This window comes from Hordeum vulgare, chromosome 7H (genome assembly GCF_904849725.1).
Source record: "Hordeum vulgare subsp. vulgare chromosome 7H, MorexV3_pseudomolecules_assembly, whole genome shotgun sequence".
In the NCBI taxonomy this organism is placed as follows: Eukaryota; Viridiplantae; Streptophyta; class Magnoliopsida; order Poales; family Poaceae; genus Hordeum; species Hordeum vulgare.
The window spans coordinates 80,413,603-80,485,691 of NC_058524.1; the positions used below are offsets into that span (position 1 = coordinate 80,413,603).

Sequence of the window (72,089 nt, forward strand, 5' to 3'; positions counted from 1 at the left end):
CTAGGTCATGCTGGTTTCTATAGAAGGTTCACTAAAGACTTCTCTAAGATTTCTAGGCCTCTTACCAACCTCTTGCAAAAGGATGTTCCTTTTGTTTTTGATGAGGATTGTGAGGAAGCTTTCGAAATACTTAAGAGGGCTTTGGTAACCGCACCTATTGTTCAACCACCTGATTGGAACTTGCCCTTTGAAATCATGTGCGATGCTAGTGATTATGCTGTTGGTGCCGTTCTAGGACAAAGAGTTGACAAGAAGTTGAATGTCATTCACTACGCTAGTAAAACTCTAGACAGTGCCCAAAGAAACTATGCTACTACGGAGAAGGAATTTTTAGCAGTCGTGTTTGCATGTGAAAAGTTTAGATCTTATATAGTTGACTCCAAGGTCATTATTCACTCTGATCATGCTGCTATTAAGTACCTTATGAAGAAGAAGGACGCTAAGCCTAGACTAATCAGATGGGTTCTCCTGCTACAGGAATTTGATTTGCATGTTGTTGACCGAAAGGGTGTTGATAACCCTGTAGCAGATAACTTGTCTAGGCTAGAGAATGTCCTTGATGACCCACGACCTATTGATGACAGCTTTCCTGATGAGCAATTGAATGTCATCCGCACTTCACATAGTGCACCATGGTATGCTGATTACGCAAACTATATCGTAGCCAAATACATACCACCCAGTTTCACCTACCAGCAAAAGAAGAAATTCTTCTTTGATTTGAGACACTACTTTTGGGATGATCCTCACCTCTATAAGGAAGGAGTAGATGGTGTTATTAGACGTTGTGTGCCTGAACATGAACAGGGACAGATCCTGCAGAAGTGTCATTCCAAGGCTTACGGAGGACACCATGCTGGAGACAGAACTGCTCATAAGGTATTGCAATCAGGTTTCTATTGGCCCACGCTCTTCAAGGATGCCCGTAAGTTTGTCCTGTCTTGTGACGAATGCCAAAGAATAGGGAAAGTCAGTAAGCGTCAGGAAATGCCTATGAACTATTCACTGGTCATTGAACCATTTGATGTTTGGGGCTTTGATTATATGGGACCTTTACCGAGTTCCAATGGGTACACTCACATCTTAGTTGCGGTGCATTATGTCACTAAGTGGGTAGAGGCTATCCCCACTAAGAATGTTGATCACCACACCTCTATTAAGATGCTTAAAGAAGTCATTTTCCCAAGATTTGGAGTCCCTAGATATCTGATGACTGATGGCGGTTCACACTTCATTCATGGTGTTTTCCACAAGATGCTCGCTAAGTATGATGTCAACCATAGAGTTGCATATCCTTATCATTCTCAGTCTAGTGGTCAAGTGGAGTTGAGTAATAGGGAGATCAAATTGATGTTACAAAATACCGTCAATAGATCTCGAAAGAATTGGTCTAGCAAACTTGACGATGCACTATGGGCTTATAGGACTGCTTATAAGAATCCCATGGGCATGTCGCCGTATAAAATGGTTTACAGTAAGGCCTGTCATTTACCTCTTGAGCTTGAACGCAAAGCTTATTGGGCAATCAAAGATCTCAACTTCGATTTCAAACTTGCCGGTGAGAAGCGGTTGTTTGATATCAGCTCATTAGATGAATGGAGGGCCCAGGCATATGAGAATGCCAAGTTGTTCAAGGAAAAGGTTAAGAGATGACACGATAAAAGAATACAAAAACGAGAGTTCAATGTAGGTGATTATGTCCTGCTATACAATTCTTGTTTAAGATTCTTCGCAGGCAAGCTTCTCTCTAAATGGGAAGGTCCCTATGTTGTCGAGAAAGTATATCGTTCCGGTGCCATCAAAATCAATAACACGGAAGGCAATTTTCCTAGAGTGGTAAACGGGCAAAGAATCAAGCATTATATCTCTGGTACTCCCATAAATGTTGAGACCAATATCATGAATATCATAACTCCAAAGGAGTACATAAGGGATGTTTATCAGCCTGTTTCACACCCTGAAAACCAAGAGGTATCTGTATCGGTAAGTAATTGGACTCCGAAACTTTTCCAATAGGAAATTTTCTCCGTTTTGGAATTTTTGGAAAATTAGAAAAATAAAAAGCAGTCCGGAGAGCGCACGAGGCGGCCACAAGCTTGGTTGCCGCGGCCTCCCCCCTGGCCACGGCAACAGGGCTTGTGGGCAGCTTGTGTGCCTCCCGGACTTAGTTTTCTTGCGGAGCACTCCTTTTGGTCCAGAAAAAAATCCTTATATATACGCCTGAGGGTTTTGGTCTCCGTATCGCGTAGTTTTCCTCTGTTTTCGTTTCGAGCCTGTTGTCTGCCGCAGATTTAGAGCAAAGATGTCTCAGGAATCTGTTGGGGATAATAATCTCCCTCAAGTTCATGCAGAAGAAGATGCTGATCTGAAAAGAGACGGAAGCCAGGGACAAAACTAAGGAGAAAACCCAAGCTAGGGAGGAAGCTCAACCTAGGTTCAACATTGAAGACGTTGAAGGAGTAGATTTTCTCCAACCCTTCCTTCACGTGTTGTCTCCTTCCTTGATTGAACTCTTGAGGTTTTGTGAAACAACTCGTGCTCGCAATATTTCCCTTTCTCGTGAAGTTGTTTTGCTGGAAAACCATGTCGCAGATCTCAAAGGTATAAATCAAAGATTGATAGCTCTCTTGGAATCAAAGGCAAAGACTACTTCAACAACACCACCACCATCACCACAAAGGAAGACAACTAAGCATTGGTATGGGCCATCCCCTTGGCTTTTGCCAAGCTTGGGGGAGTTGCCCTGGTATCGTATCACCTTTATATCTTTTGCTTTTACCTTTGTTTTAGTTCTTTCCTTTTCAGTTTTTATTTCTTCTCTTTGTGGAATAAGTCTTTAGTGTTTAGTTTGAGTCTTTTTGCCTTGTGTCTCCCCCGATGTATTCAAGCTTGCGAGCTATATAATAAAGAGTATCTCAGTCAAGGGCTTTGTTTTGTGCCATGATCAAAAGTATGAAAAGAACGATAGCATGAAAGATCATGAGATGATCTTATGGAAAGTGATAGCTTCACATATAACAAGTATGATGATTGAAACTTGTTGAGAGTAGACCAACATACACCTCAATCATTGTTGCAATTAATAAGAAGTAATAAGGAAAGAGAGGTTCACATATAAATATATCATCTTAGACACTTTCTATAATTGTGAGCACTCACCAAACTATTACATGCCTAGAAGTAGATGTTGGACAAGGAAGACAACATAATGAATTGTGTTTGCTTGGTTCCAAACAATGTTATATGATTAGAGATCCCTTAGCATGTGACAATTGCTTCCACCTCATATTAGCCAAAACTCCTACACCAAGTAGAGATACTACTTGTGCATCCATAAACCTTCAACCCAGTTTTGCCATGAGTGTCCACCATACCTACCTATGGATTGAATAAGATCCCTCAAGTAAGTTGTCATCGGTGCAAGCAATAAAAATTGCTCTCTAATATGTATGATCTATTAGTGTGTGGAAAATAAGCTTTGTACGAACCTGTGATGAGGAAGACATAAAAGCGACAGACTGCATAATAAAGTTCTTTATCACAGGAGGCAATATAAAGTGACGTTCCTCCGCACTAAGAGGACACGCATCCAAACCTCAAAAGCGCATGACAACCTCTGCTTCCCTCTGCGAAGGGCCTATCTTGTACCTTTACTTTTTGCCCTTGTAAGAGTCATGGTGATCTTCACCAATTCCTTATTTAACCTTTTTTCTTGGTGAACGTCATATGCTTGGGAAAGATCTATATTCATATATCAACTTGGAGTTGAGTACTTATGCTTTATTATTGTTGACTTTACCCTTAAGGTAAATGGTTGGGAGGCAAAATTATAAGCCCCTATCTTTCTATGTGTTCAACTGAAACTTTGATACCATGAGTACCACGTGAGTTGTAACAATTGTGGAAAACAAAATAGATGATTGAGTATGTGTATTTGCCTTACAAGCTCTCATTTGACTCTTTCTGGTAATATGATAAATTGCAATTGCTTCAATGACTATGGACTATTGTTGGCTACTTCTCGGTAAGGTTTTTTGTCTCATACTTTGCTTTGTGAATAAATTGTTACTTTCCCATAAGGATCTCTATGATGTATTGCTGTTCTATGTGTGATCATGATGCCCCCATGTCCGTATTTTGTTTTATCGACACCTTCATCCCTAAACATGTGGACATGTTCTGGGTCTTGGTTTTCGCTTGAGGACAAGCGATGTCTAAGCTTGGGGGAGTTGATACGTCCATTTTGCATCATGCTTTCATGTTGATATTTATCGCTTTATGGATTGTTATTATACTTTGTGGAACCTTACTTATGTTGTTTCTCTCTTATTTTGCAAGGTTTATTTGAAGAGGGAGAATACCGGCAGCTGGAATTCTGGACTGGAAAAGGATCAAGTCTGACTGCTCTATTCTGCGCAACTCCAAATGTCCTGAAAATCAACGTGGATTTTTTTGGATTTTATAAAAAAATATTGGGCGAAAGAAGTGTCAGAGGGGAGCAACCAAGGTCTCACAAGCCTGATTGCCGCGGCCTACCACCTGGCCGCGGCAACAGGGCTTGTGGGCACCCTGGTGGCCCACTGGCCCCCCTCTTTTGCTATATGAAGGGTTTCGTTCCATAAAAAATCATTCGGGAGATTTTTCGTGGTTTCGCCGCCGCCACGAGGCGGAACTTGAGCACATCCAATCTAGAGCTCCGGCACGACGATCCTGCCGGGGAAACTTCCCTCTCGGAGGGGGAAATCGTCGCCATCGTCATCACCAACACTCCTCTCGTCGGAGGGGAGGCATCTCCACCAACATCTTCATCAACACCATCTCCTCCCCAATCCCTAGTTCATCTCTTGTAACCAATCTCCGTCTCGCGACTTCGATTGGTACTTGTAAGGTTGCTAGTAGTGTTGATTACTCTTTGTAGTTGATGCTAGTTGGATTACTTGGTGGAAGAGTTTATGTTCAGATCCTTGATGCTATTCATTACACCTCTGGTCATGATTATGATTATGCTTTGTGAGTAGTCACTTTTGTTCCTTAGGACATGGGATAAGTCATGCTAATAATAGTCATGTGAGTTTGGTATTCGTTCGGTATTTTGATATGATGTATGTTGTTTTTCCTCTAGTGGTGTTATGTGAACGTCGACTACATAACACTTCACCATATTTGGGCCTAGAGGAAGGCATTGCGGAGTAGTAAGTAGATGATGGGTTGCTGGAGTGACAAAAGCTTAAACCCCAGTCTATGCGTTGCTTTGTAAGGGGCTGATTTGGATCCACTAGTTTAATGCTATGGTTAGACGTTGTCTTAATTCTTCTTTTGTAGTTGCGGATGCTTGCGAGAGGGGTTAATCATAAGTGGGATGCTTGTCCAAGTAAGGGCAGTACCCAAGCGCCGGTCCACCCACATATCAAACTATCAAAGTAACGAACACGAATCGTATGAACATGATGAAACTAGCATGACAGAAATTCCCGTGTGTCCTCGGGAGCGTTTTTCCTCTTATAAGACTTTGTTCAGCCTTGTCCCTTGCTACAAAAGGGATTGGGCCACTTGCTGCACCGTTCCTACTACTTTTTACTTGTTACTTTACGCTTACTACGTTTCACCTCACTACTCCATCACTTGTTACCGCTATTTTCAGTGCTTGCAGTTATTACCTTGCTGAAAACCGTTTATCAGAGCCTTCTCCTCCTCGTTGGGTTCGACACTCTTACTTATCGAAAGGAGTACGGTTGATCCCCTATACTTGTGGGTCATCACCCACCAGCCCACTAAGGGCTGGTGCGGCACCCCTAAGGCCTATGGGCTTTCCCCGGGTGGGCTGGCTCCCCCGGTGAACATCCGGAACCCATTCGTCACTCCCCGTACATTCCCGGTAATGCCGAAAACTTTTCGGTAATCAAATGAGGTCATCCTATATATCAATCTTCGTTTCCGGACCATTCCGGAAACCCTCGTGACGTTTGTGATCTCATTCAGGACTCCGAAAAACATTCGGTAACCAACCATATAACTCAAATACGCATAAAACAACGTCGAACCTTAAGTGTGCAGACCCTGCGGGTTCGAGAACTATGTAGACATGACCCGAGAGACTCCTCGGTCAATATCCAATAGCGGGACCTGGATGCCCATATTGGATCCTACATATTCTCCGAAGATCTTATCGGTTGAACCTCAGTGCCAAGGATTCATATAATCCCGTATGTCATTCCCTTTGTCCTTCGGTATGTTACTTGCCCGAGATTCGACCGTCGGTATCCGCATACCTATTTCAATCACGTTGACCAGCAAGTCTCTTTACTCGTTCCGTAATACAAGATCCCGTGACATACACTAAGTCACATTGCTTGCAAGGCTTGTGTGTGATGTTGTATTACCGAGTGGGCCCCGAGATAACTCTCCGTCACACGGAGTGACAAATCCCAGTCTTGATCCATACTAACTCAACGGACACCTTCGGAGATACCTGTAGAGCATCTTTATAGTCACCCAGTTACGTTGTGACGTTTGATACACACAAGGTATTCCTCCGGTGCCAGTGAGTTATATGATCTCATGGTCATAGGAATAAATACTTGACACACAGAAAAACAGTAGCAACAAAATGACACGATCAACATGCTACGTTCATTAGTTTGGGTCTAGTCCATCACATCATTCTCCTAATGATGTGATCCCGTTATCAAGTGACAACACTTGCCTATGCTGAGGAAACCTTGACCATCTTTGATCAACAAGCTAGTCAACTAGAGGCTTACTAGGGACAGTGTTTTGTCTATGTATCCACACAAGTATTGTGTTTCTAATCAATACAATTATAGCATGGATAATAAACGAAATATAATAGTAACTAATTTATTATTGCCTCTAGGGCATATTTCCAACAGTCTCCCACTTGCACTAGAGTCAATAATCTAGTCCACGTCATCATCTGATTCTAACGAATCTAACACTAGTTCTGGGGTCTGGTCACGTCTTGCTCGTGAGAGAGGTTTTAGTCAACTGTTCTAAAACTTTCAGATCCATGTGTTCTTTACAAATCTTTATGTCATCTTATAGATCTGCTACTACGTGCTATTCGGAAATACTCCAAATATCTACTCTACTATACGAATCCGTTTCACTACTCATAGTTATTCGGATTAGTGTCAAAGCTTGTATCGACGTAACCCTTTATGACGAACTCTTTAACCACCTCCATAATCGAGAAAATTCCTTAGTCCTTTAGTTACTAAGGATAACTTTGACCGCTGATCAGTGATTCAATCCTGGATCACTCTCTGTACCTCTTAAAGAACTTGCTGCAAGGCACACATCAGGTGCGGTACTCAGCATGGCATGCTTTAGAGTCTACGGCTAAGGCATAGAAGACGACCTTCGTCTATTCTCTTTATTATGCCGTGGTCGGGTTTTGAGTCTTACTCAAATTCACACCTTACAACACAGTCAAGAACTCCTTCTTTGCTGATCTATTTTGAACTCCTTCAAAAACTTGTCAAGGCATGCATCTTGTTGAAACTTCTATTAAGCGTTTTGATCTATCTCCATAGATCTTGATGCTCAATGTTCAAGTAGCTTGATACGTCTCCATCGTATCTACTTTTCCAAACTCTTTTACCCTTGTTTTGAACTCTAATTTGCATGATTTGAATGGAACTAACCTGGGCTGACGCTGTTTTCAGCACAATTGCCTTGGTGTTGTTTTTCTGCAGAAATGAAAGTTTTCACAACGTCCTGAAAATTTACGGAGAATATTTCTGGAAAATATGAAAAATACCTGCGCAAAGATCCACCGGAGGAGGTGGGCCAGTGGGCCACAAGCCGTGTAGCCGCCACCCCCCTGGTGGTGGCTGGCAAGCTTGTGGGGCCCACGTGGCTCTGCCGCCCCCAATCTCAGCTCTATAAGTTCACTTTCGTCCCAGAAAAAACCAAGAGAGAAGATTTCGTCGCGTTTGTGATACGGAGGCGCCGCCACATCCAGTTCTTCATCTGGAGGGCAGATCTGGAGTCCGTTTTGGGCTCCGAAGAGGGGAAATCGTCGCCATCGTCATCATCAACCTTCTTCCCTCTCCAATTCCATGAAGCTCTTTGTCGTTCGTGAGTAATCTATTCGTAGGCTCGCTGGGCGGTGATGAGTAGGATGAGATCTATCATGTAATCGAGTTAGTTTTGACGGGGATTGATCCCTAGTATCCACTATGTTCTCAGATTGATGTTGCTACTACTTTACCATGCTTAATGCTTGTCATTAGGGCCCGAGTGTCATGATTTCAGATCTGAAATTATTATGTTGTCACCAATATATGTGTGTTTTAGATATGATCTTGCAAGTTGTAGTTACCTACTATGTGTTATGATCCGGCAACGCCGGAGTGACAATAACCGGAACCACTCCCGGTGATGACCATAGTTTGAGGAGTTCATGTGTTCACCAGGTGCTAATGTGTTGGTCCGGTTCTTTATTAAAAGGAGAACCTTAATATCCCGTAGTTTCCTTTTGGACCCCGCTGCCACGGGAGGGATGGACAATAGATGTCATGCAAGTTCTTTTCCCTAAGCACGTATGACGACACACTGAATGCATGCCTACATCACATTGACGAACAGGATATAGCCACATATCTCTCTGTGTTATAGTTGTTGCATGAGGAATATCATCCAAACAAATCACCGACCCATTGCCTACGAGTTTGTCCCACTGCTGATGTTACTTGTTTTGCTCTGCTGCTGTTACTACTGTTGTTGCTGCTGTTACTTGCTGCTGTTGTTACTTGCTGCTGTTGCTACTTGCTACTGTTGTCACTATTGCTGCTACTTTGTTGTTACTACTTTGCTTGTAGATATTAATCTTTCAGGTGTGGTTGAATCTGACACATTCAGCTGCTAATACTTGAGAGTATCCTCTCACCTCCAATCGGCGAATCAACAAATTTGGGTTGAATACTCTACCCTCGAAAACTGCCTCGATCCCACGCGTTGGTGGGTTATTGCAAGACAATTTCTAATTGTTGAGCAATCCAGAACAAGCATTCGACTAGCTATTGCCAGAGAGTGCTAGTCAGCATTTTTCTGGCGCCGTTGCCGAGGAGGTATTGCTATATTCTCTGAGTCACTTGGGATTTATATCTGCTGATCACTATGAAGAATCTGAAGGATCCAAAAACCACAGTCTTGCCCTCAACTACGAGGGGAGGTAAGGAACTGCCATCTAGCTCTGCACTTGATTCACCTTCAGTTATGAGTAAATTTGCGACATCACCTCGTGCTAGAAATCTTGATATGTTGCCTGTGCTTGATGATGCTTATGATGCTATGCCTGATACTGCTTTGCATGATGCTGCTAGAGATGTTATGCCTGATACTGCTAGAGATGCAATGCCTGATGATGCTTAAGATGCTATGCCTGATACTGCTTTGCCTAATACTGCTAGAGATGTTATGCCTGATACTGCTAGAGATGTTATGCCTGATGATGCTTATGATGTTATGCCTGATACTGCTTTGCCTGATACTGCTAGAGATGCTATGCTTGATACTGCTAGAGATACTACTTTGCCTGATGTTCCACTAGGGGTATTCCTAGATGCTCATATTGCTAGAGTTACTGCAAATGCTCGTGATGCTTCTGAAACTGCCGATACTATTGAGATAGAACCTGCTTTTGCTCCTGTTAGATCTAGCTCTCCTAGATATGAATTGCCTGATATACCTGAGGGTTTGATACGTCTCCATCGTATCTACTTTTCCAAACTCTTTTGCCCTTGTTTTGGACTCTAATTTGCATGATTTGAATGGAACTAACCTGGACTGACGCTGTTTTCAGCAGAATTGCCTTGGTGTTGTTTTTGTACAGAAATGGAAGTTCTCAGAACGTCCTAAAAATTTACGGAGAATATTTCTGGAAAATATGAAAAATACCTACGCAAAGATCCAGCGGAGGAGGTGGGCCAGTGGGCCACAAGCCGTGTAGCCGCCACCCCCTGGTGGCGGATGGCAAGCTTGTGGGGCCCACGTGGCTCTGCCGCCCCCAATCTCAGCTCTATAAGTTCACTTTCGTCCTAGAAAAAATCAAGAGAGAAGATTTCGTTGCGTTTGCGATACGGAGGCGCCGCCACATCCTGTTCTTTATCTGGAGGGCACATCTGGAGTCCGTTTTGGGCTCCGGAGAGGGGAAATCGTCGCCATCGTCATCATCAACCTTCTTCCCTCTCCAATTCCATGAAGCTCTTCATCGTTCGTGAGTAATCTATTCGTAGGCTCGCTGAGCGGTGATGAGTAGGATGAGATCTTTCATGTAATCGAGTTAGTTTTGACGGGGATTGATCCCTAGTATCCACTATGTTCTGAGATTGATGTTGCTACTACTTTGCCATGCTTAATGATTGTCACTAGGGCCCGAGTGCCATGATTTCAGATCTGAAATTATTATGTTGTCACCAACATATGTGTGTTTTAGATCCGATCTTGCAAGTTGTAGTTACCTACTATGTGTTATGATCTGGCAACCCCGGAGTGACAATAACCGGAACCACTCCCGGTGATGACCATAATTTGAGGAGTTCATGTGTTCACCAAGTGCTAATGCGTTGGTCCGGTTCTTTACTAAAAGGAGAACCTTAATATCCCGTAGTTTCCTTTTGGACCCCGCTGCCACGGGAGGGATGCACAATAGATGTCATGCAAGTTCTTTTCCCTAAGCACGTATGATGACACACGAAATGCATGCCTACATCACATTGACGAACGGGAGCTAGACACATATCTCTCTGTGTTATAGTTGTTGCATGATGAATATCATCCAAACAAATCACCCACCCATTGCCTACGAGTTTGTCCCACTGTTACTGTTACTTGTTTTGCTGTGCTGCTGTTGCTACTTGCTACTGATGTCACTACTGCTGCTACTTTGCTATTACTACTTTGCTTGCAGATATTAATCTTTCAGGTGTGGTTGAATCTGACACATTCAACTACTAGTACTTGAGAGTATCCTCTCACCTCCAATCGGCGAATCAACAAATTTGGGTTGAACACTCTACCCTCGAAAACTGCCTCGATCCCACGCGCTGGTGGGTTATTGCAAGACAATTTCTAATTGTTGAGCAATCGAGAACAAGCATTCGTCTAGCTATTGCCAGAGAGTGCTAGTCAGGGTTACGTTATGGAGGGAGAGATAGCTGAGGATTTTCTTGCGTGTAAGGATGCCTATGACACTGAGAAATTACTTCTCAAGTGGAAGGAAAAATCTGTGAAACCTAGGATGAAATACGACCCGAAGTTTGCCACTTGACCTATATTTATCACCCATAAGGATTAATAATTCTCTGCCGATCCTGAGATAATCTCTCTAGTCGAATCTGATCCTTTTCACGGTTATGAGTCTGAGACGGACGTAGCCCATCTTACCAAACTACACGATATAGCCACCGTTTTCACTAATGAGGAGAAGATCTGCCACTACTACATCCTTAAGTTGTTTCCTTTCTCTTTAAAGGATGACGCTAAAGCCTGGTTCACCTCTCTTGCTCCTGGATGTGTGAGTAGTCCCCAGGATACGGTCTATTAGTTCTGCGAGAAATATTTCCCTGCCCATAAGAAGCAAGCTGCCTTGTAGAAAATATACAACTTTGCTCAAATCCAAGAAGAGAGTCTCCCACAAGCTTGGGGGAGTCTCGTCCAGCTACAAAATGCTTTGCCGGATCACCCTCTTAAGAAGAACAAGATACTTGATATCTTGTATAACGGACTTACCGATGCCTCTAGAGACCACCTAGATAGTTGTGTCGGTTGTGTTTTTAGGGAACGAACTGTAGAACAAGCTGAGACCCTACTGAATAACATCTTGATCAACGATAATGCTTGGACTATTCCCGAACCACCTCCTAAGCCAACTTCGAAGAAAAGAGGTATTCTATTCCTTAGTCCCGAAGATATGCAAGAAGCCAAGAAATCTATGCAAGAGAAAGGCATTAGATCTGAAGATGTCAAAAATCTACCACCTATCGAAGAGATCCATGGTCTCGATAACCCGATACAAGTAGTAGAAGTGAATTCTCTACGTAGGTTTGATGAGAGTGATATTCCTTTTGACAAACCTGCTAGCCTACGCTTTGATGAATTTGACAACTTTGGTGCCAAACAACAGAGTTTCAATGATAATGTTAGAAGACATTTGGAACAAAGTACTCGTAAGCTTAGCCATTTAAGTGCTTGTGTAGACAGAAATGTTAATGATCTGAAGCTTCTGAGTAAACATGCCTCTATGATTACTACTCATGTAGAACAAGTACTTAAAGCTCAGAATGACCTGCTCAATGAATTAAATGACAACTCTGTCAGAGTCATTACTAGAGGAGGCAAAATGAGTCAGGAACCTTTGTATCCTGAAGGTCATCCTAAGAGAATTGATCAAGATTCTCAAGGAATTAATGTTGATACACCCAGTCATCCTAAGGAGAAGAAGAAGGATGATAGAAACCTACATGCCAGTTCACCAAATACTGTCACACCTGAAGAACCTAATGATATTTCTGTGTCTGATGCATAAACACAATCTGGTGATGAACATGAACCTGGTGACATTATGGACAGTGATGTTCATAATAATGCTCAACCTAGCAATGATGAGGATGTGGAGATTGAACCTAAGGTTAATCCTCATAACCCACAACCTAAGAGATATGATAAGAATGACTTCACTGCTAGGAAGCATGGTAAAGAAAGGGAGCCATGGGTTCAGAGATCTATGCCCTTTCCTCCTATGCCATTCAAGAAAAAGGATGATGAGGATTTTGAGAGCTTCGTTGAGATGATAAGACCCATCTTTCTGCAAATGCGGTTAACTGATATGCTCAAGATGTCTCTGTATGCCAAGTACATGAAAGATATTGTGACTAATAAACGGAAGATACCAGATCTTGAGATCTCCACCATGCTTGCCAATTACACTTTCAAAGGTGGAACTCCTAAGAAACTTGGTGATCCCGGAGTGCCCACTATACCTTGCTACATTAAAGGAAACTACGTAAGAACTACCTTATGTGACCTTGGAGCCGGTGTTAGTGTTATGCCACTCTCTCTTTATCGTAGACTTGAATTGGATAAGTTGACACCCACTAAAATTTCTCTGCAAATGGCCAACAAATCAACTGCTTTCCCTATCGGCATTTGCGAGGATGTGCCTGTTGTGGTTGCCAACACCACTATCTTAACAAACTTTGTTATCTTGGATATTCCCGAGGACGATGCCATGGCTGTCATCCTCGGAAGACCCTTTTTGAACACGACAGGGGCTGTTATAGATTGCAACAAAGGCAATGTCACTTTCCATGTCAACAATAATGAGCACACAGTGCACTTTCCGAAGAAACGATATCAAGTACATTGCATCAATGCTATCGAAAAGACTTCATCGATTCTTATTGGGAGCTTTGAATGCCCTATTCCTCGTGTCAAGATGAAGTATGATTTGCTTGTTGGGGAGATACATATCCCCATTGAGGTGACTTAGTGGCTATTCGAAAATTCTCCGTTCTCTCTTGCGATTCGAGAAGGTTTTGTCATGAGGACTTGATCAACCCCATTGACGGATTTCTTTCGATGACCATGAAATGGATGAATCAAAGAGTCACATACCTCTGTTTCGAGCTTTCATTTTCTGTTGCTCAGAAGAAAAATGATGGATTTAGTTTAGTTTTTCCTGTTTTCTGTTTTAGCGTCCCGAAGAAAAATACCTCGAAAATAAAAGTTCTCTGATGGTCCTGAAAATTTAGTATGATTTCTTCTGGAATATTTGAAAATTATTGGGCATCAGAGCTGGCCTGGGGCCCAGACCAGTGGGCCACAAGCCCTGCCACCGCCACCCCCTCGTGGCGGCTAGCAAGCTTGTGGGGCCCACAGGGACCCCCTCCACTCATTCCAGCTCCCATCCTCTTCTTCCACCTCCAGAAAAAATTGTTTCGCAGCTCAAACCCGTGTTCTTGCTCATTTGGCTGTGATTTTTGATCTCCTTGCTCAAAGCACCATTCTCCGAACCATTTTCGGGAAATTACTCCTTGGTAAGTGACTCCTCCTTTGGTCCAATTAGTTTTTGCTCTAGTGCTTTATCCTTCGCGTATTCTTGCTACCGTGGTGACCCTGTTCTTGAGCTAGAAATGTTGATTTAGCTCGTCCCAAGTAGTTTTAGCGCGTGATACGGTCTCTAGGCACTAGTAGGAGTAGTTGCTACGAGTTGGGTTAATCTTTATTCACTTTTCTTTCGAAGTCTCTAAAAATTTCAGAATTTTTCAGAGCTAGAAAAAGGAAAAGATGAGGAGGTTCTTGAGAGACTCTTCAAGCCGTAACCCCAAGGAGGATGAGAAGAACCACCCCAAGTACGTAGTTTCTCAAGTCACAAAAGTTCGAGCATGCGAATGGCCAAGTGATGAATTTTTGCGCGTCGCTGGGCTTTATGAAGACATTTATTACTTGGTGGAGAACGCAGGTCTTACTGCGTTTGTTGAAGATAAGTGCTCGCAATACCTCCTCCTCACCAATATTTTCGTTCAAAGCTTCAACTTTTATCCGAGGAAGAATCCTCCCATGGTTGAGTTCATGATATACGATGTTCCCAAGTGCATGACACTACAGGATTTTTGCAATGTATGCAAATTACCTTATGTTGGGGATATTTGTGACCCTCGTCCACGGGACTTGGAGGATTTCATTGGTACTATTGTTGTTGGAGAGGAGAGAGGAGTGTCTCGCGCTAGAATTGCTAGCATACGTTTTCCTGTGCTTCGGTACTTCTCACTATTTGTGGGAAAATGTTTGATTGGCCGTGGGGAGGCTGGATCACTTAGTTCTCCAGACCTTGCGGTTTTGCGCGAAGGCCTTTATAACGATAAGACTTGTAGCCTAGGTGCTATAGTGGCCCAGCGGTTGAACACCAACCATTCCAAGGGTGTCGTCTATGGAGGTATCTATGCTACCCGTCTTGCCAGACACTTTGAGATACCCATTAGACTCGGAGAGGAAGGAGAGATGCTCCTCCCTGAGAAATATCTGGATTATGACAGCATGGTTCGCCATGATTTTCTGGATATAGAGATGCTAGTAGACGGATGATTTATAACCTGGTATTTAGTCAGGGTACTCGAAAGACTATTACTTTGCCTGCTCCTTCTTTGTTCGATCTTCATGCAGGCAGGTACACTATTATGCCCTTGGACATCTACGCATATTGGGGCTTGGCCCAACCACAGGTGCCCGAGCCCGAGCCGCCAGTCGAGTACCAGACGCCAGTTTATCAGTGGGAGCCAGAGGAGCTCACACAGCAGTGGCATCCACAGTCTGCTCCGGAGTATCCCGGAGCTGGTTATTTCCCGCCTTGGGAGTAGACCAAGCTAGACCAAAAGCCTAAGCTTGGGGGAGTAGGTGTTCTCACTGACTTTACATTCATGCTTATGCTTTCACTTTGTTAGCCGGTGTTCACAATTTGCCACTTTATTATCCAAGCTAGTTTATTTTCATTTTCTTGTTTTGTGTCCTTTTGAGAAAACCCAAAAAGATGTTTCTTTCTTCTTTTGCTTTTTGGGAGTTTTCCCGTGTAAATAGTTTTCTTTTTCTTCGGGTCAAGGTAGAAGATATTGGTTACAATGTTTAGTGGTTCTTGCATGCATACATGTTTAGCTTTCAAAGAGCCATATTACTTTGTCTTCTCCTTTGTGTTTGCCTGCAGATTCAGCTTAGTCCAATGCACGAGCACTCTTATTATTGTTCACATCGTTCGATCGTGCAAGTGAAAGGCAATAATGATGATATATGATGAAGTGACTGAGACTGAAAAGCTGGTATGAACTCTATCTATTTTGTTTTTGTAAATATGACTAGCTTGTCGACCCAGATTCAGCTTTGTTGTGAGAGAACCATGTTTGCAATGACAACTTAGAGATCATAGTTTCTGATGCCATGCTCAATTAGCTAAGAGTTTATAATGGTTTGTCTTGAATGCCAACATAGATTTTGAGATGACTATGATGTGGTATGATAGGATGGTATTCTCCTTTGAATGATTCAAGTGGCTTGACTTGGCGCATGTTCATGCATGTAGTTGAAACAAAATCAACATAGCCTCTATGATGTTCGTGTTCATGGTGATTTATATCCCGTTCATGCTTGCATTCAATGTTAGTCAAAATCATTGCATCTTGATGACTGTTGTCGCTCTCTAGTTGGTCGCTTCCCAGTCTTTTGCTAGCCTTCACTTGTACTAAGCGGAATACTGCTTGTGCATCCACTTCCATAAACCCAAAAGTTTTTCCATGAGAGTCCACCATACGTACCTATTTGCAGTATCTACCTGCCGTTCCAAGTAAATTTGCATGTGCCACTCTCTAAACCTTCAAGAAATAATCAGTTTTGCATGCCCGAACCGCTCATGTGGTGACAGAGGGCTATTGTTATCTTCCATCCTAGGAGTGTTATCCTCTACATGTGTTTATTCACTTTCATTCACGAGAAAGGGGCCGGTAATTGGAATGCCCAGTTCCACGCTTAAATCGAAAACATAACTGTAAAACAAGACTTCCCCCAGATTGATGTTAGTATGGACGGTACCCGAGGATTTGGCTAGCCGTGGAGTGTGATTGATTGGTGGTGGGGGAGTTAAAACTTTACTTTTCTGTTTGGGAACCGCCTATAGCATGAGTAGCATGGAAGATATTGAGAACTCTTGGTCATTGCGTTGACAATGAAAGCATGCCACCCAAAATTATTATCTCTGTTTTCAAAGCTTGAGCTCTGGCACGTCTGCAAATCAATGCTTCCCTCTGCGAAGGGCATGTCTATTTATTTTCCTGTCGAGTCATCCTCCTCTTTTATAAGCACCAATTAGAGAGCACCTCTGTCATTTTTATGCTTTGCTTTTGATTGATATTGAGTATGACTATGACTGGATGTTCGTTGCTATGAATTACAATGTTCAGTCAGCCCTTGATCTTTGAAAGTGCTCTGCATTTATGTTTTGCGGACTCGGAAAGAGCTAGCGAGATACCACCTATTCATATTGCTTCATGCTTGTTTTGATTGAAGTGTTGGTATTTGAAACTCATTATTATTTGCTCGTTAGCTGATTATGCCATTGATATTAGTTTATCGTGAGACCTTTGTGTCACTTGCTTATGTGGTTAACTTGTGATCTTGCTGAAATCTGGTTATGAGTTAGACATAGTTGCAACAACAAGATCAAACACAGTTTGTCAAAGTTTTTCTTTCTCTCTCAGTTTGTCAACTGAGTTACTTGAGGACAAGCAAGGTTTTAAGCTTGGGGGAGTTGATACGTATCCACTGTATCTACTTTTCCAAACTCTTTTTCCCTTGTTTTGGACTCTAATTTGCATGATTTGAATAGAACTAACCTGGACTGACGCTGTTTTCAGCAGAATTGCCTTGGTGTTGTTTTTGTGCAGAAATGGAAGTTCTCAGAACGTCCTGAAAATTTACGGAGAATATTTCTGGAAAATATGAAAAATACGTGCGCAAAGATCCACCGGAGGAGGTGGGCCAGTGGTCCACAAGCCCTGTAGCCGCCACCTCCCTGGTGGCGGTTGGCAAGCTTGTGGGGCCCACGTGGCTCTGCCGCCCCCAATCTCAGCTCTATAAGTTCACTTTCGTCCCAAAAAATCAAGAGAGAAGATTTCGTCGCGTTTGCGATACGAAGGCGCCACCACATCCTGTTCTTCATCCGGAGGGCAGATCTGGAGTCCGTTTTGGGCTCCGGAGATGGGAAATCGTCGCCATCGTCATCATCAACCTTCTTCCCTCTCCAATTCCATGAAGCTTTTCGTCGTTCGTGAGTAAGCTATTCGTAGGCTCGCTGGGCGGTGATGAGTAGGATGAGATCTATCATGTAATCGAGTTAGTTTTGACGGGGATTGATCCCTAGTATCCACTATGTTCGGAGATTGATGTTGCTACTACCTTACCATGCTTAATGCTTGTCACTAGGGCCCGAGTGCCATGATTTCAGATCTAAAATTATTATGTTGTCACCAATATATGTGTGTTTTAGATCCGATCTTGCAAGTTGTAGTTACCTACTATGTGTTATGATCCGGCAACCACGGAGTGACAATAACCGGAACCACTCCCGGTGATGACCACGGTTTGAGGAGTTCATGTGTTCACAAAGTGCTAATGCGTTGGTCCGGTTCTTTATTAAAAGGAGAACCTTAATATCCTAAAGTTTCCTTTTGGACCCCGCTCCCACAGGAGGGATGGACAATAGATGTCATGCAAGTTCTTTTCCCTAAGCATGTATGACGACACACTGAATGCATGCCTACATCACATTGACGAACGGGAGATAGCCACATATCTCTCCGTGTTATAGCTGTTGCATGATGAATATCATCCAAACAAATCACCGACCCATTGCCTACGAGTTTGTCCCACTGCTGTTGTTACTTGTTTTCCTCTGCTGTTGTTACTACTGTTGCTGCTGATGTTACTTGCTGCTGTTGTTACTTGCTATTGTTGCTACTTGCTACTACTGCTACTTTGTTGTTACTACTTTTCTTGCAGATATTAATCTTTCAGGTGTGGTTGAATCTGACACATTCAGCTGCTAATACTTGAGAGTATCCTCTCACCTCCAATCGGTGAATCAAAAAATTTGGGTTGAATACTCTACCCTCGAAAACTGCCTCGATCCCACGCGATGGTGGGTTATTGCAAGACAATTTCTAATTGTTGAGCAATCGAGAACAAGCATTCGTCTAGCTATTGCCAGAGAGTGCTAGTCATAGCTCAATCCAGGTATTCCTTTGAAAAACTCCTTTCAAACAACCTTTCATGCTTCACAGAAATTCTACATTACTTATGATCAACAATATGTCAACCACATATACTTATCAGAAATTCCATAGTGCTCCCACTCACTTCTTTGGAAATACAAGTTTCTCATAAACCTTGTACAAACCCAAAATCTTTGATCATCTCATCAAAGTGTATATTCCAACTCCGAGATGCTTGCACGAGTCCATTGAAGGATCGCTGGAGTTTGCATACTTGTTAGCACCCTTAGGATCGACAAAACCTTCTGTTTTGTATTACATACAACCTTTCCTCAAGGAAACCGTCGAGGAAACAATGTTTTGACATCCTATGTGCAATATTTCATAAATAATGCAACAACTGCTAACATAATTCCAACAGACTTTTAGCATCGCTACGAGTGAGAAAGTCTCATCATAGTCAACTGTTTGATCTTGTCGGAAACATCTTTGCGACAAGTCGAGCTTTTCTTAATAGTGACGATTCACCATCATCGTCTGTCTTGCTTATAAAGATCCATCTTTACTCAATAGTCCTACGACCATCAAGCAGTTCTTCCAAAGTCTATACTTTGTTCTCACACATGGATTATCTCTCGGAATTCATGGCCTCGAGCCATTTGTCAGAATCCGGGCCCACCATTGCTTCTCCATAACTCGTAGGTTCATCGTTGTTCAACAACATGACCTCCAAGACAGGGTTTACCGTACCGCTCTACAGTAGTATGCGACCTTGTCGACCTACGAGACTTGTAGTAACTTGATCCGATGCTCTAATGATCACTATCATCAGCTTCCACTTCAATTGGTGTAGGCGCCACGGGAACAACTTCCTGCGCCCTGCTACAGACTGGTTGAAGTGACGGTTTAATAATATCATCAAGTTCCACCACTCTCCCACTCAATTCTTTCGAGAGAAACCTTTCCTCGAGAAACGATCCGTTTCTAGAAACAAACACTTTGCTTTCGGATCTGAGATAAGAGATGCACCCAACTGTTTTGGATATCCTATGAAGATGCTTTTATCCGTTTTTGGGTTCGAGCTTATCAGACTGAAACTTTTTCACATACGCATCGCAGCCCCAAACTTTTAAGAAACGAAAACTTAGGTTTCTCCAAACCATAGTCTATACTGTGTCATCTCAACGGAAATACGCGGTGCCCTATTTAAAGTGAAGGTGGTTGTCTCTAATGTATAACCCATAAACGATAGTGCTAATTCGATAAGAGACATCGTAGTATGCACCATATCATAATAGGGCGTGGCTATGACATTCAGACACGTCATCACACTATGGTGTTCCAGGTGGCATGAACTGCGAAACAATTTCCACATTGTCTTAACTGCGTACCAAAACTCGTAACTCAGATATTCATCTCTATGATCACATCATAGACAGTTTATCCTCTTGTCACGATGATCTTCACTCTGAAACAGCTTTGAACTTTTCAATATTTCAGATTTGTGATTCATCAAGTAAATACTCCCGTATCTACTTAAATCGTCAGTGAAGTAAGAACATAACGATATCCACTGCGTGCCTCATCACTCATTGGACCGCACACATTCAAAAAATGTATTACTCCCAACAAGTTACTCTCTTGTTTCATGTGGCATGATTTGCATGTCTCAAGTGATTCAAAATCAAATGAATCCAAACGATCCATCCGCATGGAGTTTCTTCATGCGTTTATACCAACAGGTATGGTTTGCATGTCTCAAACGTTTCAAAAATGAGTGAGCACAAAGATCCATCAGCATGGAGCTTCTTCATGCATTTCACACCAACATGGCTCAAGTGGCAGTGCCACAACTAAATGGTACTATCATTATTACTTTGTATCTTTTGGCACCAATATTATGAACATGTGTAACACTACGATCGAGATTTAATAAACCATTGAAGGTGTTTATTCAAGCAAATAGAGTAACCATTATTCTATTTAAATGAATAATTGTATTGCAATAAACACGATCCAATCATGTTCATGCTTAACGCAAGCACCAAATAACAATTATTTAGGTTTAACACCAATCCCAATGGTAGAGGGAGCGTGCAACGTTTGATCATATCAACCTTGGAAACACTTCCAACACGTATCGCCACCTCGCCTTTAGCTAGTCTCCATTTATTTCGTAGCTTTCATTTCGTGTTACTAATCACTTAGCAACCGAACCGGTATCCAATACCCTCGTGCTACTAGGAGTACTAGTAAAGTACACATCAACATCATGTATATCAAATATACTACTTTTGACTTTGCCAGCCTTCTTATCTACCAAGCATCTAGGGTAGCTCCGCCTCAGTGACCGTTCCCCTCATAACAGAAGCACTTAGTCTCGGGTTTGGGTTTAATCTTGGGTCTCTTCATTAGTGCAGCAACTGTTTTTGCCGTTTCACGAAGTATCCCTTCCAGCCCTTGCCTTTCTTGAAACTTAGTGGTCTTACTAACCATCAACTATTGATGCTCCTTTTCGATTTCTACTTTCGCAGTGTGAAACATCGCAAATCGCTCAAGGATCATTGTATCTATCCTTGATATGTTATAGTTCATCACGAAGCTCTCACAACTTGGTGTCAGTGACTTTGGAGAACCATCACTATCTCATCTGGAAGATTAACTCCCACTTGATTCAAGCGATTGTCGTACTCAGACAATCTGAGCACACGCTCAACGATTGAGCTTTTTCTCCTTTACTTCGTGGACAAAGAATCTTGTCGGAGGTCTCATACCTCTTAACAAGGGCACAAGCATGAAATCACAATTTTATCTCTTTAGAACATCTCTTATGTTCCGTGACGTTTCAAAACGTCTTCGGCGCCTTGCTTCTAAGCCATTAAGTATTTTGCACTAAACTATCGCGTAGTCATCACAAACATGTATGTAGGATGTTCACAACATCCACAGACGACGCTCGAGGTGCAGCACACCGACTGGTGCATTAAGGACATAAGCCTTCTGCGCATCAATGAGGACAATCCTCAGTTTTATAGACTTAGTCCACAAAGTTTGCTACTATCAACTTTCAACTAAATTTTCTCTAGGAACATATAAAAACAGTAGAGCTATAGCACAAGCTACATCGTAATTCGCAAAGACCATTAGACTATGTTCATGACAATTAGTTCAATTAATCATATTACTTAAGAACTCCTACTGAAAAAGTACATCTCTCTAGTCATTTGAGTGGTACATGATCCAAATCCACTATCTCGAGTCTGATCATCACGTCAGTCGAGAATAGTTTCAGTGGTAAGCATCTCTATGCTAATCATATCAACTATACGATTCATGCTCGACCTTTCGGTCTCTTGTGTTCCGAGGCCATGTCTACACATGCTAGGCTCGTCAAGTTTAACCCGAGTGTTTCGCGTGTGCAACTGTTTTGCACCCGTTGTATGTGAACGTTGAGTCTATCACACCCGATCATCACATGGTGTCTCGAAACGACGAACTGTTGCAATGGTGCACAGTCGGGGAGAACACAATTTCATTTTGAAATTTTAGTGGGAGATCACCTCATAATGCTATCGTCGTTCTAAGCAAGATAAGGTGCATAAAGGATTAACATCACATGTAATTCATAAGTGACATGATATGGCCATTGACTCCGTAACAGCAGACCTTCCCTTGCAACGGCACTAGAAGAATGCTGCTAGCACTCTCCGGCAATCGAAACTAGAAGAATGTTGTTGACGGCCCACCATCGCGTGGGATCGTAGCAGTTTTCGAGGGTAGAGTATTCGACCCAAATTTGTTGATACGCCTATAGGAGGTGAGACGATACTCTCAAGTATTAGCAGCTGAATGTGTCAGATTCAACCACACCTGAAAGATTAGTATCTACAAGCAAAGTAGTAACAACAAAGTAGTATGATAACAACGGTGTCAGAAACGATCTGTTGACACGACAGACTATTTCTAACGATTGTATCAATGGCGCCAAGTTGCCTCGTTAACGGAAATTGTCTGTTCCCGTCAACGACCAGCGAATCAAGATTGTAGCAGGAAGCAGCAGTGTAACGAGTAATAGCAGTGGCAAGGAACAGCAGTAGTGACAGCAGTAGCAAGCGACAATAGTAGCAACAGTAGCAGCAGAGCAAGACAAGTAACAGCAGCAGAGCAAGACAAGTAACAGCAGGAGAGCAAGACAAGTAACAGCAGCAGTAGGACAAACTCGTAGGCAATGGGTCGGTGATTTGTTTGGATGATATTCATCATGCAACGGTTATAACACGGAGAGATATGTGGCTAGCTCCCGTTCGTCAATGTGATGTAGGCATGCATTCCGTGTGTCGTCATACGTGCTTAGGGAAAAGAACTTGCATGACATCTATTGTCCATCCCTCCCGTGGCAGCGGGGTCCCAAAGGAAACTACGGGATATTAAGGTTCTCCTTTTAATAAAGAACCGGACCAACGCATTAGCACTTGGTGAACACATGAACTCCTCAAACTATGGTGATCACCGAGAGTGGTTCCGGTTATTGTCACTCCGGGGTTGCCGGATCATAACACATAGTAGGTAACTACAACTTGCAAGATCGGATCTAAAACACACATATATTGGTGACAACATAATAATTTCAGATCTGAAATCATGGCACTCGGGCCCTAGTGACAATCATTAAGCATGGCAAAGTAGTAGCAACATCAATCTCAGAACATAGTGGATACTAGGGATCAATCCCCATCAAAACTAACTCGATTACATGATAGATCTCATCCTACTCATCACCGCCCAGCGAGCCTACGAATAGATTACTCACGAACGGCGAAGAGCTTCATGGAATTGGAGAGGGAAGAAGGTTGATGATGACGATGGCGACGATTTCCCCTCTCCGGAGCCCAAAACGGACTCCAGATCTGCCCTCCAGATGAAGAACAGGTTGTGGCGACGCCTCCGTATCGCAAACGCGACGAAATCTTCTCTTTTTATTTTTTCTGGGACGAAAGTGAACTTATAGAGCTGAGGTTGGGGGCGGCAGAGCTGTGTGGGCCCCACAAGCTTGCCCACCTCCACCAAGGGAGTGGCGGAGGCAGGGCTTGTGGCCCACTGGCCAACCCCTCAGGTGGATCTTGACGCAAATATTTTTCATATTTTCCAAAAATGCTTCCCGTCAATTTTCAGGACGTTTGGAGAACTTTGATTTCTGCACAAAAACAACACCAAGGCAATTCTGCTGAAAACAGCGTGAGTCGAGGTTAGTTCCATTCAAATCATGCAAATTAGAGTCCAAAACAAGGGCAAAAGAGTTTGGAAAAGTAGATACGATGGAGACGTATCAGCCATCATCATGTGCTTCTTGATCTCCATCACCAAAGCACTGACACGATCTTCTTGTCACCGGCGTCACACCATAATCTCCATCATCATGATCTCCATCAACGTGTCGCCATCGGGGTTGTCGTGCTACTTATGCTATTACTACTAAAGCTATGTCCTAACAATATAGTAAACACATCTGCAAGCACAAACGTTAGTTTAAAGACAACCCTATGGCTCTTGTCGGTTGCCATACCATCGACGTGTTGGGGAACGTCGCATGGGAATCAAAAAATTTCCTACGCGCACGAAGACCTATCATGGTGATGTCCATCTACGAGAGGGGATTTCCGATCTACGTGCCCTTGTAGATCGCACAGCAGAAGCGTTAAGAAACGCGGTTGATGTAGTGGAACGTCCTCACGTCCCTCTATCCGCCCCGCGAACCGTCCCACGAACCGTCCCACGATCTAGTGCCGAACGGACGGCACCTCCGCGTTCAGCACACGTACATCTCGACGATGATCTCGGCCTTCTTGATCCAGCAAGAGAGACAGAGAGGTAGATGAGTTCTCCGGCAGCGTGACGGCGCTCCGGAGGTTGGTGGTGATCTAATCTCAGCAGGGCTCCGCCCGAGCTCCGCAGAAACACGATCTAGAGGTAAAACCGTGGAGGTATGTGGTCGGGCTGCCGTGGCAAAAGTCGTCTCAAATCAGCCCTAATAGCTCCATATATATAGGAGGAGGGGAGGGGAGGCTTTCCTTGAGGCTCAAGGAGCCCCAAGGGCTGCGCCACCAAGGGAGGAGGAGTCCTCCTCCAATCCTAGTCCAACTAGGATTGGAAGGTGGAGTCCTTCTCTTCTTTCCCACCCCCAAGGCCTATGGGCTTCCCCGGGGTGGGCTGCCCCCCCCCCCCCCCGGTGAACACCCGGAACCCATTCGTCATTCCCGGTAACTCCCAAAACCTTCCGGTAATCAAATGAGGTCATCCTATATATCAATCTTCGTTTCCGGACCATTCCGGAAACCCTCGCGACGTCCGTGATCTCATCCGGGACCCCGAACAACATTCGGTAACCAACCATATAACTCAAATACACATAAAACAACGTCGAACTTTAAGTGTGCAGACCCTGCGGGTTCGAGAACTATGTAGACATGACCCGAGTGACTCCTCGGTCAATATCCAATAGGGGGACCTGGATGCCCATATTGGATCCCACATATTCTACGAAGATCTTATCGTTTGAACCTCAGTGCCAGGGATTCATATAACCCCGTATGTCATTCCCTTTGTCCTTCGGTATGTTACTTGCCCGAGATTCGATCGTCAGTATCTGCATACCTATTTCAATCTCGTTTACCGGCAAGTCTCTTTACTCGTTCCGTAATACAAGATCCCGCAACTTACACTAAGTTACATTGCTTGCAAGGCTTATGTGTGATGTTGTATTACCGAGTGGGCCCCAAGATACCTCTCCGTCATACGGAGTGACAAATCCCACTCTCGATCCATACTAACTCAACGAACACCTTCGGAGATACCTGTAGAGCATCTTTATAGTCACCCAGTTACGTTGCGACGTTTGATACACACAAAGCATTCCTCCGGTGTCAGTGAGTTATATGATCTGATGGTCATAGGAACAAATACTTGACATGAAGAAAACAGTAGCAAAAAAATGACACGATCTACATGCTACGTCTATTAGTTTGGGTCTAGTCCATCACGTGATTCTCCTAATGACGTGATCCAGTTATCAAGCAACAACACCTTGTACATAGTAAGAAGACCCTGACTATCTTTGATCAACTGGCTAGCCAACTAGAGGCTTGCTAGGGACAGTGTTTTGTCTATGTATCCACACATGTATATAAGTCTTCATTCAATACAATTATAGCATGGATAATAAACGATTATCTTGATACAGGAATTATAATAATAACTATATTTATTATTGCCTCTAGGGCATAATTCCAACAGTCTCCCACTTGCACTAGAGTCAATAATCTAGCCCTCACATCACCATGCGAATTACATTGTAATAAATCTAACACCCATACAGTTCTGGTGTTGATCATGCTTTTCCCGTGGAAGAGGTTTAGTCAGTGGGTCTGCTACATTCAGATCCGTGTGCACTTTGCATATATTTACGTCCTCCCCTTCGACGTAGTCGCGGATGAGGTTGAAGCGTCGTTTGATGTGTCTGGTCTTCTTATGAAACCGTGGTTCCTTTGCTAAGGCAATGGCGCCCGTGTTGTCACAGAACAAGGTTATTGGATTCAGTGCGCTTGGCATCACTCCAAGATCCGTCATGAACTGCTTCATCCAGACACCCTCCTTAGCCGCCTCCGAGGCAGCTATGTACTCCGCTTCACATGTAGAATCAGCTATGACGCTTTGCTTGGAACTGCACCAGCTTACCGCACCCCCATTAAGAATAAATACGTATCCGGTCTGCGACTTAGAGTCGTCCGGATCTGTGTCAAAGCTTGCATCAACGTAACCCTTTACGGCGAGCTCTTCGTCACCTCCATACACGAGAAACATCTCCTTAGTCCTTTTCAGGTACTTCAGGATATTCTTGACCGCCGTCCAGTGATCCACTCCTGGATTACTCTAGAACCTGCCTGCCATACTTATGGCCAGGCTAACGTCCGGTCTAGTGCACAGCATTGCATACATGATAGATCCTATGGCTGAAGCATAGGGGACGGTGCTCATATGCTCTCTATCTTTATCAGTTGCTGGGCACTGAGTCTTACTCAATCTCGTACCTTGTAAAACTGGCAAGAACCCTTTCTTGGACTGTTCCATTTTGAACCTCTTCAAAACTTTATCAAGGTATGTGCTTTGTGAAAGTCCTATCAGGCGTTTCGATCTATCCCTGTAGATCTTAATGCCTAGAATGTAAGCAGCTTCTCCTAGGTCCTTCATAGAGAAACTTTTATTCAAGTAATCCTTTATGCTCTTCAAAAACTCTACGTTGTTTCCAATCAGTAATATGTCATCCACATATAATATTAGAAATGCCACAGAGCTCCCACTCACTTTCTTGTAAATACAAGATTCTCCAACCACTTGTATAAACCCAAATGCTTTGATCACCTCATCAAAGCGTTTATTCCAACTCCGAGATGCTTGCACCAGTCCATAAATGGATCGCTGGAGCTTGCATACCTTGTTAGCATTTTTAGGATCGACAAAACCTTCGGGTTGCATCATATACAACTCTTCCTTAAGGAACACCGTTTTGACATCCATCTCCCAGATTTCATAATCAAAAAATGCAGCTATTGCTAATATGATTCTGACGGACTTAAGCATCGCTACGGGTGAGAATGTCTCATCGTAGTCAACTCCTTGAACTTGTGAAAAACCCTTTGCCACAAGTCGAGCTTTATAAACGTTCACATTGCCGTCAGCGTCCGTCTTCTTCTTAAAGATCCATTTGTTCTAAATAGCCTTGCGGCCCTCAGGTAGTACTTCCAAAGTCCACACCTTGTTTTCATACATGGATCCTATCTCGGACTTCATGGCCTCCAGCCATTTGTTGGAATCTGGGCCCACCATTGCTTCTTCATAATTTGTAGGTTCATTGTTGTCTAACAACATGATTGACAAAACGGGATTACCGTACCACTCTGGAGCAGCACGTGGTCTCGTCGACCTGCGCGGTTCGATAAGAACTTGAACCGGAGTTTCATGATCATCATCATTAACTTCCTCCTCAACCGGCGTCGCAACGACAGGGGTTTCCCCTTGCCCTGCGCCACCATCCAGAGGGATGAGAGGTTCGACAACCTCATCAAGTTCTATCTTCCTCCCACTCAATTCTCTCGAGAGAAACTCCTTCTCGAGAAAAGCTCCATTTTTAGCAACAAACACTTTGCCCTCGGATTTGAGATAGAAGGTGTACCCAACTGTCTCTTTTGGGTAACCTATGAAGATGCACTTTTCCGCTTTGAGTTCCAGCTTTTCAAGCTGAAGCTTTTTGACATAAGCATCACATCCCCAAACTTTAAGAAACGACAACTTTGGCCTTTTTCCATACCACAGTTCGTATGGTGTCGTCTCAACGGATTTTGATGGTGCCCTATTTAAAGTGAATGCAGTTGTGTCTAATGCCTAACCCCAAAACGATAACGACAAATCGGTAAGAGACATCATAGATCGCACCATCTCTAATAAAGTACGATTACGACATTCGGACACACCATTACGTTGTGGTGTTCCAGGCGGTGTCAACTGTGAAACAATTCCACATTGTCTTAAGTGAGCACCAAACTCGAAACTCAGATATTCACCCCCACGATCAGACCGTAGGAACTTGATCTTCTTGTTACGATGATTTTCGACTTCACTCTGAAATTGCTTGAACTTTTCAAATGTTTCAAACTTGTGCTTCATTAAGTAGACATAACCATATCTACTCAAATCGTCAGTGAAGGTGAGAAAATAACGATATCCGCCGCGTGCCTCCATGCTCATCGGACTGCACACATCGGTATGTATGATTTCCAACAAGTCACTGGCACGCTCCATTGTTCCGGAGAACGGAGTTTTAGTCGTCTTGCCCATGAGGCATGGTTCGCACGTGTCAAGTGAATCAAAGTCAAGTGACTCCAAAAGTCCATCGGTATGGAGTTTCTTCATGCGCTTTACACCAATATGACCTAAGCGGCAGTGCCACAAAAACATGGCGCTATCATTGTTAACTCTAACTCTTTTGGTCTCAATGTTATGTATATGTGTATTATCACTATCAAGATTCAATATGAACAATCCTCTCACATTGGGTGCATGACCATAAAAGATGTTACTCATAGAAATAGAACAACCATTATTCTCTGACTTAAAAGAGTAACCGACTCGCAATAAACAAGATCCAGATATAATGTTCATGCTCAACGCAGGCACTAAATAACAATTATTCAAGTTCATAACTAATCCTGAGGGTAACTGAAGTGAAACTGTGCCGAAGCGATTGCATCAACCTTGGAACCATTTCCTACGCGCATCGTCACTTCATCTTTCGCCAGCCTTCGCCTATTCCGCAGTTCCTGTTTTGAGTTGCAAATATGAGCAACAGAACCGGTATCGAATACCCAGGCACTACTACGAGAGCCGGTTAAGTACACATCAATAACATGTATATCAAATATACCTGATTTTTCTTTGGCCGCCTTCTTATCAGCCAGATACTTGGGGCAGTTGCGCTTCTAGTGACCCATACCCTTGCAATAGTAGCACTCGGTTTCAGGCATAGGTCCAGCTTTGGGTTTCTTCGTCGGATTGGCAACAGGCTTGCCACTCTTCTTTGAATTACCTTTCTTCCCTTTGTCATTTCTCTTGAAACTAGTGGTCTTATTCACCATCAACACTTGATGCTCTTTACTAAGTCACATTGCTTGCAAGGCTTGTGTGTGATGTTGTATTACCGAGTGGGCCCCGAGATACCTCTCCATCACACGGAGTGACAAATCCCAGTCTTGATCCATACTAACTCAACGAACACCTTCGAAGATACTTGTAGAGCATCTTTATAGTCACCCAGTTACGTTGCGACGTTTGATACACACAAGGTATTCCTCTGGTGCCAGTGAGTTATATGATCTCATGGTCATAAGAATAAATACTTGACACGGAGAAAACAGTAGCAACAAAATGACACGATCAACATGCTACGTTCATTAGTTTGGGTCTAGTCCATCACATGATTCTCCTAATGATGTGATCCCGTCATCAAGTGACAACACTTGCCTATGGTCAGGAAACCTTGACCATCTTTGATCAACGAGCTAGTCAACTAGAGGCTTACTAGGGATAGTGTTTTGTCTATGTATCCACACAAGCATTGTGTTTCCAATCAATACAATTATAGCATGGATAATAAATGATTATCATGAACAAAAAAATATAATAGTAGCTAATTTATTATTGCCTCTAGGGCATATTTCGAACAAATATAGGCGAAAGGAGGGCACTAGAGGACATGGGACCCACCCAGGCGGCCTCCTGGCGCGACCTAGGGGTGGGTCGCGCCCACAGGTCGCCTGGGCGGCCCCTGGTCCCCCTCTATCCCCCTTTCGTGCTTCGTGAAGCTTCCGGTGCGCTGATTTTTATATATTTTTCTTAGGATTTTTGGGGCTCCGGAAAATTGGATAAAAGCTCTTGCAAAAAAAGACATCAGCAGACAAAAAATTACATTGGGTGCACTGAGTTAAGAGGTTAGTCCAAATATGTATAAAAGATATAAAAATGTAGCAAAACATACAACAATGTCACCCAAAAATCATGGAACAAACATAAATTATAGATACGTTTGGGACGTATCAACAATACATATATGAATTTTTTTATAATTTGTGTAACGTAATGTCAATTATAATGTACACAAGATAAGGAAGATGAATTAAATAAACTTGAACTTACGTAGTAGCATATGTCAATTGAAGATCATGTGTTAATGTTTGGTAATTAGACGAACCGTCTAACTTACCTAGTTTTGGGTCCTGTTCGATAACACGGACAAATTATGATTTTTAATCAAGGCGATAAAAATCAATCTCTAATCAAGGTCTGCAATCTCTGCCAAATGTTAATTACAAAATTAAAATTAAAAATATGACGTATACCAGATTGCTAAGCAGTAACTAGTAAGGACCTGGAGACAGATCGAGCAGCTGGTGAGATGCAGATGGCTCCGCACGCACCGCACAACACCACATCGGCAGGGCACTGGGCAGATGGAGATGGCGGATCCGCTGATGCAGTGATGCTTGATGGCACTATGGCTGTGCGGCAGGCAGACCAGTATGTAGGGTCAAGACCGAGGAGTCGAGGAGGTGGCGACGTTTGTCGTTCGGTTATGCCACGATCGAGTCGGCCTCGATAGACTCGCCCTCGCGAGCAGCGCCCATCGAAAGCCTCGTCCCGTCGCTGCTTTAGCGGTTCGGTCCAACACCATCCAAGACTGCCTATTGGCCCAATTTTTTGTCAATACCAGGCCTATGTAATTTTTTTGGCCTCTCTCCTCCCGAATCATGGGCACTGTGCGGGCCGCACAGATGACACCACTGTGGGCCTGCTCCTGCATGTCAAGTATGTGTTTTTCTCGTGCGACCCCAACCTCGCCAGCCAGCCTTCCACCTCTATAACCTACGTCAGCGCTTTGATAGGAGACCTGCTCCTATTAGACACATACGTATTTTGTTTGTTTATGATGAAAAGTAACATGTATTTTCATTCTATTAAATAGTTGGACATCATAAAATTGCCCTAGCACATTGTTCCCCCATTGAGGATCGAAAAATCCTTTGAAACACGGACTTTGTAAGGCTTCAACATACATTTTTCTCTCCATAAACAGCCACAACGACATAGTAGTAGCTATCATTTTCCCATTTTTCTCCATCAATCAAAAGGCTAAAACGATGCGTGAACCAAACAAGAGAGAGCGACCTTTTCCGTCATCCTTTGAAAATCAGGAAGGCACCATTCCATTCGCAAAAAAGAGAGAGACACAATTCCCAGCTGCTTCCCTCGGCTGTCTGCACGGTTCCATTCACTCCACGCAGGTGGTTTTTCTCGGACCCCAAATCAATGCCACCGTGCGTTCCCTCAAGCCCCCAACCGATGCCACCACCGTGAGTAGTACACCTCGTCGGGTACGGCGAGCATTTACCCTCCCGCAGCGGGGGGCGGGGCCCCGGCGAGGGGATTCAAACCACGGCCGAGCCAAGAACAAAAACCGACGCCAAAAGGCGTCGGGCCGGGCGGACGCGAGAGACCCCCGAACGAGGGGAACAAAACAACGCCGCGGAAATGCGAAAGCGGAAAAACTTCTGGCCCCTGTCCTCCCTCCCCCCGAAGCGATAGATAGAAGAGGAATAGGGGCCGCGTCTCCCCCTCCACTCCGTCCACCACCACCACCACCACCGCCTCCTCGTCCGCCCCTCGCCCCGCACCGCCCCCGCGGGCCTCTAAACCCCGCCGGGCCGCGCCCGCGCTCGATCTAGGGTTCCCGGTCGTCGCGGCGCCAATGGCGGACGCGCGCGGTGGCTGGTCCTGGGACCTCCCCGGCTTCCAGCCGCCGACGCCGGCCGCGGCCTCGACGCCGCTGGCGCCGCCCACCGCCATGCCCAGGGCGCCGCCGACGGCCATGGTGGCGCGCTCCTCCGAGGGGGCGCCCCGCGGGTCCGGCGCCATGCCCGTCGCCGACCGCCTCGACCAGCTCGCCGACAGCGTCCAGGTGCCTGTTCCGCTGAGTGGCGCGGCCCGTGGGCTCGTTTCTGTCCGGGGGATGGGGGTGATTAGCTGGGTGGGGTCGCTGGAGCGGGGGATGTTGCCGTGTGTTTCGCGCCGGCTCAGCGGATTCCTGCATTTTGGGTTTACCAATGAGCTGGCCGAGGTAGAGGATTCGGACGCGTGCCCCATGTGTTGGGGAGTGTTAGCGAAGGCTCTCTGTTGGGCCTAGAGCTCGAACTCGCAGTTTAGTTGCACATACGGTTTATAATTTTGGAATTTGTTTGATTGACGAACCTCGTCTGGCTGTGCTCTGCTCAACTAGTAATAATGCCTCGAATTGAGGAGACTACGGCCAATGCGTTTCTGTTACTGGTGTTGGTTCAACATGAGATAGTACCATGGTGGGGTGACAGGTTCCAACATTGTATTCATTTAGCATGTTCGAGGACAAGATGTCTGTTATGATTTTCCTTAATTTTGGTGAACTGAAACTACTCAACTGGAACCAATCGTGTGCCATTACCTCGTTCACTAGGAATGAGGAGTGTAAACAAACTTGAGCAGGATAATACTGTTCACACTTTCAATATTAATCATAATTTTGCTTTCACATGAAAAATTCCAGGAAACTATTCTTGTTAATTTATGCAAATACCGGAGTTATGATGATTATGTCAAATCAACATGATTTGATGTGCATGATAATATGCGTTCACTTCATGTTTTTTCTCTCGTTCCTCCTTGTGTTGGTATTTGGTCATTTCTTATAACTCACTTTTATAAATTACACTTGCAGCTTGCCAGAGAGGACTGCTTGGAACTTAGACAAGAAGCCAGTGACCTTCTTGAGTATTCCAACGCAAAACTCGGCCGCGTCACTCGCTATCTTGGGTTTCTTGCAGATAGAACTCGGAAACTAGGTAAGTTCAATATCTCTTCATGGTGTTCAGTTAAGTATTAGCTTCGTTTCCCCTGTGTTAATGAGGGGATCCTGCTTAATCATTTATGAACATCTAGTTGTTTATGTTTTCCTTGTACTTTTAGGCTTGTTAATGTTAATTTTGATAGTGGTTTTACCGGGGTGATTGGTATTGTGTTTTCAAGGCTCCTGGAACAAGCTATATGCTTGTAGTGAAATTTCTCTATTTGGCACATTGCGCAGTATAATATGGTTGCAGGTGTTTGTAATATAATGATTCCCTGTTTATAAATTATAGGGTGGGTTATGTGCAACTCTTACATTCATATACCCATGCTCTGTTTTTAAAGCTGGGACATGATATATTTTATATATATAAGTTTTGCTAGGGCATATTGCAGTTATAATGAATAGCACATTACACCCCTTAAGTAGTTAAGTACATTCTATAATCTCATGTCCACAAATTTTAATAGTAACTATATGAACCCACTGGTAATAAAATTATGCCCCGGGCATTAAAACGACATGGCAAACCGACTTGGATGTTGTTATCATGTTCTAAGGGCGCTTTTTTTTCCAAATCACGCACTGTACATAATCAGAAGAGATAGAGGATCATGCTTCTTCATGCGTTGCAACTTGCTCTGTTGTGCTAATCATCTATTTTTAATATAATTTCATTGTTACCTGAGGTTATGTCTTTTGCTGCTGTAGATCAAGCTGCACTTGAAACTGAAACTAGAATCACTCCTTTGATTCATGAGAAGAAAAGGCTTTTCAATGACTTATTGACCTTGAAAGGTACTCTACCATGTTCTGTACTGCCTGACTTACACATGACTCATCTTTATGCATGGAATCTTTTTAGCGTCAGTCATAATTATGAACACCTTTCAGGCAATGTCAAAGTATTCTGCCGTAGCAGACCATTATTCGAAGATGAGGGTCCATCAGCGGTCGAGTTTCCAGATGATTTTACTATCCGTGTAAACACTGGAGATGAGTCGTTGACAAACCCTAAGAAGGATTATGAGTTTGACAGGGTATATGGTCCCCACATCGGGCAAGGTAAGATCGATGATGAGCCATGTAGGATGCAATTGATCAGTGCTAGACTGCACAAAACTTTGATAATATGTTTTTTTTTGATATATCTAACTCTTACACTGACTCTGTCCTTCAAATGCTTTGAAGGTGAACTTTTCCACGATGTTCAACCGTTTGTGCAGTCTGCCTTGGATGGGTACAACATCTCCATATTTGCGTATGGTCAAAGCCGCTCTGGAAAGACACATACACTGGTTTTCATCTACTCTGATGTGTTTATAATTATTTTTCATGAAATTACACATTCTAAGTTACAGAGTGTTTAGGTTGCATTGGTGTCATTTCTTGCTCTCTGAATTATTTGCAAGAAGTATACTATAAAAATAATAACATCTTGATATGGCAAATATCTTCACTATGACAAGCCCAGAGCCATGAAAACCACGAATGGAGCCTAACTTTTTTTTTTCTTATAGGAACATGCATTATGAAATCTGTCACCCTTTGATTTCTTACGAGGTGCAATAGTCAAAGTCTATATTATCAGCCTGTGATTGTACGTTAGAATACATATATCTTATTCAATCATGTAATTCGCGTATCCTAACAAAGAAGAAAATGCAACTAATGTATTGAGAGCCGTCAGAATGATGAGCGTCGATCACTTGTTGACAAAGAAATGCAACGACACTCCTCAAACAGCACTATTATATAAATTCAATGGGTAACTGTAATATCTTAGCACACTTTTAGGGCAACACCGGTGTCTCAGAATTACTTTATTGTTTGATAAAAACTGATCCCAGGTACTGTAGAACAAGACATAGGAGCTTACATTCTTGCATGCTCTTGACTGATGTTTGTTTAAATTCATAGATGCAATACTCTTTGACTGAAATTTTCATGCCTTCTTTTCAGGAAGGATCTAGCCATGATCGTGGTTTGTATCTCCGATGCTTTGAGGAGCTATTTGATCTTTCAAACTCGGATACTACTTCCACATCACACTTTAACTTCTATTTTACTGCCTGTGAACTTTACAATGATCAGGTACCAATACAATTCTGTCAAGTGAATATGACTGCAGTTTCCTTGTATAGCTGGTATCACAGCAGCCTAATTGCATCTATTCGCTTCACACAGGTCCGGGATTTGCTGTCAGAATCTAGAAGCACAGCCCTGAAAGTTCGCATGGGTGTGCAAGAATCCTTTGTGGAACTTGTGCAGGAGAAGGTTGAAAATCCATTGGAATTCTCTGGAGCCCTAAAGACAGCACTTCAAAATCAGTCTGTACATTCGTCAAAGGCCATCGTATCTCACCTGTATGTCAATAACTGTTATTTTCTCCTTTCATCCATACCCCATAACATTGCTTTTTTCTAGGTCAAATATCTTTTTTTGTGATGCAATGATGAATTTAATATCTGGTTTGTACTCCCTAGTACATTTATCAGATAAATATTTGAAAAGGGCATTATTTCTTCGTGGCTTATTAATCCTTTTTCTGGTTCTTAATGTCTCTGTCATAAGCTTTGTTCTGATTATTTGTATCTTCATCAGTGCCTATTTGAAGATGAAACAGACTATTGTCTGCTGTTCTGGGTTCATTACTTTTGAAGAAACTTAACATTGCCTTTTCTATTGTTCCTCCCTGCTCTTGCCATTGTAACTGTGAAACTTTTTGTTACAAGCCACTGTTTGGATAATTTTTTAATTTTTAGTTTCATTCATGCCACTAACTTATCTGTGGAAGTACTAAAAAATAATCCTTTTCTTTTCAGGATTATTACCATCCATATACACTACAGAAACTATGTAACAGGAGAACATCTGTACAGTAAGCTTTCTCTAGTAGATTTGCCAGCTAGCGAATGCCTTCTTGAGGAGGATGCCAATAGAGATAATGTAACAGACTGTTTGCACGTCTCAAAGTCACTTTCTGCGTAAGTAGCATGACTCTGTGTTCCTTGTTTTCTGTTTAGTTTGCTCATTTCCTCATTGATGATTTGATTGGCAGTGACCTATTATGCTACACCTCAATGGTGCATATTCATTTGATCATTTCTTGTTAATGCATTTATTTTTTCCTTTCTTTATATAAGAGGGCTCTCAATTTGTTATCCGTAGGTTGGGTGATGCTTTGGCCTCTTTAAGTGCAAAGAAGGAGCCTGTTCTGTCTGGAAATTCAAGACTTATACAAATCTTAGCTGACTCTCTTGGTAAATAGTTACTTTCCCTGTAAGGGCATGCTCTTTTATTATTTTTTGTTCTAAGTGCAATGGAGTCTGTTCCTGGTTAGTTGCAACCAAAGTGCTAACGGAGGGTGTATCCATCTGATGCCCCCTTCCATACATCCATACCAGAAAAAATGTTTTAGGAGATTGTAGGGCAAATAACACAAATAATCCATGTGACAGGAACACAAAATACTAACCACTCCTAAGAATTTGTAAAAGATGAAATATAATTAAATACTACACGAAGTAAATCTTATACTCTCATCTGTTTTAGTTCTCACAGTTTCTACTGAACTTAATTCCGTAGTTTAAAATGATGTGAGGCCATATGAGGCCCTTACCATCTTAGCTTTTAATAGAAATTATCATGTTTGCATAAATGCAATTTGGAAAGTGTAGTACCAGAACACCGAAATGAAGGATGTACTGGATTCGTCGTCATAACATGTTTGATAATGCATGGTTGATTCCTGGAAATGGAAATGCATCTGCTTCATAAAAATCAGAGTCTGTTATCCATCCGTTTAGTGATATAAACCCCCCTTCTATGTTTCACACATTAAGAAACGACAATGCATGTGAATCAGCATATGATGGAAAATCATTACTTCCTCCGATCGGAAAAAAGTGTTGAAGCTTTGAACTAAGGTTAGTTCAACCCTAGTTCAAAGCTGCAACACTTTTTTTTTGGATCGGAGGGAGTAGCTTTTATGCCCTATTACTCTTATTGAACAATGCAATTACCGGATGCTACCATTCATATGGTATAACTAGGAAAATAGTGATTAGATACTTCATTGTTTATAAGGCGGTAAGGCGACCTAAGGCGAGCACCAACTGCTCTGAGGCCTAAGCGCCTAAAGCGGGCATACTTGTAAGGCGCTGCTAGGGTGCCTTGCCACCTAAACGTCCAAGGTGGGACGCCTTACAAACAGTGCGATACTTATTAGATTTTCTAGTGTTCATGTATATTTATCTATCTGAACACAGGCCGCAGGGAAAATTGTTCCCTTTATTAGCATACAATAAATGTAGTAAGACCAAAAGGAAGCTTCCACAACCAATACCATTCTTAGTTTTACATTTCTTCGTTCGTGCAGGAAGCAGCTCGAAGATTTTGTTGGTTGTGCATGTAAGTCCAAGTGCTTCAAATTTGTCTAGAACTTTGTCCACACTCAGCTTTTCAGCCAGAGCAAGAAATGCTGAATTGAGCCTTGGAAATCGTGATACTATCAAGAAATGGAGAGATGTGGTATGGGTTTGATCGATATTTGCATGGTTCCATTTTAACTCTTATAGCCAGTTAACCATATTTCTATTTTATTTATAGGCGAATGATTCACGTAAAGAATTGCATGAGAAAGAAAAGGAGGTTTCGGACTTGAGGCAAGAAGTTCTAGGGTTGAAACTTTCTCTATCAGAGGCTAACGACCAATGCACGCTGCTCTTCAACGAAGTGCAGAAGGCATGGAGAGTTTCTTCTACACTACAAACTGACCTGAAGGTCAGTACTACCCATACTACTGCTCTGAATCAAACTAATGCCAAGCTAAATACAATCAATTATGACCATTTGACAGTTATTTAAGAACTAGGAAGTTTGGATAAAACAAACTGTGTCCAAATAAACATTACTCCCTCTTATTTAGGTACAGAGGGAGTATTTAAGAGTGCATGCACATGAAATATTTATATCTTTGATATACACAAAAAGTTTAGTTCTGTAGTTATATTAATAATTGTCATCAGAGGTACTTGGATATCATAGTATCTTCTACAACTTTTAGTAACAGCTAGCAAAAATGTAATGGTCAAATGTGTGTGTATTTGGCCATTGTCTGAACTAGCATCTATTTAGAAACATACAGGGTGATTCGGGAGTTTCTAGTTTTAAGGTATCCTATTCCTAGTTCTGGGGTGATCAATTCCAACTTTATGTGGAAAAGCTACATTTGTTCATTGTCGTTATAAGACCAGTTTTGCTGATGGTGCATCTCTGTTTGATCTTCAGTAATTTATGTTGCTAATGTGTCATTGAGATGTTATCTAGAATGTACTAGGAGTAAGTCGTAGGTGTAGTTCAGTTTATAATCTTTTGGATACTCAACCTGCAGTCTTGTAGTATTAAACATTCAAGGTGTTTGACATTTTAGTTGTCTTTTTATTTATCGCAGTCTGAAAATTTAATGCTCGCTGACAAGCACAAGATTGAGAAAGAACAGAACAATCAGCTAAGGGACCAGATTTCTCGTCTTTTGGAAGTTGAGCAAGAGCAGAAAATTAAGATGCACGAACGCAATTTAACGATTCAATCGCTACAGGTTAAATGTTGATTCATGCTATTGTTAATATGTTCACTAAAAAAGCTATTGAAATCATTGTGTCTTCCTTCTCAAAATTTTCTCTTGATTAATGCTATTGTTAATATGTTCACTAAAAAAGCTAGACATATTTTGTGTTGTTTATGATTGTTTCACCCAATTAGTCAATTTAGCCAGTGGCTTTTGATGTATAGTCTTCGACAATATAAATATGTAAAGCAACAAAATGGTGGTGCATTGTTATTTAGGCTCTGTTCGGCAGCACTCCGCTCCTGGAGCGGCGGGAGCGGAGCGGGCGACCCAGAGCGTATTTTCTTGGAGTTGTAAAAGTGCCGCTCCGTCCGCTCCCGTATTTTACGGAGCTGGAGGGTTATCGAACGCGGCCTTAGCATGTGTTGGCTCCATGAAAAAATATATATGCATGCTGTAGCTTCTTACAGTGCAGCCATAAAAATTCGTGCTGCAAGATAATGCATTTTTTTAGCATTACACCCACTTATGATGGTGGTAGAGGCTAGGGTTCTACCAGGTCTCGGACGTAGGTTGTAGGGGTGGAAGTGCGGGCTGCGAGGTTGGGGACGCCGGCGCCGGCGGTTGGGCGCCGTCGCGGCGTGAGAGAGAGAGGGGCGGCTAGGGTTTGGGGCTCCCGTCTCCTGAGGGAGACGACAACAGAATACTGTTTATTGTCTGATTAATATTGAAGGGGTACATGTGTTTATATAGGAGGACAACCTCCACTAAACCCTAGATAACGTGGACTCTAATATAACTTGGACTCTAATATAACTTGGACTCTAAGATAGCTAAGATAACTTGGGCTAAGCCCGTAACTAACCCTGCCCATTGGGCCTCCTCCGTTGGTACGTTGTACCGGTCATAACATCTCTCCCCGTCTTCTCAAACAGCTCGTCCTCGAGCTGAACATCTGGAAACTGCTGGCGGAAATCGTCAAGCTTCTCCCAAGTCGCTTCCTCCTCTAGCAGGCCGGTCCACTGTACCAAGACATGCCAGACGCCGCGACGCTGCTGCGCTTCCAGCACCTTCGCCACCTGTGCAGAAGCTGGAAGGAGGCGGCCATCCGAAGTAGGAGGAAGGGCCGGCGTTGCTGCAGGAGGGTCCCCGCGGTAGGCCTTCAGTAAGCCGACATGGAAGACGTCGTGGAGGCGAGAACCAGCTGGCAGCTCCAAGCGGTATGCGAGTGTGCCGACACGCTCCAGCACACGAAAGGGACCGGCGTAGCGAGGTCCCAATTTGCGCTTGGAGCGCGGGTCCAGAGACTGCTTGGTCCTGTGGAGGAGGCGCAGCCACACCCAATCGCCCACCGCGAACTCCGCCTCGCGATGATGAGCATCGTAGTACTTTCGGGCTAGCTGTTGTGCTTGGAGAAGACGCTGGCGCGCCTTAGCCAGAATGTCGTCGCGGGTGCGGAGTAAGTTGCCCGCCGTCTCGGACCGAGCCGTCCCAGGCTCGTAAGGGAGCATCGCCGGAGGTGGGCGCCCGTAGACCACCTCGAAAGGCGTGGTGCGCCGGGCGGAGTGATAGGAGGTGTTGTAGCAGTACTCCGCCCACGCCAACCAGTCCACCCAAGCTCGTGGACGATCACCAGTAACACAGCGTAGGTACATGGCGATCACCTTGTTGACCACCTCGGATTGGCCGTCTGTCTAAGGGTGGAACGCCGTGCTCATGCGGAGCTTCACGCCCGCCAGTCGAAAGAGATCGTGCCAGACATGTCCCGTGAACATGGGATCACGATCGCTGACGATGGACGAAGGAAAACTGTGGAGGTTGACGATGCCGTCGAAGAAGGCCCGCGCCACGGAGGCGGCTGTATATGGATGACCCAGGGCGATGAAGTGCGCGTACTTGGAGAATCGATCAACCACCGTGAGGATGACGGACTTGCCGCCCACCTTGGGAAGGCCCTCGATGAAGTCCATGGAAATATCCGCCCACCAATAACACAGCGTAGTACGTCTAGCGGCCGCAGTAGACCCGCGGGTTGTAGTGTCTCCATCTTGTTCCGCTGGCACGTCACGCACGACCGCACCCATTCGCGGACCATCGCGCCATCACCGGGGATGTAAAAATCAGCCCGGAGACGATGGAGAGTCTTCTGCACGCCCTCGTGTCCTGCAGAATGCGCCAAGGTCAGGACCTGGTGGCGCAGGTCGCCATGGTCGGGCACGAAGATGCGGCGGCCATGGAGGAGCAGCCCCTCGTCCAGGCGCTGCCAGCTCTCCGGCGTCAAGGCGCTGGCGCAGGCCCTGCGCGTCCGCGGCCGTCGAAGTTGCCTGGCGAATGTCGTCGATGAAGGCGAAAGATGGCCTGGAACGGATGCACATGATAGTGCCAGCCATGGCGACGTCGTCCCCGACATCCTCAGTGTCGCAGCGGGACAAGGCGTCGGCGACCGTGTTGAGACGGCCGGGGCGGTACTCAACGGTGAAGTCGAAGCCGAAGAGCTTGCTGATCCACCGGTGCTGCGGAACGGTGGAGAGGCGCTGGTCCAGCAAGAACTTGAGGCTGTAGTGGTCCGTGCGCACACGGAACGACCTGCCCCAAAGATAAGGCCGCCAGTGGCGCACCGCCTGAACCAGCCCAATAAGCTCGCGCTCGTAGGCCGCGAGCTTGTGATGGCGAGCGGCGAAGGGGCAGCTGAAGAAGGCGAGCGGTCCCTCGCCCTGGTGGAGGACGGCGCCGAAGCCGATGCCCGAGGCGTCGCAGCCCACCATGAACGCCATATCGAAGTCCGACATCTGGAGGACGGGTCCTGTCGTGAGCGCCCGCTGGAGAGCCTCGAATGCCGTAGTCGCCTCCTCGTCCCAGGAGAAGGCGTCGCGTCAGTGGCGCGACGATGAGGCCGAAGTCCCGGATGTACTTCCGATAGTAGCCGGCGAGGCCCAAGAAGCCGCGGAGCGCCCGCGGTGACCGCGGAGTCGGCCACGCGGCGACGGCGGCGACCTTGTCCGCGTCCATCGCTACCCCGTCCGCCGAGATGACGTGCCCCAGGTACGCGACGGAGGTCGTGCCGAACGAGCGCTTGAGGTGAAGACAATGCGCTCGAAGCTCGTTGAAGATGATGGCCACGTGTTGTAGGTGCTCCGCCCAAGATGCACTATAGATCAGGATGTCATCAAAGAAAACAAGCACAAAGCGACACAAGTATGGACTGGGCATGTCGTTCATCAGGGCCTGGAAGGTCGCCGGCGCGTTGGAGAGGCCGAACGGCATCACCATGAACTCGAAGTGGCCATGGTGAGTGCGGAACGCCGTCTTCTCGATATCATCAGGGTGCATGCGCACCTGATGGTAGCCCGAGCGAAGGTCGAGCTTGGTGAAGAAGCGCGCTCCGTGGAGCTCGTCCAAGAGCTCATCCACGACGGGGATGGGGAACTTGTCCTTGGACGTCAAGGCGTTGAGGGCGCGGTAGTCGATGCAGAAGCGCCATGTGCCGTCGGCCTTGCGCACTAGGAGCACCAGGGCGGAGAACGGCGATGTTGAAATCCGGATGATGCCCTGCGCGAGCATGACCGCCACCTGATGCTCGAGCTCGTCTTCCTGTAGCTGAGGGTACCGGTACGGGCGCACGGCGACAGGCGCCGAGTCCGGCAGCAGGTGGATGCGGTGGTCATAGGGCCGCGTGGGAGGGAGGCCCTGTGGTTCGTCGAAGATGTCGCCGTGCTGCTGCAGGAGGTCGGCCAGGAGGGGATGCGCCTCGTCCAGTGCGGCCGCCATCAACTGCAGCTGCGGGGTCGCGGCGCCGGAGCTGCCGATGCCCGTCCACTGGATGCGACGGCCGCCCTCACGCCAGAAGATGAGGGACAACACATCGTGGTCCCAAAGGATGGGGCCAAGAGTGGACAGGAAGTCGATGCCGAAGATGAAGTCGTAGCAGCCCAGGTCGATGCCGACGCAGTCGATGGAGAACGGCTCGTCGCCGGTGAGGACGGGAACCTGCCGCGCCATGCCCTGGCAAGCAAGGCGGTCCCTGTTGGCGACGGTGACGCTGAACTTCTCCGAGCCTGCCGGTTGGAGTGCGAGGCGGCGCATGGCGTCCCCGGACAGGAAGTTGTGCGTCGAGCCCGTGCCCACGAGCGTGGTGAGACGCTCCCCGTTAATTGTCACCGGAAGCAGCATCGTCTTCGCCGTCTTGATGCCAACCATGGCATGAAGGGAGACGACGAAGGCGGTTGCATCGACCGGCCCGTAGGTCGTGACGCCGGCCTCGGAGAGTGGCGTCGAGCTCCGCGGTGAGGGCCTCCACCTCCGCGTCGTCGACGGTCTCCAAGTAGAACAGGCGGGCACACGTATGACCCGGCGCATACGGTTCGTCGCAGTTGAAGCACAGGCCCTTGCGGCGCCGCTCGAGCTGCTCGGCCGACGTCAAGCGCCGGAAGGTGCGTGTCGGCGCGGGGGCAGTCGCAGTAGTGGCCGGCAAGGTGGGGCGTGTCGGGGGACGCGTGCCGCGGCCCGGGAACGCCTGCTGCAGGGTGTTGGCGCGTTGCTCGTACGCGCGCGCGTAGTACATGGCCGTCTGCAGGTCCTGGTGTTCGTGCATCTCGACGTCGATGCGGATGTGGTCGGGAAGGCCGCCGACGAAGAGCTCGGCGCGTTGGCGAGCCGTGACGTCAGGCGCATGGCAGGCCAACGTCTGGAAGTGGTCGGCGAAGTCCTGCACCGAGGTGGTGAAGGGGAGGCGACCGAGCTCGGCCAGGCGGCTCCCACGTATGGGGGGGGGGGGGGCGAACCAAAGGAGACACTGGTCGCGAAAGCGCTCCCACGGAGGCATCCCGCCCTCGTCCTGCTCGAGGGCGTAGTACCACGTCTGTGCGGCGCCACGGAGGTACTAGGAGGCGATCCACGTGCGGTCGGACGCCATGGTTCGTTGCCCCTGAAAAACTGATCGCACTGATTGAGCCAGTTCAGGGGGTCGACGGTGCCGTCGTAGGTGGAGAACTCCAGCTTGGTGAAGCGGGGCGACTGCTGCACGTGTGGCGAGGCCGCGTGGGCGCCCTCGTGGCGACCCAGCGCGGCGGAAGGAGGGTGCTGTGGCACCACAGAGCTCCCGGCGTACGGGCCAGTATACCCGCCGAACCCCCCGAAGGTGGTGGCGGGCGGCTGCAACACCGTCGTGTAGGTCGGCGTGTCGAGCCACGTCGGCAGCGGGGACGGCGACGACGGCCACCTGACCTGGTTGATCGGTAGGCCCTGGGGCGCGACGGTGGCCAGGGGCGGTGGTGGCGGGGTCGCGTACGGAGCCTGGAGGAAGGTCCGAAGGTTGGTGACCGCCAGGGTGAGGTCGCGGATTGCCGAGGACATCTTCGCCGGGGAGAGGACGGGGGTGGCTTTGGCCGCCAGGGCCGCAGTACCGGAGGCGGCCGGACCTGAGGTGGCCGGTGGCGGCGACTGGTGCGGCGGCGGTGGTGGTGGCAAGGTCCGACAAACTCATCGAACCCAAGCTATCTGATACCAAATTGGTAGAGGCTAGGGTTCTACCAGGTCTCGGACGTAGGTTGTAGGGGTGGAAGTGCGGGCTGCGAGGTTGGGGACGCCGGCGGTTGGGCGCCGTCGCGGCGTGAGAGAGAGAGAGAGAGGGGCGGCTAGGGTTTGGGGCTCCCGTCTCTTGAGGGAGACGACAACAGAATACTGTTTATTGTCTGATTAATATTGAAGGGGTACATGTGTTTATATAGGAGGACAGCCTCCACTAAACCCTAGATAACGTGGACTCTAATATAACTTGGAATCTAATATAACTTGGACTCTAAGATAGCTAAGATAACTTGGGCTATGCCCGTAACTAACCCTGCCCATTGGGCCCCCTCCGTTGGTACGTTGTACCGGTCATAACAGATGGTATAAGTATATGCAAGAGAGTGTGGTTCATCCTCGGGTTATTATTCACCATGCCACCATCATGTAGATGTTTTTGGACTCTCATTCTGGCTATACCATGTTTCAACTTTACTGGCATTCTCTCCATGCAAAAAAAAAGACTTCATTAACATTCTCTTTTGCCCAACTAAATTGTATCATAACTTGGCATCTAATTTGGTTCTTCCTTCCATAATCTGGCCATAAGGGTCTATAATGCGATTACGACCAGATTGTCTGTCACACTATTCAATAGTACTATTCGATAGTAGTGTATCCGCTGGTGAGATTTGAGTGTTAACTAATTGCTGTAGTATGGTTAGAAAGCCAACTTTTTTATATATTCGAATACCCACTTGTATTTTGCATGCTTATTTTGTCCCTACAATTTACAGGCAAAACTTAAGTCCATTGAGTCTCAACTTAATGACGCTCTGAACTCTAGTGATGCAAGATCAACAATTGGATCTGAATCCGCTTCAGTTATTTCAACCCCAAAGATGATGGAATCAACCGCTGAGTCATCATCAGTGACCAAAAGGCTTGAAGAGGAGTTAGCAAAAAGGGATGCCCTTATTGAGGTATTGATACTTTATGGAATTGTCTTTCATCACTAAGTATTACTTGTTCCACCTAAATGCATGCAAATGTGAGATTTTTGCTTGAATTATATGCTTAGTAATCACAAAAAATTACCTCAAGTTTGGGTGTGTGACTAATTAGTGGTGTCTCTGGACTTCTGTTACCAGTTCTTTCCCACCCACTGATAGCAACTTAATAAATGTATTTTTAATTGGTCAAACTGATCATCGTGTGAGAAACGAGCACTCTCACTGTCAGTTTCAAAGGCATTTGCATTCAGCTTAGGAGTTTCCATCCTACTTGCAGAAGGTGCAAATTTGAGAAGACAGTTTTATAGAACACTGTTGGTTGGTTGTATTCATGTTCTCATGCATAATAAAGCAAGATTATATATAAAAACGATCTTAAATCTATACTTAATGAATAGTAAGAAAAACTATACTTATTTACATCTGATTTCTATACTCAGATTATGAGACCTGCTAGCTTAATGTTAACAGCTCTATTGCTGATTATGTACCACCTGATGTTCAACACCAATTTTAGAGGAGACTTGTTTGCATCCAGTTAAATTGTATTCTGATATACTCCCTCCGTCCCTAAATGAAGATGTTTTTTGATACTATCATAGTGTCAAAAAACGTCTTACATTTCGGGACGGAGGGAGTATTTGTTATATTCTTTTGTGTATTAAGTTTGGTGGTCAGACTTTGTAGCTACCTTTTACTACTTTTGGACTTCTGTGTATTATGGGCTTGTATGATTTCTCTATTCTTTATATTTAAGCCAAGACAAGTCAAGATTCTGGTTCCTTTGGTTTTACGAACCGTTGTCCTTCATTTGCTGCACTTTGATTAATGTCTTACTTTTGAAACATTGCCTTGATTAATGTAGAAACTGCATGAGGAGAACGAAAAGCTCTTTGACAGACTTACAGAGAAATCGGGATTAGGAAACTCTCCTCAGGTGTCCTGGAATACCTTCACTTTATTCAACTGTTGGGCCCTTTTTTATTCAGTTTGTCCCATTTCCTGGACTCCTTTAGTGCTTGTGAAAAGGTCTAAAGATAAGTCATTTCTGACACTTTTTCTTGTCTGTCCCTTGATGCTGTAGTGCATGTTCAGGCAACTTTGCACCCCACAAGGAACTAAATATCTACTTTCTTCAATCTGCACGTGTGTCTTTGCGAGTGATGATCATGATCCTCCATTCCTTATGTTGTAATGATCTGGCAATGTCACATTTGTGTGTATATCTTACTTTGCCTATTGTTCCTTTTTCCCTTTTCCTCTTTAAGTTGGAATTAACATGAACTGTTAACTGCATATCCTCTAATCTGTTCTCACTTGTCCTTTAAAAAGGAGAGCTTGTCCAACGTAGCAAATGCAGAAACTCCACATGAGTTGTTTCAACTTCACCATTCTTGTTTTGTTTTCAATGTCTTTCAGTGTACTGTGTCAACGTGAGCTGTGCCAAGAAGCATTTATTTTATAAGCACTCATTGTGATAACATTTCTCTTTATGATCTGTCAGTAACTCTATTTTTGCGAATAGTTTAGGAAAGCTGTGTTTGCAAATTTTGCTATAAAGCTTATGATATTCTAATGCAGTAATATTTGTCTGTAGGCTCCAAGTCCGTCTTCAAACCAAGCAACTAATGCTCAGGGAAGGGATATAGACAGGTAAATGCTACTATGCATACATGTGCAACCAGCCAATCTCACTGTTTTTTGAAATGAAAAATGTATCCGACCATGTTCCGTTTACAACTGTATTTGCAGGAGCAACAGTGTGAAAACTCAATCACCAGATGTATTTCCAGCAACAATCTCTCAGGACAAAACTGGAAACAGTGGAGCTATAGTGAAATCAAGCAATGAGTTAGTAAAAACTACACCTGCTGGGGAGTACCTGACTTCGGCACTGATGGATTTTGATCCTAACCACTTTGAGGGATTTGCTGCAATAGCTGATGGTGCAAATAAGCTTTTGATGCTGGTCAGTACTGCTAAATTACCAGAAAATATATGCATTGTACTCATAAGAGTTCTATTCTTCTATTGTTAAGCTGGTTTTGCATATTTCATTTCATTGTTATTTTATTATGGGCACCGGCCATCCACCAAAGCTATGACCCATTCAGAACGTCCAGTTCCATTAGATAGTCATTGGATTGTTAGGTGATTTATGGGATCAGAGGATTTGAAAATGCAGTACCTGTCAGGATGCTGCTGTGTTGGTAGTTGATGCCTGTTCTCATCTGGCTGTGGCACTAACTAAAACAACTCTGTAAAGAAGTTGGATGGTTACTGTGTGTCCAAGTTGTGAATTTGTTATGATTTTGATCTTTTGATGTCCAATGCATTTTGTGCCTAATTTGTCTAGGCAGAAGAATGGCGCCGATTGGTTAGAGTTGATGCGAATCACCACAAACTCGAGATCAGTATAATATGTCCAAAGCCCTACATGTCCAAAGCCCTACTTTGACAGCTGCCTACTTTTGCATGCCAAGCATATACTACCATCCCATTTTCGTATTCAGCACACAGCTGCCTACATTTTGCATGACAAGCATATACTAACATCCCATTTTCATATTCAGCACAGTGATGCTTGTCATTGTTTTTTTTTTCTCTCATGGGGTTATCTAGAGATTGTGATGTGCTGTGTGGTGTCTTGATTAAGCGGCCATGCGTTCGTATGGGGTTTTATACAGTAATTTGATTTGAGCACTATGTCTGAGGTCTGAAATCCTCAGCCTTTTTTAACTGTTTATAGGCTACATTTGGTATTAACTGTTTCAGTTTCATGGTATTCCTGTCATAGTGAATTTTTATTTCATTTCATGAGTGTTTATGTAATTATGATATGCTTCCAGGTATTGGCTGCAGTTATCAAAGCGGGTGCTGCTAGGGAGCACGAGATACTTGCTGAGATCCGAGATGCTGTCTTCTCGTTCATTCGCAAAATGGAACCAAGAAAAGTTATGGATACCATGCTAGTTTCAAGGGTCCGGATATTATACATTAGATCTTTGCTTGCTAGATCCCCAGAACTTCAGTCCATTAAGGTGCAATGTCGTTGTCTTGCTTTTATCTGTTACTCCCTCCGTCCCAAATTAAATGACTCAACTTTGTACTAACTTTGTACTAAAGTTAGTACAAAGTTGAGTCACTTATTTTGGGACAGAGGGAGATTATTTTAAGCCAAGAGGCCCCATCCTTTTGTACTAACTGGGTTAGCATATTTGTCTATTTGTTCCTTCTTAAAAGGTTTCTCCAATTGAACGTTTTCTGGAGAAATCAAATAGTACTAGTCGGAGCAGAAGTTCTAGCAGGGGAAGTAGTCCTGGCAGGTCTCCGGGTTACCACCATGATCATGGTTCACGGGTTGCCTTAATTGATGAAAATGTGCAAGGTTTCAAGGTTAACATTAAACAGGAAAAGAAATCAAAATTCTCCTCGATTGTTCTGAAGCTTCGTGGGATTGAGGAGGTATGTCTTGTTCTCCTTTAGTTGTTACTAGTTTACTGCTAGATCTATTTCATTTTGGATATATCTGTGGGTTAACTTTTGTAGGAGTTAGTTCTGATGGGGTTCCTATGCTTTATTGCTGGCATGGTCACTTAAGTACAGGTTTTTGGTCATCATAGTGATGCCAATATGTCAGGCTAGGAGATGTTATGCTGATATATTGCCACTGAACAATTTGACGGGCTTGCCATGTTTCTAGATGGTTGACTTATTTGAATATGTGCTAGCATTAAGTAATTGGTATTAGTGCTACATTTGACAGGAGACTTGGAGACAACATGTCACCGGAGGAAAGCTTCGGGAAATTACTGAGGAAGCGAAGGCTTTTGCGATTGGAAACAAAGCCTTAGCCGCTCTTTTTGTTCACACACCTGCTGGTGAATTACAACGCCAAATTCGAGCATGGCTTGCAGAGAACTTTGATTTTCTATCTGTAACTGGTGGAGATGTTGCTGGAGGAACTACTGGGCAACTTGAATTGTTATCTACCGCTATCATGGATGGATGGATGGCTGGCCTTGGTACAGCGCAGCCCCCAAGCACCGATGCTCTAGGCCAGCTGTTATCTGAGTACAGCAAGCGTGTCTACACATCACAGCTACAACACTTGAAGGTTTTATTTACCCACCTCACGTTCTGGTCTAACAAATTCAGTACAATTGTCTCTTATCCGTCGTTATATTGCAGGACATAGCTGGTACATTGGCAACAGAGGAGGCTGATGATCCTGTTCATGTCAGTAAACTGCGGTCTGCTCTGGAGTCTGTTGATCATAAAAGAAGAAAGGTACCTATAGCTCCCTCACTAAATTTACTTTCATGTGTTGCACTTGGTATACTTCACTTGATGTACTTCTCAAATTTATGAATGAAGAGCGTAAACATGACCCGTGGTTCAAATTTTGGTGATGGAACAAGTTTCTCTCTGCCTGCTCTTCAAATATTTTTAACTCACTAACTTAGAAGAGCCATATGATTGCTAGTACCAAGTCTTGGGGGGGTGGGGGTGTCACCTCGATGTATGATGAAGTCACATTTCAGCACTCCTTTTGTAGCTTCGTACATTTAAACTATTTAAGTCGACAGTTGTACTCTTGGCATCTCAACCTCATCATACTCTTACCAGATCATGCAACAAATGCGGACTGATACTGCCTTGTTAACCAAAGAAGAAGGTGGTTCACCTATCCGAAATCCTCCAACTGCTGCTGAAGATGCACGATTAGCATCTCTCATATCTCTAGACAACATCTTAAAGCAAGTCAAGGTCTGATGCTACACCATTTGGGCCTATATTTGTTTTGCCTTTATGTTTTATACTGAGAGACATGTTTTCTAACACCATACTTGGTTCATTTTTGGACATTAGGAAGTAATAAAACAAAGCTCTACAAGACCATTACGAAAATCGAAAAAGAAAGCGTTGCTAGAATCATTGGATGACCTCTTGGCACAGATGCCTTCTCTTCTTGACATTGATCATCCATGTGCTCAAAAGCAGATCACGGATGCACGGAATGCTGTGGAGGTATGTACATGGTATCTCATAATCTCTGTCCTGAATGGTAGAGTAGTATTTAGGTAGTATCTCATAATCTTTGCCCTCAAATAAAGAATGTGATTTATGACCCCTCAAATGGAAATGGGGTTATGATAAAAAGACAAAGGATTTTGTTTCTCAGCTGTTCTCTCTAAATCACAGATCACTTTTGTAACAGGAGGTTTGGTTAGTTCTGACTCACTCTGTTATCTCTCCCATGCAAAATTTCATTGCAACTTTACATTTAGGTTAGCTAATCATTACTTCTTTGGGTTTCTGTACATACACTAGGATGTGGACCACCTTTATATTTTGCAATCTGTCTTGTATGAATCCCAGCCGATTGGTGGTAGTCATGAATTGTTAAGACACAATTGTTTTTCCTTTCTTAATCTAGCTTATGCTTGCGAGATAGGGTTTTGTGTCAGGCTATATTCCATTAACTATAGCTGAACTAACATGTATTTCTACAGTCACTGCAAGAAGACCCAGATGATCCTGCCCCTGATCCTAACTCGAATTCCAACATGCTGGGAGAGAGCGAAGTTTCACAGTGGAACGTACTGCAGTTTAACACCGGGACAACAGCACCTTTCATCATAAAATGCGGAGCAAATTCGAGCTGTGAACTGGTTATCAAGGCGGATCAACGGGTTCAGGAACCTAAAGGTGGTGAGGTAATCCGTGTTGTTCCAAGACCATCTGTTCTTGCAGAGATGGGCTTTGAGGAAATGAAAGGCGTGTTTGAGCAATTGCCCGAAGCAGTGAGCTTGCTTGCCCTTGCACGATCCGCCGATGGCACAAGAGCCAGGTATTCTAGACTGTACAGAACGTTAGCTAGCAAAGTACCTGCCTTGAAAGAGATTGTTGCGGAGATGGAGAGAGGTGGTATTTTCAAGGACGTCAGATCATAGTGTTAGTTCATTTTGTAGTTATATGTAATGTTGTATATGGATGCATTTGAGGGCGTCCCATGTAACCTTTTCTGTTTACACCATGAGCAAGCCTATGTTGTAGCATTGTCTTGGGTTAAGAGAGTTCACCTTGTCTCTCTGCCTGCCACCCACTGGATGGTCGATGATTCAAAATACATGGTTGTTGTAGTTCATGGATGCCCTTGTAATATTAAATTTGCCTCTCTTACATACTGCTGAAAGGCAATGCTCCGACAGTTTGACGATGAAAATCTAACCCTAGCATCAGCCATTCGGCCATTTCAAATGGGAACACCTCACTTGTACTCCCTCCGTTCCTAAATATACCTCTTTTTAGAGGTTCCACAAGAAAACTACATACGGATGTATACATTCACTTATTTTGTTCCGTATGTAGTCCATTAGTGAAATCTAAGACTTATATTTAAAAACAGAGGGAGTAGTATTTTGATGAAGGATTCTTTAGTCTTCTCATTCACCACCTAAAAGCACTAACCAAATTCATTAGAAATAAGAAATGCAGACTATGTGGCAAATTATTTCTGTTGGAAGGTCCTAGCGTTAAGTAAAGCTAGTGGATAAACTTGACGTTTCTATTACGTACATATTTGCCTTAGGCTTCCTCCAACGCAAAGGTGCTAAGTGAGGTGCTAAGAGCATTAAATATGTTAAGCAACCATAATCTTTAATGTATTGATGCTTAGTTTGTTGTTGCTAAGGTTGCCTCATTTAATTGTTTAGCAACTAAAGTCTTGCATGTATAGGCTAGTTCCCTTCATTTTTAATGTTTTGCATAGGTTCTCGTGACTAGCACCGTTTTCTCTTGAGGACACCAAACTTCTCTCTTTCTTCTTAATTAGATTGCCACATAAGATTTTTTGTCTTGTTGGCATGCTTAGCACCTATCCAAAGTGAAGCATTGGGAGGAGCCTTATGACTTCTTTGGTTGGATGGAATTTATTCCGTACGAATTTTTATGTAAAACCATGGAAAGTTTCACTTTTTTTTTGTAATTCCAAAGGAAAATTTCATCAAGTCTAAAGTTTTCTGATTTTATGACAACAATTGCTTACACCTAAATCTTTTAAAAAACTTCTTGTATTTTGGTGGTGACTCAACGAAACATCTTGTTGGGGCATAGTTTATGCCTAAGTAATTTTGGTGATTGATGACAGTACCGCCAAGGACTAACCGTGTGTGATTAAGGTTTCAGATAACACACGTCAACGGCACAAGACGACTCGCCCCCTTGTTCGTGGAACAGAAGGCCGGCGTTCTCTACGATTCTCTTTATTTGAGTCATAGGAAAGCCATACTATTAAGAGGGGAACCGTAGTGGAAAGGTTTGGGTGGAATCAATCTTTGCATGCGCACACTTCACATATTTTTCCCTTGCCAGCATCTTTGGAGTGGCTCCCGCCTTTGTGTTTCCCTCTTCTGTGCAAATGGTCCCCCAGCGGTAGTACCGCTGGGCCAAGCGGTGGTACCGCTAGCCCTAGCGGTAGTACCGCTAGAGTGCTAGCGGTAGTACCGTCCCTGGTCAGCGGTAGTACCGCTCCAGGAGCTCAGTACCTTCTGCCTAGCGGTTGTACGTGGACGGACCTTTTTGCGAAGACTTTCTTGGCGGTGGTAGTGCGTATGCACTACCAGGGGCCGAGCGGTAGTACCGCTGCAGCCAGCGGTACTACCGCTAGACTCGGGCTGAGAGTAGGAAAACGGTTGGATTTCCCCCCCACTATATAAAGGGTTCTTCTAGCTGTGGAACCTCATCTCTTACCCTCCCTAGCTCCATTGTTGCTCCCTAAGCTCAAAAGTGCCCGATCTCTCTCCCTAGCCAATCAAACTTGTTGATTCTTTAGGGATTGGTTGAGAAGGCCTAGATCCACACTTCCACCAAGAGAAAAGTTGATTCCCCCACCAATCCCTTGCGGATCTTGTTACTCTTGGGTGTTTGAGCATCCTAGACGGTTGAGGTCACCTCGAAGCCACATTCCATTGTGGTGAAGCTTCGTGGTCTTGTTGGGAGCCTCCAAGCTTTGTGTGGAGTTTGCCCCAACCTTGTTTGTAAAGGTTCGGTTGCCGCCTTCAAGGGCACCTATAGTGGAATCACGGTACCTTGCATCGTGCGAGGGCGTGAGGAGAATACGGTGGCCTTAGTGGCTTATTGGGGAGCATTGTGCCTCCACACCGCTCCAACGGAGACGTACTTCCTGTCAAAGGGAAGGAACTTCGGTAACACATCCTCGTCTCCATCGGTTCCACTTGTGGTTATCTCTAACCTTTACTTTGTGTATGCATATGTTGTCGTCTATCTCTTACTTGTCTTAGTAGCTCTCGTTATTAGCTTCATTAGGGTTCACCCCATTGTTGTAATATTTGTGAACCCATATGTTGTTTACCTTAACTTGCTAAGATTAATTAAAAAGTGGTCGTTGCCTATTCACCCCCCCTCTAGTCAACCATATCGATCCTTTCAATTGGTATCAGAGCCACGTCTATTTATTAAGGGTTTAATCACCCGAAGAGTATGGAAGGCGAAGAGGGAATTAACCATGGGCAACCCGAGGCCATGGACTTGACTTCGATCACAAGGGACGACTTGAATACGGCTATGGCCGCCCTCAAGACGTCCTTGACGAACGAAGTCAAGACCATGCTTAAAGAGTTAATTGAGGGTTTTAAAAGTCCACCCGAACCGGCTATAGTGGTTAAACCCACCGTCACCGATTCGGAGGCCAACTCCTCTAAGGAAGCGGCTAAAGGTATGCGACCTTCCTCATCTCACGAAAAGGATGGGACTGGAACATATGCCTCAGTTCCACCCCCCATGGTCTATGGAGGATCCGTTCCCGCACCGCGTCTTAATCCTGTTGGTCCTCCTCCTAAGCTTGTAAAAGGTGACTTTGCTAACTGGGTATTTTCTATTAAGTCTCATTTGAATCACAGCTCAACAAACTTGTGGAGAATCATCGAGCAAGGATATTATCCCCATGATCCAAGCAACCTCACTCCAAGAGAAGATGCAGACAATCAATACAATCACTCCGCTTTGTTTATTCTCCAGTCCGCAGTGCCACCTGAAGATCTTCCTCACTTGCGTCCCTTCACATTGTCCAAGGATTGTTGGGAGCATATTATGGTGTTGTACAAGGGAAGCTCAAGCATTCAACGATCCAACTATGAAGTGATACTTGATAAGGCCGATGAGTTTGTGATGAAGGAAGGCGAGGACCCTCGTGATCTCTATCGGAGGGTGACTGCTATTGCTGTGGCACTCAAGGATCATGGGAGCAAGGATGTGGATGATACATGGGTCAAGCGCAAGTTTCTCAAAGCCATCATGCCTTTCAACAAAGCCATGTCATCTGTCATTCGTCAGCGGCCAGACTTCCACTCCTTGTCTTCCAGTGAGGTGTTGGTTGAATTCATTGCAATGTCAATCATGAACGAAACAGCCGACAATGCACTTGCTCGTGTTCGCTCAAAGACAACTTCACCAAACCTTGCGTTGAAAGCAAAAGCGATGCTTGAAGAAGAAGAAGAGGATGAGGAAGAGGAGAGCTGCCCTGAAGACACAAAGTATGCCTATCATGAGCACATGGCTTTGGCATCAAGGCAATTCTGGGGCAACAAGAAGAAATCAAGACCCACCTTCACCAAGAACAACACGAGTGGTTTCAAACCCAAACAACGAGTAAGGACATGTTATAACTGTGGTAACGTGAGTCACTTCATGGCCGAATGTCCCTATGAGAAAAGGGAAGACAACGGGGGCAAGCTCATTCGCAAAGACAAAACCAAATCATTTCCAATCAAGAACAACTTTGTGAAGAAACCCCACCCAAAAGGGATGGTGGCCCTTGAAGAGTACCCTTCCGACGATGATGATGATGACACAGTGGCAACGACAACTGTTGCTATCGCCACTACCTCTCCCCAGAAGGTGTCTCTCTTCAACGCCCCCAACGAGAACCACATCACCAAGTGCCTCATGGCAAAAGGTATCAATCAGGTAACTCCCATCATTAAGACCAACATCGCTACTGCTCCTTCATTGTTAAATTGTGTTGATGATAGTGATGTTGGGGAACTTAATGAGCATGATCTTGACAAGTTTCTGTGCACTATTAAGGGAGAACCCAAGAAGCACTTTGTTGCTCTCTTGGAACAACTGGGTGAGGCCACTGACCTCATTGAGTCTCACGAGGAGACCATCTCCGAGTTTCAGGGACACAGTCGTGACTATGCCGATGAAATTGCTGAATTATCTACTGCTCTAGAAAAGGAGCGCACTCTTCGTTTGGCTCTTGAGGAGTCATATAACGATGACTGCGCTAAAATGCAAAAGAAACTAGATCATGATGTTGTTCTTACTCGTATGCTTAAGTCTGAAAAGTATGCTCTTGGGGTTGGCCATGACAGACTCAAAGAGGAGTTTGACACACTTGACAAGGCCCACAAGGTCTTGAAAGGTGTTCATTTCTCTCTGAAAGAGTCTCATGATCAACTCCAAGCAAAGCTTACCAAGGAGATCTCTACTTGTCCTCCCTTTGTGTTAATTGATAATGCTTGTGCAACTAATCCCTGTTGTGAGCATGTACATCTTGTGGAGGAAAATGCCAAGTTAAAGGAGAAACTTGAGAAGGGCCTTGTGGCATGCATACAAGGTGAGAAGAGCCTGAACGACCTCTTGAGCACTCAAAAAGGTGTTGTAGGAAAGGAGGGACTTGGACTTACCTCCAAGTCAAAAGGTAAAAGGAGGAACAGGAACAAACGATCTCCTACCCTCATGGACATCTTTGTTAAAGAGGGTGAGGGGACTCAGAAGGTGAACAGGAACAAGGTGGACTATGGAAACCTCAAGAAGGGCAAAACCATTCCTACTAACACAGCCGACAAACTCAATTCTTCTTATGTCTTATGTTGTGCTAGTGATGGGCATGTTTATGCCAGATTTGTTGGTTCCTACGATGAGTATATTGAATGGGCTATCTGGGTTCCTAAGACCCTTGTCTCTAACATGAAAGGACCCATTAAAAAATGGGTACCTAAAACCAAGCCTTGATCTATTGCAGGAGTTTGCTTCCGGTGGGGTGTCATGGTTGCTCGATAGTGGAGCAACAAATCATATGACCGGAAGCAAGGACTTAGTGGTGGATGTGCATCCTTCTCCATCTATGCCCACCCATGTCCAATTCGCCGATGCATCCTCGTCAAAGGTATTGGGATTTGGTAAGGTGGTCGTCTCTCAAGAGTTATCTATTGAGAAGGTCATGCTTGTTGAGTCACTTGCCTACAATTTACTTTCGGTTCGTCTGCTTGCAATTATGGGTTTTTCCACATTCTTTAATCTTGATACTGTGGTCCTCCTGAGGGGAAAGACTCTTAAAGTAGCCTATGTTGGATATGTCGAAAATGGTCTTTATGTGGTGAACTTCTCAAAGCGACCCACTAAGACCGCGACATGTTTAATGGCTAAAGTTGATGTGGGCTGGCTTTGGCATCGCCGTTTAGCTCATGTCAATATGAGATCTTTGCAAAGTCTTCTGACAGGGGACCATATTCGTGGACTAACAAATGTGAGTTTTGCTAAAGATCGTGTTTACAGTGCCTGCATTGAAGGAAAGATTCATGAAACTGCTCATCGTCCAACGACTCTTATCTACACTAAGAGGCCATTGGAGCTTCTCCATATGGATCTGTTTGGCCCTCCATCATTTGATAGTCTTGGAGGCAGAAAGTATTGCTTGGTGATTGTTGACGACTACTCAAGATATACCTGGGTATATTTCTTCAAAAAGAAGAGTGAAACTCAACAAACTGTCATCAACTTTGCTAATGAAGCCCAACGTCAACATGAAGCAAAGATCTTGATGATTAGAAGTGACAACTGCACCGAGTTCAAGAACTACACCTTGGATGAGTTTCTAGGTGATGAGGGAATAAAACACCAATATTCTGCACCATATACCCCTCAACAAAACGGCGTGGTAGAAAGGAAGAACCGGACCTTGATAGACGTTGCAAGGACAATGATGGCAGAATTCAAATCTCCATATAACTTCTGGGCAGAGGCCATCAACACAGCATGTCATGCATCCAATCGGCTCTATATCCGCAAAGGCTTGAACAAGACTCCGTATGAGATTCTAACTGGAAACAAACCCAATCTCAAGTACTTCCGGGTATTCGGTTGTAAGTGTTTCATTCTCAAGAAAGGTGCACGTTTAGCTAAATTTGATTCTAGAGCACATGAGGGCATCTTTGTTGGTTATGCTACAAACTCTCATGCTTACCGTGTCCTCAACAAGTCCACTGGACTCATTGAGGAGACGTGTAACGTGGAGTTTGATGAAAATAATGGCTCCCAAGTGGAGCAAAGTGGTCTTTGTGATGTAGGTGATGAAATTCCTCCCCAAGCCATAAGAAGAACGGGGATTGGTCAAATACTCCCCATTGAGGCACCCCTTGTGGCCGAAGGAGAAGGACAATGCTCTACTCAAGTGGAGCCATCACCTCCACAAGCCCCACACGCTTCCGATGAACAAAGAGAAGACTCTCAACAAAATGAACAAGCTCAAGGTCAAGATAAATTGCCCAACAATGATGATGTGTCTCATGATATTCAAGCACTCTCCCAAGACTCCGAACCTGCTCATGATCAAGATCAAGTGCAACCACGAGATCCAGACCAAGTAGAAGCACAAGATCAAGATCAAGAGCAACCACAAATACAAGAACAAACTAGTGAACCTGCTCAAGTCGAAGGACAAGATGATCAGGATACTGTCTCACAATTCCCTTCTGCAGCACCAACAGCCGGTGCCAAGGGAGGCTCAAGACGCAAGGGCAAGCAAAGTAAACAAGTCGATGCTCCCCCGTTATCCAATGAAGAACTCTTGAAGCGTCGAGCAGCCAAGATTGCGAACAAGCTGAGAGTCAAGTCACATCTTATGAAGAATGTACTTGGCAGTTTGAAAAGGGGAGTATCCACCCGTCAACAGATTTGGAATTATTGTGAGCATCACGTGTTTGTTTCGTATTGTGAACCTCAACAGGTGCAGGAAGCGCTCGATGATGAGGATTGGCTTATGGCCATGCATGAAGAACTTAACAACTTCGAGCGCAACCAAGTCTGAGATTTAGTGCCTAGGCCAACGAAGGAACATAATGTCATCGGGACCAAATGGATATTCAAGAACAAGCAAGATGCCAATGGGATAGTGATTCGAAACAAGGCAAGATTGGTGGCTCAAGGCTACTCCCAAGTCGAGGGTATCGACTACGGTGAAACCTTTGCCCCTGTTGCTCGTCTAGAATCTATTCACATGTTGCGTGCATTTGCTTCTCATCATAACTTCAAATTACAACAAATGGATGTGAAAAGTGCCTTTCTTAATGGTCCTTTAAATGAATTGGTCTATGTCAAACAACCCCCGGGATTCGAACATCCCAAGCTCCCCAATCATGTGTACAAACTTAATAAGGCACTCTATGGCCTTAAACAAGCCCCACGTGCGTGGTATGAGTATCTTACTGAGTTGTTACAAGATCGTGGGTTTGAAATTGGGAAGATAGATCCCACTCTTTTTACTAAGAGGGTTAAAGGGGATTTGTTCATATGCCAACTATATGTTGATGATATTATCTTTGGCTCTCCTAACATTTCCTTCAATGAAGAATTTGCTGCACTGATGACTGAGAAATTTGAGATGTCCATGATGGGAGAGTTGAAGTTCTTCCTCGGGTTCGAGATTAAACAAGGCCTAGAAGGGACCTTCATCAAACAAGCTAAGTACACTCAAGACATGCTCAAACGGTTCGAGCTCGAAGATGTCAAACCGGTCAAGTTCCCCATGCCAACAAGATGCAAGCTTGACAGTGATCCCAATGGTAAAGCAGTGGATCAAAAGGTATATCGCTCCATGATTGGATCCCTCCTTTACCTTTGTGCATCTAGACCGGATATTATGTTGAGTGTAGGGATATGTGCATGGTTTCAATCCGCACCAAAAGAAAGTCATTATATGGCTGTTAAGCGAATCTTTCGATATTTGGCTCATACCCCAAACTTTGGTCTTTGGTATCCCAAAGGAGAAAACTTCAATCTAGTTGGCTATTCGGACTCAGATTGGGCAGGAGATTGTGTGGAGAGGAAGTCAACTTCTGGAGGATGCCAATTCCTTGGTCGCTCATTGGTAAGTTGGTGTTCAAAGAAGCAGAATTGCGTCTCTCTATCATCCACCGAAGCTGAGTATGTGGCAGCTGCAAGTTGTTGTGCACAATTGCTATGGATGAGGCAAACTTTAAAGGATTACGGTGTCACTTGTGACAAAGTGCCTCTTCTATGTGACAATCAAAGTGCTATCAAGATTTCCCTCAACCCAGTGCAACATAGCAAAACCAAGCATATTGATATTCGTCATCACTTCATTCGTGAACATATCAAGCTAGGTGATATTGAGGTTCACTTCATCCACACTGAAGAGCAACTTGCAGATATTTTCACTAAGCCTCTAGATGAGGCAAGGTTCCGGGAGTTAAGGCATGAGCTAAATATCATTGATTCAAGTAATGTGGATTGAAGCTAGGCATGTTGCACCTCACTATGCATTCTATCTTGGTCTAGATGTAGGCATGGACATAGGGGGAGTGTTGTTCTCTCAATGAACTTTTCCTCCCCCCATTATGCATAAATCGATCTAGTCTTTCACTTTAGCCATTGCCAAATGGCACTTGTGCTTCAAAGACGAGCATTGGTCATGAACCCAAGGATAATTCTTCACAGTGTCATACCTTTGTCTCAAACATAGGTGGCCTCGGCCACCGCCCCCCCACACCTTTCTCTCATATCGGAGAAAGGACATAAAATGACAAGTCAGTATATATTTCTGGTGCTATCTTCTTTTTCCACTTACTTGTCATTTGCCCACGTTCTTCTCTTCTCATAGGTCCCGTTGTGACATTTGCAGTGGTACTACCGCCAGGGGTAGCGGTACTACCGCCAGGACCCCAGCGGTACTACCGCCAGGGGTAGCGGTACTACCGCCAGGACCCCAGCGGTACTACCGCCAGGACCCCAATCTACCACGACCTAACTAGGACTTTTTTAGGGCTGTCTCAGGGGGATGGGTACTACCGCCAGGGGGAGCGGTACTACCGCCAGGACACCAGCGGTACTACCGCTGCAGCCAGCGGTACTACCGCCAGGACCACAGCGGTACTACCGCTGGCCCGTACCCCTTGGGCTATATAAAGGAGGGGGAGCCCGTTTTTTTGCTGCCTCTTTCTTCTTCCTCGCGGCTCCTCCCTCCCCAACCCCAAACTCCTCCTATTTCGACCTCTATACGAGGAGCTCCTTCTCTCCGTTGAGTTGGAGGGTTTGCTTCACTTCTCCTTCCTCCTCCAAGTGCCATGGACCCCAGTAAAGCTCCTCTCCTTCTTCTCTTGGTTGATATTCTTGTTCTAGGGTTAGGAGCATTGGTGGTTTGGATCCATGTCTTTGATATTGTGACTTGTTCTTGGATGGCATGAAGGAGATATTTGAGGGGAGTGTAGGTCCTATGAATCTTTGCTGTTTATTTTGCCATGCCCTAGGATTTACATGTTTTAGATCAAGCACTTGAACTATGTTTGGATTAGATCTAAAACTTGCTCTCTCGTGACTAGGCATGTGCTTATTTAGATGGTACGTGTGATCCCCGTGTGATTAGGGTTGTGGTGGAGTTCTTAATGTTCATACACAGCCCATGCCCCTCGTAAAATTCGTGTAGCCATATCTATGGGGTCTATTTTTATTACAGATCTGAAAATCAAACCCCAGCGGTACTACCGCCAGGGGTAGCGGTACTACCGCCAGGAGGACTCTCTGTGTATTCTTCTCGTGTGCTTGGCAATGAGTGTTTACTTTTCTGTTTTTTCTTGTTCATTGCCTTGACTTCTCTTTGTCGCTAGTTTTCGGTGTGTGTTTTGTGTCACAGGTGGTGCTCGCTGCTCGAACCCCCACGGGACACACAGTCCAAGCATTTTCGCAATCCAGAGGCTCCAGAGGGTTCCGCCACTTCAGGGGCGCAACCCAAAAAGCAGGCCTTCAAGAAGACCGCTCACAAGGATAAGGGGATCAACGTCTGCACCATGGCCCCTAAGGATTTTCTGCGGTTCCGCACCCAAAACCACTATCTCCAAGAGCGGGCTGTGATCAAGAATGTCGAGCATGTGTGGACAAGGGATCACTGCAGGATCTACCGTGATATCATCAACCATTTCAAGAAGAACTTTGTCCCCGTTCAGTGGATTGACCTGGCTCACCTTCACCGGAACATGGACTATTTTGTTGATGCTCTTTCTCTGATTGACAAACTGGGCATCAAGGATATCATATCTTTCAAGACAGACTTTGACCCCAATGTTGTTGCCCAGTTCTATGTCACCGTTCACTTCTCGCCTGATGACGAGCGCTCCATGGTGTGGATGACTGAGACTCAGAAGATGACCCGTACCTGGCGTGAATTCATGGCATTCTGCAAGGTTGATTTCCAGGGCGCTGACACTCCACTTGGGTCGCGTCCACATGCCGCAGCTCCCACTGATAGGGCTTCCGCCAAGGACATATTGCAGCAACTCTATGTGAAGAAAGGTGTGTGTCACGCCCAAGATGCGACCCTATCCTCAATTTGGCACGAGGGCCTCGTCAGGGATAGAAGCGCATCTCGTCGTGTCGCAAGAATGGATATCGTTACATGTACATGTACTGAAAAGAAGAGATATATAAAGAGAGTTGGTTTACACTCGCCACAAGCTACATCAGAGTCACATCAGTACATTACATAAACATCAAGAGTAAGAGCAGAGTCCGACTACGGACGAAAACAAACGAGAAAAATGAGAACGACGTCCATCCTTGCTATCCCAGGCTGCCGGCCTGGAACCCATCCTAGATCGATGATGAAGAAGAAGAAGAAGAAGCAACTCCAAATGAACAATCAACACGCTCACGTCAAGTAACCTTTACCTGTACCTGCAACTGGTGTTGTAGTAATCTGTGAGCCACAGGGGACTCAGCAATCTCATTTCCAAAGGTATCAAGACTAGCAAAGCTTAATGGGTGAGGCATGGTTAAGTGGTGAGGTTGCAGCAGCGGCTACGCATATATATGGTGGCTATCTTACGAGTACAAGAGATAAGAGGGGGAAAATCTACGCATAACGGACATGAACTACTGATGATCAAATGAATGATCCTGAACACCTACCTACGTCATGCATAACCCCACCGTGTCCTCGATCGGAGAAGGAACTCACGAAAGAGACAGTCAGGTTACGCACACAGTTGGCATATTTTAATTGAGTTAACTTCAAGTTATCTAGAACCAGTGTTAAACAAAGCTTCCACGTTGCCACATAACCGCGGGCATGGCTTTCGGAAAGATTTAACCCTGCAGGGGTGCTCCAACTAGTCCATCACAAATTACCACAAGCCGCATAGAAATCCTCAATCACGAAGCTCGCGATCTCGTCGGATTCCCTAGTGGAAAACCTCAACTCTGAGATTACCCAAAGCATCACCGGAATCCCGATGCACAAGATATCTCGTCAAAGGTAAAACTAATCCAGCAAGGCCGCCCGACGTGTCGACGATCCCGATAGGAGTCGCGTACCTCGTTCTCAGGACACGACGGATGAGCGATGGTTACCACGCCAAACGCCGAGTTGTCCCGGGTAGCGTTAATAAGCTGCTCTGTTTTGGACCAACACTCATGAGGAGCACTGGCCCGGGGGTTGATTAAAATAGTCCGCGGGTGCCGGCGGGTCCCTATGCAATTTTATTAGGTGATTAGGCAAATGTAGTACCAATGTTGGGCCTTGCCAGACCAGCTTTAATCTAAAACGAATTATCAAGGTGTTAGGAGCGCTCATTATGGAACATAACACCAGTAGCCGGAAACTAAGGGGGCAAAGGTGGAACAAAACACCAGGCTAGAAAGGCCGAGCCTTCCACCTTTTACCAAATATATAGGTGCATTAAATTAAATAGCATTTAAATATGGTGATATAACAAGGAACCCATGCTTCCACATGGAAGCATCTGCACCTGCAACTAGCAACGCTATCAACAGGGTTAAGCAAGCAGTAACATAGTCAATCAGTGGTTTGCTAGGTTGAACATGTTGAAGGTTTCATGGCATTGTTGAAAGGCTGATATTTAACATGTGGTAGGCATCGAGACATAAACGGTAGAAGCGATAAAACTAGCATGGCAATGATAGTAATGGTATCTGGGGAAATGATCATCTTGCCTGAGATCCCGCTAGGAAGAACAATGCCACCGTGAAGCAGACGAACCGACGTAGTCGAACGGGTCCTCACAATCCGGCACGCTGCGGAACTCTATCGAGACGAAGCAAACCGGAAACACAAATCAACATACGGAATTCACCACACGATGCACAACACGTATGATGCATGAGCAGCTGAATACATGCAAGTCACGGCATGACAATTCACACAATCAAACACTACACATTAAGTGAAGTTCAATATGCAACGAGTTGCATATTGACGAAACTCCACGTTAATTATCTAGTTCTATCCCGATTAGATACACGACAATATTAGATGTGGTTAAACATGCAAGAGGTGAAGCGGAAATTAAACTACCTATCTATACATTTTAAATGAGGTCGGAAATGACATATAGCACCTCCGAAATGACCTCACATGTTAAATTACAATTCTGTCCAGATCTGAACTAATGCATGTAATTGGTTGTTAAACAGCAAAACAAATAGGTTCATGTGATTCTACGCGTCATTTCAGGCAATCTACACATAAAGATCATCTCCAATGGAGCTACGGATCAAAAGTTACAAGCACCGCAAGATATGATGGCATGAATGCAAAATGTGTGCAACTGCGGCTACGAGCACTTCAACACATGCAACCAACAAGAGAAAAAGAAACTACACGAGATTCTAAGCAAGTCTCATGTAGGACACGATCAAAACGGAGCTACGGTTCGAAAACTACGAGCAAAACGAGAAACGACTACAATCTGCCAAAATCAGCCACATAGCATATTCTACGGCCCACTACTACGAGCTACACAACTCCGATCAACTCAAGCAAGGCATGACACGAAAGAGGGCAAGACGCACTACTACAAACAACTAACAACAACTAGCATGGCAGCAAGGAGCACTAGGAAAAGAAGACACCAAATGGCATCTCACACACTATTTCAGACTTAGTGAAAATTACACCTCATGAAAGTGCAGTTTTCGATCTGAAGCAATATTGACAGCAGCAAAACCTATAGCTACAGGACTCCAAAAGACATGAAAATTTACAGCAAGCTAGAGAAACAGAAGGGGTACAACTAACTCCATTGGACCAACCTCAAAAGAGCTACATATCACAAGATGCAAGCTGGACAAGACAGCAACAAAATAATAATAGATTCCAGACTTAGAAATATTTCAGCACGTCTAAAACAGCACTATTTCTAGCAACTTGAGGGCAATCAAAACACCCCTAAACATGCATTTCTATTGCAACTAAAAATACCAGGAGCTAATCAAAACATCCAAGAACAACTCCCTAGTTGACAACTCCGTCAAACGACGCACGGAATAAATCTTACGAATTAAACAAAATGGCAACATAGCAAAATATCTCACGAACTAACTTGCTCTAATGCTAAAACTAATTGCACAGAAAAAATACATGGGATTTTTCTATCCCGGAATCATATAAAATATGTGGGGTTTGCAACACAAAATAATGCCGCACATTAATGCGGGAAAAAAAAACCTATATACGGGAAATAAACTAGAGGCAATTCCCTACATGCAATAATACAAATGACCGCTCTAAAATACATGGAAAAATGGTTCCTAACATATGGGCATTTCTAATACGGCATACGAACAATTCAAACTCGCGCGGAAAATAAATACGGGCACCATCCTATCTAGAGAGCATGTAAACCTAGGCATATGGCGGCTCAAACTACGTCAAACAAATACGCAAGTTGCACCAACGTAATCTACGCGTAAAACTACACGAAAACCGTATACTACACGATCCGATAGGACTAACGGAATAAAAGTTACGGTCGTTTTAATATATCTATATTTCCTGAAATTATAATACCGAAAAACCTAAAATAAATAAATACTACCGGGCCTAATATTCTACCAGACCGGAAAAAAGCTGGGTGCAAAATAGCTAACACGCGCGCAGGGCGCTGGTGAAAGGGGCTCACCTTCGGGCCAAAGTAGGCCGGCCTGGGGTGACCCGGGCCTCGCCTGGCGCTGGAGCTGGCCGGCCTGGGCGGAGGGGGGACTGGGCCGGCGGAGTGGCTCTAGGGAGGCCGGCCCACGACGCCAGCGCGGGGAGCGGCCCAAGCGAGCGCCTGGAGGCGAGGCAGTTCCCCGTTGGGCTCCTCCCGAGCGGAGCAAGAGGCGGCGGCAGCGACGAGTTGACTTCGAGGGGTCCGGCAAGGGGGGCCGCCATGGGGTCGCCGGAGGAGCCGAGGAGGCCGCGCAAGGTAGATCAAGGTCGGGGCAACCCATTCCCGGCGGCGGCACCGAGCTCCGAGGGGAGAGACGGGGCGGCGGCGGCTGCAGGTCGGGGCAACGGGCGGCGCGGGAGGAGACGTGGTCGAGGCCGACGTTGCCTGGCAGCGGGCGGCGATGCCGGCGGCGGCCGGTGGCCAGTGGGGCGGCGCTGCGTGGGGATCCCTCCAGATCCGCAGGTGAGGAGGGCTAGGGCTCGACAGGAGCTCGAGCACGGGATGGCTCAGGGGCTCCTCCCCTCGAGCTGCCGGTTGGCGGCGGATCCGGGCCGAGAGGGCCGGCTGCGGGCTCAAGCGGGCCCCCGGCGGCTGGCAGGAGGGAGGAAAGAGAGAGGTAGGTGGGAGTGGCGGCTAGGGTTAGGAGGGAGCGGAAATCCACGGAGAGAGAGGGTTTGCTGTCTATATATAGAAAACGGGCTAAGGTTATCCGAATTCAGATCAGTTTTCGACCACGCGATCGCGGTCAAACGGCCACGGATGTGGGAATGGTTAGGTGGCTGTGTAGAGGGGATACCTGGAGACGAGAGGGAGAACGGGCGACGCGGCACGAATTTTTAAAACACCGACAGATGTCTGACGGTAGACCGAAGACGGTGCCACTACGGTCGACCGTTCGGGTACCAGACGGACTCCGATCGCGACGAAATTCAACACGCGGCCTAGCTAGATTAAAATAAGACCGCACATAAAATCTCGACCCGATCAGAGAAAGTTTTACGCACGCTTTAAAAACAGGGTTTTGACAGTGCCGCGGGCGCGTGCGTGTGCGGTCAGGCTCGGAACGAACAACGACGAACGCGAAGAGAAGCGGCAACTAATAACGGATGCAAGTTTTGAAAACTGGCGGCAACGGAGATGCCGATGCAATGCAGATGATGCGCATGATGCGATGATGATGCGAGAAATAAAAACAAACACAGGACGAAAACGGAATAGAAGGGGAAACTTCTGGAACGTCGGCATCGGGCTGTCACAACTCTCCTACACTACAAGAGGATCTCGCCCCGAGATCCAAGAATGAAAGGGGGAGAGGATGAGAAAGCACAAGAGGTAAAAACTTAGTCGCTTCTTTGACAAACGAGTGAAACCAACGATCCTTGAAAGTTGCAAAGAGGTGAGGACTGATATGAGAAAGAAGCAAGAATTCATGAAAAATTTCGTCAGCACTTCGGTAGGATAAAGGGACAAAAAATTCGATAAGAAGAGAGAATTAGACAATATTCATAACAAACAACTAAATAGAGCAAGGGAATACCATGATCTTGATAGAACAACAAGATTGACCCAAATGAGCAATATCACCATGCCTCCGGAACAAGAGAATAGGAACTAGCTCAAGCGGAAGAAGAGAATGAAGAAAAAGAATGACAACTATCAACTCCAATGAACTTGACAGGCATTCTTGCAAGAAGAATTGGACGGAGTTGTTGGAAAAACAACAACGAAAAGAACAAGATAGTAGTGGGCTTATGAAGATCATCTCAACATATATGAGGTGACAATCAACCACCAAATAAACAAGGATTGATTGGGAGAAACAAGATATGAACAAATCTTACACCAAGAGGATACATCAAGAACTTGGAGTAATGACAAGCACCATGATAGAAACAAACCACAGGAAAAGCTTTAGGTGAAATCCAAACCAAGATAGCTCAATGAAGGAATCATGGGTTGAAAATATCTCATGATCATAGAATTGGTGGGTTTAATTATCTCATTCTTGAAATACAATCTCTTCGAGACTCCTACACTAACAAGAATGCTATAACACCACCTCAAAGGATAAAGGAAGAACAAATGCACTTGGAATTGCAAGATAAGAAAAACTTGAGGTTCTCCAATAGAATCTTGAAGAACACTTTGAGAATGAATTGATATCATGATGAACCACCATGAAGGACCTCTGTATACAAATGAACGATGCAACGATATGAAGGTAGAAAAGAATAAGATTATGACCTTGCCAAACTTTAGATGAAGCTTCACAAAGAGATACTTGACAAAACTTGGAACTCCGGAAAGAAAAGATAAGAACACTTTGAGAACAAGGAATTGATATCATGAGCCACTCCGGAAGAAGAATTGAAATCTCTTGGAAGAAGGAAGAACAAGAATAAGAATTATGTTATGCTCATCCTTCATCAAGTTTAACTGATGACAAGCAACGGATTTAGCATATCACTTATTATTCTTGAAATGATTGAGGAGAGATATGAGCACAAACTAGAAGAAATCTTGAAAGAGGCACCAGTGAGAATTGAAATGAACGAGGCAACCATGAATGGATGGAGATGCACGAGAATGAAGAGATCATGAGCCACCTGAGAGAAAAAAAAACTAGAACAAGGCATCGGAATAATTGAGAGACGAACGAAGAGACAACAATGGAGAAGAATTGAGGATGAAAGTTGAAAGCTGAGAACAAAGAATCTTCTGAAATGATGGCCTTCAGAGGATCAAGAAATAAAAATAACTCAGAAATGCACCGGATCGCGAGAAAGGGATTACTCATAATTGGAACAATTAAGATGATGGCATCAAGCTGAAATGATTAATCTCCAAGAGAATGAACCAAGATTGAGAGAAGCACTCCTTCGAATTTGCAAGCTGAGAATGATGACGAGAACAACACCAAGAGTTAATGAGACACTCCGGAATAAGAAAGAATGAAAGGTTGAGCCATATGAGAATTAATTCAAATAGATCTTGGATATGACTAATGAAAATCATGCTTACGTCATAGTTGAAAAGAATTAAAGACCTCCGGGCAAGGATTAAAAGAGCCAGGTAAGATCCTGGGAAAGAACCTGTGGGTTATGGGCCCACTCAAAGAAACCACCGTTAGAAAAGATTGCTTAGAAGAGAGATAATGCACCGGTATGAAGAGAACTAGATGAGGTTAGCACCTCGAAATAATTGAAAGAATTGATAACAAGAAACTACTGGGATATCATCAACGCTCCGGAAAGAATAGAGATAAAAGCCAACAGAAGACTAGATAAGAATTTCCAACACACGAAAGAATTACAAGGACGAAAGGAATATGATGAACACGGACAACTGAATTAAATTCACCAGTAAGGATGACAAGACTGAATAAAGATGAACACGAAGCTCCTGAGAATCTTCACAAGAATCACCGGGTAAGAGAGAAAAGAACACATAGCGGAAGCACAATGAAAAGAAAACTCTTGGATGAAAATTGAATCACTAAGAAAAAGGGCGGGAGGGTGGGGAAAAACAAAGACGACTAGGGCTAGATGAGATGAACTCCGGAATAAAATTAGAGACTGATCTTGCTGTTGGAAATATGCCCTAGAGGCAATAATAAATTAGTTATTATTATATTTCTTAGTTCATGATAATCGTTTATTATCCATGCTATAATTGTATTGATTGGAAACACAGTGCATGTGTGGATACATAGACAAAACACTATCCCTAGTAAGCCTCTAGTTGACTAGCTCGTTGATCAAAGATGGTCAAGATTTCCTGACCATAGGCAAGTGTTGTCACTTGATAACGGGATCACATCATTAGGAGAATCATGTGATGGACTAGACCCAAATTAATAGACGTAGCATGTTGATCGTGTCATTTTGTTGCTACTATTTTCTGCGTGTCAAGTATTTGTTCCTATGACCATGAGATCATATAACTCACTGACACCGGAGGAATGCTTTGTGTGTATCAAACGTCGCAACGTAACTGGGTGACTATAAAGATGCTCTACAGGTATCTCCGAAGGTGTTCGTTGAGTTAGTATGGATCGAGACTGGGATTTGTCACTCCGTGTGACGGAGAGGTATCTCGGGGCCCACTCGGTAATACAACATCACACACAAGCCTTGCAAGCAATGTGACTTAGTGTAAGTTGTGGGATCTTGTATTACGGAACGAGTAAAGAGACTTGCCGGTAAACGAGATTGAAATAGGTATGCGGATACTGACGATCGAATCTCGGGCAAGTAACATACCGAAGGACAAAGGGAATGACATACGGGATTATATGAATCCTTGGCACTGAGGTTCAAACGATAAGATCTTCGTAGAATATGTAGGATCCAATATGGGCATCCAGGTCCCGCTATTGGATATTGACCGAGGAGTCTCTCGGGTCATGTCTACATAGTTCTCGAACCCGCAGGGTCTGCACACTTAAGGTTCGACGTTGTTTTATGCGTATTTGAGTTATATGGTTGGTTACCGAATGTTGTTCGGAGTCCCGGATGAGATCACAAACGTCACGATGGTTTCCGGAATGGTCCAGTAATGAAGATTGATATATAGGATTACCTCATTTGATTACCGGAAGGTTTTCGGAGTTACCGGGAATGTACCGGGAATGACGAACGGGTTCCGGGTGTTCACCGGGGGGGGCAACCCACCCCGGGGAAGCCCATAGGCCTTGGGGGTGGTGCACCAGCCCTTAGTGGGCTGGTGGGACAGCCCAAGAAGGCCCTATGCGCCATAGGAAGAAAATCAAAGAGAAAAAAAAGAGGAGGTGGGAAAAGGGGGAAGGACTCCTCCTTCGAAACCTAGTTGGACTCGGTTTGGAAGGGGAGGGTTCCCCCCTTGGCTCGGCCGACCCCCTTGGGAGTCCTTGGACCCCAAGGCAAGGCTCCCCCTCCTCCCCCTATATATACGAAGGTTTTAGGGCTGATTTGAAACAACTTTGCCACGGCAGCCCGACCACATATCTCCACGGTTTTACCTCTAGATCGCGTTTCTGCGGAGCTCGGGCGGAGCCCTGCTGAGATAAGATCATCACCAACCTCCGGAGCGCCTTCACGCTGCCGGAGAACTCATCTACCTCTCCGTCTCTCTTGCTGGATCAAGAAGGCCGAGATCATCGTCGAGCTATACGTGTGCAGAACGCGGAGGTGCCGTCCGTTCGGCACTAGATCGTGGGACTGATCGCGGGACGGTTCGTGGGGCGGATCGAGGGACGTGAGGACGTTCCACTACATCAACCGCGTTTCTTAACGCTTCTGCTGCGCGATCTACAAGGGTACATAGATCGGAATTCCCCTCTCGTAGATGGACATCACCATGATAGGTCTTCGTGCGCGTAGGAAATTTTTTGTTTCCCATGCGACGTTCCCCAACAGTGGCCTCATGAGCTAGGTTCATGCGTAGATGTCTTCTCGAGTAGAACACAAGAGTTTTTGTGGGCGGTGATGTGCGTTTTGCTGCCCTCCTTAGTCTTTTCTTGATTCCGCGGTATTGTTGGATTGAAGCGGCTTGGACCGACATTACTCGTTCGCTTACGAGAGACTGATTTCATCGCTACGAGTAACCCCGTTGCTCAAAGATGACTGACAAGTGTCAGTTTCTCCAACTTTAGTTGAATCGGATTTGACCGAGGAGGTCCTTGGATGAGGTTAAATAGCAACTCATATATCTCCGTTGTGGTGTTTGCGTAAGTAAGATGCGATCCTACTAGATACCCATGGTCACCACGTAAAACATGCAACAACAAAATTAGAGGACGTCTAACTTGTTTTTGCAGGGTATGCTTGTGATGTGATATGGCCAACGATGTGATGTGATATATTGGATGTATGAGATGATCATGTTGTAATAAATAATATCGACTTGCACGTCGATGGTACGGCAACCGGCAGGAGCCATAGGGTTGTCTTTAAACTAACGTTTGTGCTTGCAGATGCGTTTACTATATTGCTAGGACGTAGCTTTAGTAGTAATAGCATGAGTAGCACGACAACCCCGATGGCGACACGTTGATGGAGATCATGATGATGAAGATCATGGTGTGACGCTGGTGACAAGAAGATCGTGCCGGTGCTTTGGTGATGGAGATCAAGAAGCACATGATGATGGCCATATCATGTCACTTATGAGTTGCATGTGATGTTAATCCTTTTATGCACCTTATTTTGCTTAGAACGACGGTAGCATTATGAGGTGATCTCTCACTAAAATTTCAAGACGAAATTGTGTTCTCCCCGACTGTGCACTGTTGCGACAGTTCTTCGTTTCAAGACACCACGTGATGATCGGGTGTGATAGACTCAACGTTCACATACAACGGGTGCAAAACAGTTGCACACGCGGAACACTCGGGTTAAGCTTGACGATCCTAGCATGTGCAGACATGGCCTCGCAACACATGAGACCAAAAGGTCGAGCATGAATCGTATAGTTGATATGATTAGCATAGAG

The 72,089-nt window shown here is 44.9% G+C and overlaps 1 protein-coding gene across 1 annotated transcript; it reads left to right on the forward strand.

Annotated features, from left to right (window-relative positions):
* Positions 1–31,906: 31,906 nt before the first annotated feature.
* On the forward strand, positions 31,907–51,534 carry LOC123413045 (kinesin-like protein KIN-14L). Its single transcript, XM_045105989.1, has 23 exons — positions 31,907–32,337; positions 33,130–33,253; positions 33,970–34,056; positions 34,153–34,323; positions 34,450–34,556; positions 35,221–35,352; positions 35,446–35,624; positions 36,084–36,245; positions 36,430–36,521; positions 37,640–37,791; positions 37,870–38,043; positions 38,714–38,860; positions 45,133–45,318; positions 46,214–46,285; positions 46,946–47,001; positions 47,101–47,317; positions 48,198–48,389; positions 48,592–48,813; positions 49,115–49,465; positions 49,540–49,638; positions 49,978–50,118; positions 50,221–50,379; positions 50,865–51,534. The coding sequence occupies exons 1-23, from the start codon at positions 32,128–32,130 to the stop codon at positions 51,303–51,305; spliced, it is 3,873 nt and encodes a 1,290-aa protein (XP_044961924.1). The 5' UTR covers positions 31,907–32,127; the 3' UTR covers positions 51,306–51,534.
* The last annotated feature ends 20,555 nt before the right edge of the window (positions 51,535–72,089 follow it).

Coding starts and splice junctions, on each gene's coding strand:
- LOC123413045 (XM_045105989.1), top strand. CDS start 32,128: ATGGCGGACGCGCGCGGTGGCTGGTCCTGGGACCTCCCCGGCTTCCAG. Junction 38,861..45,132: donor TAACGATTCAATCGCTACAG/GTTAAATGTTGA, acceptor TACAATTTACAG/GCAAAACTTAAGTCCATTGA. Junction 45,319..46,213: donor AAAGGGATGCCCTTATTGAG/GTATTGATACTT, acceptor TGATTAATGTAG/AAACTGCATGAGGAGAACGA.